Raw genomic sequence first — 72089 nt, 5'->3', positions numbered from 1 at the left:
ATCTTTCAATTATTCCACACATTGACCTTTAATCTCAAGACATTAACAAGAATGTATTATAATGAAACACGGTGACACCTTTAGATGTAAAGTATAATGTAATAGGTTAAAATAATCAAGAATATTCTAATATGTTACATAACATATTAACAAATAACATATCCCCTATGTCACATGCAATATATTAACTTATTATGTGATAATCTTGAGAATGGAGGGACTCTATGGAAATCTTACTTTTTATAAGATGATTTATTTATTTCAATAATTTATTCCACAGCATTTAGGGAGTGCCTACTAAGTTATAGGCTCTATTCTAGTTTCTTGGGATGCATCTGTGAGTAAAAATTACAAAACTTCCACAGAAGAAGTAATTATCTAGTAAGGGAAACAGTCTATAGACAATAAACATAATTCTGAAATGTTGTAATATGTTAGAAGATAATGAATACCAGGAGAAAATCCAATAGGCTGGAGAGTTCCGTCTGGGAGGGAGTTACCTTGCAGATTTCTAGGGAATGTACATTGTGGGGACAACTGTATCAAAGGTCCTAGGGTTGGAATTACCAGGCCTGTTCGTGGGAAAAAAAGAGGACATTGTTTGTAGAGTGAAGTGAGAAATGGTGGCAAGAAATGAAGCTGGAGGGATATGTATTAATGGTGAGACGGGGGAGATGGGAGAAGATCACATAGGGCCACCAGGCATTTTGCTAAATATCAATTTTTTTTACTAAAAATATCAATTTAATGGAATTTTTGGAGCAAAGGAATGACTTGTCTGAGTTATTTTTTTAAATGTTTATTTATTTTGAGAGAGATACAAGGAGAGAGAGAGAGAGAGAGAGAGAGAGAGAGAGAGAGAGTGGGGGAGGGGCAAAGAGAGAGGGAGAGAGAATCCCAAGCAGGCTCCATGCTCAGCACAGAGACCTACATAGGGCTCAATCTCACAACGGTGAAATCTCCACCTTACCTGATATCAACAGTCGAAACTTAACTGACTGAGTCACCCAGGTGCCAGAGTTGTCTGAGTTATTTTTTTTTTTAATGTTCATTTATTTAGAAAGAGAGAGACCCCAAGTGGGGAAGGTGCAGAGAGAGAGGGGGACAGAGGATGTGAAAGCAGGCTCTACACTGACAGCAGAGAGCCCCGTGTGGGCTTGAACTCATGAACCATGAGCTTATGACCTGAGCTGAAGTGGGATGCTCAACCAACTGAGTTAACCCCGTCTGAGTTATTTTTAACAAGATTATTTTGGCTGTTAGTTTTGATAACGAACTACACTTCAAATTGCAATAATTCAGGAGAGTGGTGATGAAAGCTCAGATCCAGTTGGTAAAGTGCTGCCATTGAGAAGTAGTAGGACTCTTAGTATATGTTTTGAAAGTAGGAACTTCTTTATTAATTGTATGTGAGGTGAAAGAGAAGTCAAGAATGAGTATAAGCATTTTGGTCTGATACAGTGGAAGTATGGACTTGCCATCAATGGAGATGAAGTAAACTTCAGCTAAAACAGATCTGAAAAGGGGGTCAGAAATTTAATTGTGTACATGATTAGTTTAAGATGTCTTTTAAATATGTAAGTAGAAAGTCACAAAAACTGGTATCCTAGTCTGGAGTTTGGGTGATACATCTGAGCTGGAAGTATAAATTTGGGAGCCATTTAGATTATCAATGGTGTTTACAACCATAAGAGAGTATACATTTCCCAAAGAAATGAGTGCCATGTTAAAGATTTTTAAAAAATCTCTATGTGGAGGCAAAACCTAAGCCTTAGAACTCCAACTTTGAAAAGTTAGAGAGATGAATATATGAGAGAATATGAGATTGAGAGAGTGACCAAGGTAGGAATAAAACAAAGAGAATGGGTATGGTGTCCTGGGAGCCAAGTGAATTATTTTATTTATTGTACTGTATTGTACCGTATTTAGCTTATATTATATTTCCAGTAGAAAGGAGTGGAAAAGGTGTAAAGATATGCAAACATAAGTGATAGTTTCAGAATGACTGAGAACTGAGTACTTGATTTAGCAACATGGAATATATTGATGACTTTAACAGACTGCTTTGGTGGGTGAAAACCTGCCTGGAATGAGTTTGGGAAAAGATGGTAGAAAAGTATTTGGAGACAGGGGATACCCTGCAAGTGGGATTTCATTTTTAATTTTTTAAAAATGTTTATTTATTTTTGAAAGAGAGAGTCAGAGCGTGAGTGGGGGAGGGGCAGAGAGAGAGGGAGACACAGAATCTGAAGCAGGCTCCAGGCTCCAAGCCAACTCAGGGCTCGAACTCATGAACCATGAGATCATGACCTGAGCCAAAGTTGGATGCTTGACCTACTGAGCCACCCAGGCACCCCTCATTTTTAATGGGAAAAGCAGTGACATCATATTTGCATGCTGATAGGAAATGTGTGAGAAAAAATGATATAGGACTGGGTAAGATATTCAGACTGGAGATTTCAACAAGATGAGAATCAATGGAATTCAATGCATAAATGAAGGGATGAGTCTCAGGCAAGAGTCCTAGGAGTTTGTTTATAGCAATACGAGGGAAAGAAGAGCAAAAAAAAAAAAAAAAAAAAAAAAAAAAGGCATGCGTGTTGTATGTGTGTGCATGTTTAAGTAGGCTCCATGCCTAATGTCGGGCTTGAACTCACAACCCAGAGACCAAGAATTGTATGCTCTACTGACTGAGTCAGAAAGAAGAGAAATGGTCAACAAATGGGCACAAGTGAAGAGTGATAAAGTAGAAGGGATATGTTGTAGATTTGATATCAGAGGATATAATGTGAAATAGACTAAGAGAGTAGAGGAATGAGTGAGCCCATAAAATATACTGTAATATACTATACTAATTGCAGGGCAGAACCAAGTATCCACTTAAAGTTTGTGGACATGAATTTAAAGTGACATCAGTTTGCACATTCCCCAAAGTCTAGCGAGATATATGGCACGTAGGAAGTCGCTATTAAAGATCTGATGAATAAATGAAAAAAAAAATGCTTGAAATATCCTTAAAAGGTACTGAATATATAGTATAGAAATGACCTTTGCATGTTTGATTTTCTACTTATTTTGTCTTCCTAAGCCCCATATTTGCACCAATCATGGAGAGAAAAAGATCTACTTTAAGTGCCTGGGAAACAGACTCTGAGATCTGCATAAAAGAGGTTTATTGCAAAATATTTCAGAATTGGGAATGGGGGCAGTCAAATTGTGATGTAGTTCCAATAAGGGACTCGATTAATCTTACAGGGAGTTGGAACGTATCTTAAAAATTGTCGTAATTGAGACGAAATTGGTAGGATTTTATACCCCTTTAGTAGACAGTCATTGGATATAGGCCGCCCGAGGAGTGGATGTGTCACCTTGTTCAAGGCATGATCTTTCTGCCTAGGATAATTCCTGAAGAAGGAGTTAGGATGTCATAATGTTAGTTATAAAAGATAATTTTAGGAAAGGTCTTAAAGAGATAATTTTCATTTACTAGATTCTCCCCTCCCTTATAAATATTCAAAGCACTTTGTAATGTAATTACCTCTTATTCCGCATTGGTGATATTTAATACCAAACATTAACATTTTTCCAAGATGAGGGTCTAAAGTATGGTGAAAAGATAGGTTCAATAAGGCAGGTAGAGATTATAGGACACTTAATCTGGCTATCTGGCTCTTGAAACAATAATCCTTTTATATCTAGCTTTTCTGACTCTATCAAAATTAATAATAAATAAATAGAAAGAGTATCTAATTGTGACCCACTAACTTGATTTTATAATTTCTGGAATGTGTTTCAGCCTGAAGTTGGAAAGTGATTGGCTACAAAACACAAAAAGGATACACCGTTTATTTCATGCACTTACCAGGAATTGGAGAAATATGCTGGGCACAGGTAGGTAAGGTAAGGTGACCATAGGTAAGGTGACCATAGGATGTATCATCTGATCCCAGATCCTTTGAGAGTAAATGAGGCAGGGACAAGGACTGTCTCACTATCTGTAGCAGGGTTCTTCCATCACCAAGGCATGTTAAGGCTCAGAGTAGAAGTCAGAAGAGCACGACATGGGTCACAGCGGTTGTTTGTCCTTTTGATCCCTGTGTTCAGAAGAATAGGGACAAAGGGAATCAGAAGACATTTGACATTTACAAGAAGTCATTAACTTAGCTAGGATAAAAATGGGGGGGGGGACCATTAATCTGTAAGTTAAAATCAAACCCAAAGGAAAAAGTATAAACTACACATGAACAGAGAAAAGCCATACTTGCCTGTGAAATGACACAGAGGAAGCACTATGTCACTGGATTGTGGTGCTCAGGATAAAGTAGTACATGCATATACATGATATCCAACGGAAACTCTTAGAGTTTGCAAGTCATGTAGAAACTCTCTTCACACATAATTGTGGGGCAAAAGGTGACAAAAGAATTTAATTTTATTTAAACTTTCAAAGTTCTGACGTGACTAGTATACGTTTTTCTAACTCGTTATACAAATCCTACATGCTTCTTTGTAAATGTATTTAGTATAAAGTGGGCTTAATTTTTTGAAAGATTTTATAGAATTTTATATGGTGTAATGGTTAATTTTAGGTGTCAACTTAACTGAGGTTAGGGATGCCCAGATAGCTGGTGAAATATTATTGCTGGGTGTGTCCATGAGGGTGTCTATGAAAGAGTTTCATTTGAATCAGTACTCTGAGTAGAGGTGATTACAATCACCAGTGCTAAGTGGGCATTATCCAGTCTACTGAGGGCGTGAGTAAAACAAATGGTGAAAGAAGGGTGAATTGACTCTCTCTGCTGGAGCTGAGATGTCCATCATCTCCTACCCTCAACATTGGCACTCCTGGTTCTCAGGCTTTTCGTCTCAGACTGGGATTACATCATCACCCTCATGCCCCATTCTTGGAGCTTAGGACTGGAATGTACACCATCAGATTTCCTGGTTCTCTGGCCTCAAAACTTAGACTGAATTATACCACTGGCTTTCCTCTCCTTTAGCTTTCAGACAACAGATCATGGGACTTTTTGGCCTCTGTAATGGTGTGAGCCAAGTCCTATAATATGCAAACATACCTTATTTTATTGTGCTTTGTTTTATTGCACTTCACAAATACTGTGTGTTTTACAAACTGGAAAGAGAAAAAATGCCAACATTAACAGGAGTTTGGAAGAAGTTGATTCCAATCCTCATGGATGACTTTGAGGGGTTCAAGGCTTCAGTGGAGGAAGTAACTGCAGATGTGGTGAAAATAGTGAGAGCTAGAATTAGAAGTGGAGACTGAAGATATGACTGAATGGCTGCAATCTCATGATAAAAGTTTAATGAATGCAGAGTTGCTTCTTATGGGTAAGCAAAGAAATTTCCTGAGTTTCTTGAGATAAAATCTACTCCTGGTGAAGGTGCTGAGAATACTATTGAAATGACAACGAATGATTTAGAATATTACATACACTTAGGTGATAAAACAATGGCAGTTATACCCAATTGAGAGGACTGACTTCAATTTAAAATTTTTTTTTTTTTTTTTAGAGAGAGAGAGAGAGAAAGAGAGCATGTGTAAGCAGGGGAGGGGCAGAGAGAGAGGCAGAGAGAGAATCCCGAGCAGGCCCCTTACTGTCAGTGCAGAGCTCATGAACTGTGAGATCATCACCTGAGGGGAAATCAAGAGTCCAAAGCTTAATCTACTGAGCCACCCTGGCGCCCCTTGACTCCAATTTTGAAATAAATTCTACTTCGGGTAAATTGCTATCAAATGGCATCACATACTACAGAGAAATCACTGGTGAAAAGAAGAGCCAATGGATACAACAAACTTTATTATTATCTTATTTTAGGAAATTGTCACAGCCACCCCAATCTTCAACAACCTGATTAGTCAGCAGACATCAACATCCAGGCAAAACCTTCCACCAGCTGAAAGCTCAAATGATGTTGAGCCTTTTCAGAGCAATAAAGTATTTTCAATTAGGTGTGTACTTTTTTCAGACCTAATACTATTGCACACTTAATAGACTACAGTATAGTGTAAAAACAACTTTTATATGTGCTGGGACACCAAAAATTAATTGTAATGGCTTTATTGAAATATTCATTTTATTGTTGTGGTCTGGAACTGAACCTGCACTATCTCCGAGGTATATCTGTATATCCTATTGGTTCTGCTTCTCTGAAGAACCCTGACTAATATATTTTGTTATTAAGTATTTCACAGGAAGCAGTTGGAATAAAGACAAAAGAACACATTATCATTTCTTCTCCCAACATTTGGGTATTATATTTATACCCAAATATTTTTCCAGGAGTACTAAAATGATTAATGTTGGGCTCTTCTAATTTGAATGGGGTTTCAGTGGAATTTAGAGCAAAATAGGAAGTATATTTATTAACTGAAACCAAAACCAAACATACATTTTAGGAAACAATACGGTTTTTGATAGAATAAGCTTTTTTGACTTTCAAATTCAGCATTGTCTTCCAATCAAAAGAAGAAGAGACCTAGAAGGAATTGCAGTAGGAAATTGCAGACAACTGGGGCTTTAAATATTAAAGCACCCTATGTATAACAATAAGTAGAAAATAATGGAAAGTGGATTCTCGATCATGGCACTTTTTTTTTTTTTTTAACTATGAGAGCAAGATTTTCCTGGCTTTTCATCTGATGATATTTGATTAAGCTATGAATTTATTATACATACTTCATGGTTACAACTATTTAATTTTTTTTAAACAATAGTGAAAAAACTGGTGAATCAACTCACCTCCATACCAGGATACAGTTCCCCTCCCATGTACTTACATTCTTACACTAAATATACTTAAAATATAAAGATAACTGAGTAAATATATTTCTACTTACAAAGTATTATTTTTTTTGCATAACACATCAGAGACTGTTACTAATTATCTCTGTGTACTCAAGTATTTAAAAACCTAGTATGTTCAGGTTTACATTTAAACATCCATAGTTCATTTCTGCTATCATAGTGTAAGTTGTCATCCTGAATAATATAATGTCTGTCACTTTAGTCTGCACAGTAGCCACTCTTATAAAAACATATCAGATAATATGATTCTTTTGTAGAACTAGATAAGCCATTGAAAGAAAATAAGAAACATCTGAGTGGTAAAGATAACAGAAAATTACTCTACCTTATTTTTTGGTACCTACTATTCAGTAGAGTAGAATTGAATAATAACTTCTCTCATAATTTTTTTGGAACACCTGATTCCAGAAATGTAACTTTATCTTCATTTTGCATAACATGGTACAATAATTTTGCTTTAATAATTTTTATCATAAATAATTTTTAAAAATCAATGTCTTTTAAGTTATTTTTAATTTTCTCTTAAATATTAGTGATTAATGAAAGTTGGAAGCTAATTACTAAATATTAAAACATACAAATTAAGGCAATTAAATTATAGAAAGGAAACCATAACTAATTCAGGAGATGGGGTTAATTTTGAATATTTAACAATTAATGGAATGATCTTAGAAAATTTGGAAAACTCTCCATTTTTGTACAAAGTTTCACGTTTTTTTAAAGTAAGTTTTCTGTAGTTGCCTTTGTAGTATATAATTATTTTAAATGGAAGGCCAAAAACTTATCTGGAGAAAAATAAAGCAACACCAAGTCACAGGTAACTTATAAAGTCTTCTTTTCTACTATGGTTCAATAATGGTACATTTTCATTTTCAAAACTGGGCCATAAAACTATATGACAGGAAAAATTCAATGACTCTTCTTTACAATAAAGAACCCAATCATGGACCCAATAAAGAGCCACAGTTTAAGAATTATTAAGAAAAAAAAGCTTCATTTTAGCAATTGTTTAGATTAAATACAGAAAGTATAGTATTTCTGAGTACTATATACTAAGCCCAATATTTCATTAGATATTATAAAAATAATATTGTGCAAAAAGAAGTAATATATAATTCAGAATGTATACTGAGACCTCTTGTGAATCTTCCAAAAATGACATTAATCTGAGCAAGTATATCGAAACATTTACATATTCCCTTTGAATTCATGCAATTATCCTTAAAATATATTTTCTTCTGTTTCCAATTTTATATAATTGATAATAGTTACATAAAATCAGAGGTGTGCAAATGGTACAATCCTATTAACCAAAAAAAAAAAAAAAAAAGTATTTTGTCTCTTGAAGCTTTTAAAAACTACTCCCAGAAAGATTATGTAAGCAATGGCCCCATGATCTTCTCAGCTAATATAGAAAAGTTTAAATGTACCTATGCACTTTATAATTGGAATTACTTTGTAGATTGCTGGTATTATTTATCTATATTTGTTTACCATGTGAAATAGTTCCTTGCTATTTACTTATTATTACTGATTTTCAGTATTTTGTGTGCTGTTTTTGATTTAGTTCATTGCCAACTTAACCTGACAGAAAAATTACGTGACTTACAAATATAGTCTGTATTAATATTAAAATACTATTTTTATTTATTTTAATACCATGACATAAATATAATTCTAATAGACTCAAATATTTCTTATTCATCCTTTTCTTTATAGTTTTACCGAGTACAGAACATTTGTTTGTAAAAAGAAAAATCCTGTGGGAGAAATATATAGGTCTGAGATTGCAGCAAACCAACCCTCCCACCAAAAGCAATTAGAAAAGTTGTATAAAAGCTAAAAATCATCAGTTTAAAGACATTAGGGTACTGCTGGAAGATGGACAAGGGGCTCCAAGGTTTTGGAAAGCAGAGATGGGTGCTGACAAGGTAAACCACTTTCCCTCTGAGCATTTGCTGATTCTTAGGACAGGCGAGAGTCCAAGAATATTTGCTTTGCTGCTGCTGCTGGACAGAAACCAGATGCTGCTTCTGCTGGCTCTTGTTCTTGATTTTATCCCCCTCTCCTTCCTCGCCCTCCCCCTTCCTCCTCCTCCTCCTCTTTCTCTTTCCCCTCTTCTTCCTATTCCTCCTCCTCCTCCTTTTAAAATAGGTTTATCTTGTTATAAAATCTGTTGAGGCAAATGAGAAATTTAGGAGTCTAAAGGCCACGGGCATATTTTTCCCTTAAAGAAACAAATTTGCTGAATTATAAAGCTGTGCAAAGTAGAGGTTGAAAAAAATGAATCAGAAAGTCAATAAAAAGGAGAGGAGACCTTTCTGGCAGCCTTGCGGTGCTGAGAAGATAAGGACCAGGATTCAGGACTCCAAGAGAGATGGAAATTTGTAAGTGTGCCATGATCCAAACTAGAAACTCTGGAGGGTTGGACCCTGGACTGAGGAGGGGCCGCTACCGTCTACTGTGTCAACAGCAGTAAACCAAAACCAAAATGAAAAAAAATGACAATACAGAATATGTTAAAATTAAGAAATTTGTATTTCACAAGACAGAAATGAGGGAGAGAAGCAAGGCACAAAATGGAAGAAGACATCTTTTTATATTTCAAAGGACTTTTTGATAAATCAGTAAGAAAAGAAGGCAGGGAAACCACTAACAACAACAAAAGACTGAAAAGCTTTGTACAGAGGAGGATACCTATTACCTACATTGCAGGACACATGTGGAAGGGGCTGAACTCCATAGAAACCCACCAGAATGGCTAAAATAAAAAACAGACAAAGCAAAACAAAATACCTAAACAAAATGTTGACTACAAACCTGATTTACTGCTGGTGAAAGTATTAATTGTTAAAATCCTTCTGGAAAATTGCTAGGTAGTAGCTGTTAAAGTTGAAAATGTACATTCCCTATTATCTAGCATCACACTTCTGGGTACATACCTTATCAAATTGCATTCATATTATTAAAAATTATGAGCGATTATGTCCATAACAGCTCTAGCCAAACATTGGAAACAACTGTGCAACAAAAGAATGCATATATTGTGGCATATTTACATAGGGCAGTGGAAGACACACCCAAGAAACCCACAAAACTATTACCAATGCATAATAGGATAAATCTTGCCAAAATGATATCCAGAAACAAACACCAAATGCCAGCAGCCACATAAAGTACATTTGTGATTATACTTATTTATGTGTGGAAGCAGGTCTACTTCATTGACAGTGCTAAAAGCGTTAGGCAGTTAGGCATGAGGAGAAGGGATAAAGCAGGTGCTGTCCACACCCTGGGTGCCACCTTTGAGGGAGAATTAACAGCCACACCTTCAGAGCCATGTTCAAGGGCTAACAAAACAAGAAAAGCTTAGCCACCAAGTCGCTCAAAAACCACAAGCGGGGTTCCAAGAGCTGAACATGCCCACAAAAGGTGCAACTTGCCCTTAACATACCTCAAACATAACAAAGTGCATGAGGCATAAATATACAATGCATAAATGAATGATTACAGACTGCATCATGGGTAGGCACATGTGCAAAAGCCAAAATGTTATACAACCCCCACCCCCCCGCTCTCAATAAAAAATGTCAATCAAAGCCAAATTTACATATGCAGAAAGCAGGCTTAAAAGGGGCTGTTACCACTCTTGCTCTGGCAGTGGCCAGCTTATACTCTTCAAAGTGTCCTATATACTGGCCTGCTCAATAAAACTATTTCCCCACTCTGGTGCCCAGGCTCTAATACTTCCATGTGTCTGGGACAAGAACCAAGCAACCTGGTAACAGAAGTAAGCATGATTATGACTCTTAGAAGGGACGCTGGCGAGAAGGGTCCATAAGGAGCTTTCTGGGGGGTGCTGATAATGTTCTGTTTCTGGATGTGGATGATGGTTACAATGTGTGTACTAAATTTATGAAACTTTATCAAGCTGTATACTAGTGATTTTTGCATCGTTCTGTGTGCATGTTATACTTCAAAAGAGTTTATTAAAAAAATGCAGTACACCTGACATTATACAATAAGTGGTTAGCAGTATTAAAATTTGCAAGCACTTTAATAATCTTAAATAGTCACAAGTGATGCTCCAAGAAAGTGTTGAACATTCCAACCCAGAAAGAATTGTCTCACCTACTTACTGTTTCAGCAAGTGAGCAATGTGATAACTGGGGTGAATACAGGTAACAGAGCTATAAAAGTGAAAAGGAAATGAATACTTTGACAGACAATGTTGCCACTGTATTCCATAAGTGAAAAGTTAATTTAGAATACAGTCATTTATCTAAATTAGTGCTTTTCCAAGTGTGGCTCCTAGGCCAGCAGCATCAGCATCAGGGGGTAATACACCCAGAAAAACTGAATCTTAAACTCTGGGGAAAGGTCCGAGCCATCTGCATTTTTTAAATCTTTTATTTTTATTTATTTATTTATTTATTTATTTATTTATTTATTTATTTATTTATTTTTTATTTAGAGAGCACATATGCAAGCAGAGGAAGGGCAGAGGGAGAGACCGGAGCTGAAATCAAGAATCTGAAACTCAAGGGACTGCGTCCCTAACCATCTGTGCTTTAATAAGCCCTCCAAGTAATTCTGATGCATGCTAAATTTTAAGATCCAAGGATATAAAACAAATCTGTATACAAACACCCTACCTGTATTTTTCTTTCTTGTTTTCTTTCTTTTCTCCCTCCCTCCCTCCTCCTTCCCTCCCCTCTTCTTTTTCTTTCCTTTCTTTTCTCTTTCTTTCTTTCTTTCCTTTCTTTCTTTCTCCCTTTCTCCCTTCCTCCTCTTCCTCCTCTTCCTCCTCCTCCTCCTCCTTCTTCTTCTCATTCTTCATGTGCCATTTAGCAATTTGGCAGGTACATTGCTGCTGATCACTGAATAGATATTGAATGAATCACTAGTGTTTTGCATGTTAAATGACATATAATTGTTTATTGAATTACATTTAATTAACTGTATCCCATGGACAAGAATGGATTCAATGAAATTTAAATTAATTCCATGCTGTTTCTACTTTAGTTCAATAATGATCCATCGATATGAGAAATGTAAGAGAAAGAGGAATCTAGTTTTTGTTGGTGTGTATCACATTTCCATGGAGATCTTGATGTAGTTCCTAAAATTTGAAAAGAACTCCCAACAGGATTTCTTCATCATAGATCATTGATTTGATCTATACTCAAACACTGGGTTGTGAGGGAGTAGATCTTTATTTAAGAAGGAATGGGGGAAAAGATCTCTTGAATAAAAGGGTAAACACACACACATACACACACACACACACACATACACACACACACACACACACACACACACACACACACCACAGAGTATCATACTACCAACTGTCCTGAGTTAAAGTGAAGTACCCAAAGTTATAGTCGGAAATCAAGCTAGCACAGAGACAAACGATCAGTTTACTGAATATGAATGCCTAGCACTATGTACACTTTCTGAATAAGCCTCAGATGTAGCATCAATCTCAAAGAATAGAAGAATAAGCAAAGTTTGATTTAAGGTGTTGTAATTCATGAATTCATGAAAATTTCATGAATATCAAGAAGTCAGATACCACTGAAATGTTTTATGTTTTCAAGCCAGGGTCACAGATCGTTAAGCAGCTATTTAAGTATAAACCTTGCAATTAAAAGCATCAGAATTGATATGCAGCTGGAGTCCCTTGCTTAGCTGAGTAGTTGGATGTTTATAAGAATTTGGTATACTGTTACTAACTATACATCCTTGTGAAAAGATTTCAATTTCCTTTCACAAAACCTGGATCATGATTTGAATTCTACATAAAATAGAAATTAAAATATTCAATGGCATCTGAAGAAGAGAAAAAGAATTAATAAAGTCACTCTATTTTATAACTAGTATTTATTAAAACAAAGAAGACACCCATTAAGTTGTGTTTAATTCTCTCTGTTATACCAATAACTTTACTTATGAGTTAATGCTATAGAGATTAAGAAAGAAAGATGCCATTATATATGGAGATTTTAGTTTTAGTGCCTGGATTATTTAACATTTTTGGAATAAAAGATCCATTATGTTATCTGTCGATTGGTTTATTGGTCAATCGATCTATCTACACAAAGTTTAATAGTAGTGATCTGGAAGTTTGAACCCAAAACTAAGAATTCTCCATGCTGAAATTATGCCTATGCATTAATAAAGTAATCTCATAGTTCTATATATTTTTGAAATAAATTACATTTCAAATACTATCTCCATTATACACACACACACACACACACACACACACACACACACACACTGTGTGTGTGTGTGTGTGTGTGTGTGTGTGTGTGTGTGTGTGTGTGTATAATTTAACTTCTGGTCAGATCTTGACTTCTTTGAGTAATCTATTCATAGCCTACACCAAGAAATTCCCCTCTAAGGAGTATCAATATTAGCAGAGTGTTAGAAGTTTAAGATTGTGTTGGAAGGATTAATTTGTAATATTCCAAACTGTAATATAGCCTTAGAGCTTATATTTTCATCCTCAGACACTCTTCCAGTATTAACTCACTATTATCATCAGTTCTCCCTGTCTTCATTGTAATAGAACTTGAAGTAATTGCCTTGGAAACTAAAGCAACTTTTAGAAAGAGATAACATTCTCTTAATAATAGGATGATTCATATAAATTTGCCATTAAGTAGATCAGTTATTAAACACGACAATTTCTTATGGTTCAACCTAATAATAAACATGGAATTTATCAGTTAAACTGATATCAGTTTGATTTTTTTAGCTTTATTTTTAAAAATTTTTTATTGTTTATTTTTGAGAGACAGATGAAGTGAGAGTGGGGGAGGGGCAGAGGGAGACAGAATCTGAAGCAGGCTCGAGGCTCTTAGCTGTCAGCAAAGAGCCCGACTAGGGGCTCGAACTCATGAACCATGAGATCATGACCTGAGCCAAAGTCAGACAGTTAACCGACTGAGCCACCCAGGTGCCCCAGTTTACCAGATTTGTAAAAGCATGTAGTGTGTGTAAAGAATTATGTTAGATATTAAGAGTATCTAAAACATACATCTAAAAACACATCTGACAAGCATGGTCAGATAAGAGAACATGGTCCTATAAACAAAGTTACAATGCAAAAAAGTTTTATTTTTATCTTTAGTATCTTTATAATCATCTACACATTCAGATCTAGCACCAAAAAGGAAATGGATATAATTGAATCAGAGGATTCTGCAAGTAGGGCTCAGAGGAGAAGAAATCTAATGTGCTTGTCTGGTTCTTACCTCAGCAATCCACTTGGATGAACCCAGGAAACTCTCACTAAGAACCTATAAAAACATCTTTTGTTATTTTATCTTTCTGTTGGCTCTTTTATTTAACCATATAAAGACAAGTCTCTTTAAACTCCATTTTCCAACTTTTCACATTTTACCTTTCTCCTTCCCATCGCAGCCAAGGTATTTGGAGGATATTCTACATTGTTTTCTACTTCAACATCTTCCAAATAAAATATCAAATATATATGCATATATAAATGTATGAACCATGTGAGATATAGACGTAATGTAAAATGGACAAATGTAAACTGAAATCATAACACATGAACTAGGATATTACTCATATTTTCTATCTACCATGTAATCCTTTTACATTCTATATCCTTACCTCCCTTGCAAGAACAGCCTCCCTCTAGTTTTGGTGTTTATCAGGAGCTTACAGTTTTGAAAATTAATTACATTGCATTCTTGTATAATCCTAAATATAATAGTGTTTAGTTGTTACTGTTTGAAGGTTTGTTAAAGTTTTATTATGCTTTGTTATACTTCTGGAACTTGTTTTTTTAAATCAACTTTTGATTTCTAAAATTATTCTACTTTGTTGTGGGTGATTGTAGTTCATTTGTTCCTCACTGATGTACAACATTCTACTGTGTTAATAACTACAATTTATTTACTTGTTAACTTGTTGATCAATAGTTACCATATTTTCCATCTTTATCTTCTTTTTTAAACAAATAATGTAGATCTGGGCATTCTTGTACATGTCTTCATTGCACAGGTACAAGAATTTCTCTGAGATGCATATGTAGGAACAGAAGTAATGCATCATATTTGAAACTTCAGCTTCATTGTATGATTTCACTTTGTGATCTAAAGTGGTTATAACAGGGGCACCTGGGTGGCACAGTGGGTTAAGCATCTGACTCTTGATTTCAGCTCAGTTCATGATCTCACTGTTTGTGAGATCGAGCCCCGTGTTGGGCTCCATGCTAACAGTACAGAACCTACTTGGGGTTCTCTCTCCCTCTCTCTCTCTCTCTGCCCCTCCCTTGCATGCTCTCACTCTCTCTTTTTCTCTCTCTAAATAAATAAATAAACTTAAAAAAAATATAAGCCCAAGAAAAAAGGTATTTTTTTAAATGAAGTCATTATAATAATTTACCTTCCCAGCAGCAACATATATAAAATGACAAATGAACATTTTCCTTAAGATTCTGAACATTGTAGCCAGACTGCCTGGGATTGTTTTTCCTTTGAATTAAAGTGCATAATTGAAGTGCATTCAGAAAAGTGTACAGATCATAAGTGTACAGCTTGATGAATTCTCATAAATTGAACCTACCTTTGTATCCAGTACCTAGATTGAGAAACTGAAAATCACTGGCAACTACAGGGGTTTTCTCTTCTTTCCCAGTATTACGTCACCATACCTCCAGAGCAACTGTTATCTTTATTTCTAATCTCATAGATTAGTCTTGCCTGTTTATAAATTTTATAATATTGGAATCATAGGACATATATTTGTGCTTGGATTTGCTGTTCAGTCCATATTGTTGAGTATAATGGTATCCCATTCTTTCTCATAGACAAATAGTGTGTCCTTGTGCAAATACACCATGAATAATTATGCATCCATTCTGTTTATTAGCAACTGGATAGGTTTCAGTTTGGGTCCATTTTTAATAATGCTGCCTGTAAACATTCTTGTACTGTTTTGGTGAACATACCTGCATTTCTGTTGGGTTATACAAAAATGGAAGTGCTGATTTTTCTACATCCGTCTTCAGTAGATACTGCTGAATAATTTGCCCAAGCATCTGCACTAATTTCCACTCTCTCCCAGCAGTGGATGAGACTTGCACTTGGTCCACATCCTTACCACAATTTATTTGTTTTATTTCTGCATTTCTGCTTTGTTTTCTTTTAGTTGTTTTGTTTCCTTTTTAATCCTTGGAAGGGGAGCATCTTAGGGTATAGCATTTCAGACCGGTTTTATTTTGCATTTTCTGATTCCTATGAAGGTGGAAGCATTTTCAGATGTTTATAGACCATTTGGATATCCTTTTTGTGAAGATTCTGTTCAAATCTTTGACAGATTTCAAAAATCGATATCTCAGTATTTTTCTGACCAGTATTCTGCATGCAAAGACTTTGTTCAGCTATTTATTTTAAATATTAGGCCCCAACCTGTGGCTTGTCTTGTCAATCTCTCTTTCTTCTGATGATTTTTACATAATATAGACCAAATTATCAAGTATTTCCTTCGGATTATTGCTTTAGCATCATGTGTTTAAAAATATTGCAATACATCAAGTGCATTAAGTTGTTTCCCTATAGAGTAAATCCTTGGATTTCAAGTAATTTGTTCTGTGAACGTTCCCCAAGATGAGTGAATATTTTTAATAAATTTTAACTTGATAAATGAGAGATGTCTTGAAATACCAATAGTATTTCACCCAATGTCGCATGATCATAACTTAGCCAATGGTTCTTCTTTTTTATTTGCCTGTATCTTTTTTGTTTATTTATTTTTTATTTTTAAAATTTGCATCCATGTTAGTTAGCACATAGTGCAACAGTGATTTCAGGAGTAGACTCCTTAGTGCCCCTTACCCATTTAGCCGATCCCCCCTCCCACAACCCCTCCAGTAACCTTCTGTTGTTCTCCAATTTAAGAGTCTCTTAGGTTTTGTCCACTCCCCTGTTTTTATGTGATTTTTGCTTGTGTTCCCTTATGTTCATCTGTTTTGAATCTTAAAGTCCTCATATGAGTGAAGTCATATGATATTTGTCTTTCTCTGACTAATTTCACTTACATAATACCCTCCAGTTCCATCCACCTAGTTGCAAATGGCAGGATTTCATTCTTTTTGATTGCCGAGTAATACTCCATTGTGTATATATACAACATCCTCTTTATCCATTCATCCATTGATGGACATTTGGGCTGTTTCCATACTTTGGCTCTTGTTGATAGTGCTGCTATAAACATCGGGGTGCATGTGCCCCTTTGGAACAGCATACCTGTATCTCTTGGATAAATACCTAGTAGTGCAATTGCTGGGTTGTAAGGTAGTTCTATTTTTAATTTTTTAGGAACCTCCATAGTGCTTTCCAGAGTGGCTGCCCCAGTTTGCATTCCTACCAGGAGTGCAAAAGAAATACTCTTTTTCTGCATCCTTGCCAACATCTGTTGTTTCCTGAGTTGTTAATGTTAGCCATTTGACAGGTGTGAAGTGATATCTCAGTGTAGTTTTGATTTGTATTTCTCTGATGGTGAGTGATGTTGACCATTTTTTCATGTGTTGATCGGCCATCTGGATGTCTTTTTTGGAAAAGTCTCTATTCATGTCTTTGGCCCATTTCTTCACTGGATTATTTGTTTTTTGGGTGTTGAGTTTGATAAGCTCTTTATAGATTTTGGGTAATCTTTATCTGATATGTAGTTTGCAAATTTCTCCTTTCATTCTATTGGTTACCTTTTAGTTTTGCTGATTGTTTCCTTCACTGTGCAGAAGCTATTTATTTTGATGAGGTTTCAATAGTTCATTTTTGCTTGGTTTCCCTTGCTTCTGGAGATGTGTTGAGTAAGAACTTGCTGCGGCCAAGGTCAAAGAGGTTTTAGCCTGATTTCTCCTCGAGGATTTTGATGGCTTCCTGTCTTACATTTAGGTCTTTTATCCATTTTGAGTTTATTTTTGTGTATGGTGTAAGAAACTGGTCCAGATTCATTCTTCTCCATGTCACTGTCCAGTTTTCCCAGCACCACTTGCTGAAGAGATGTATTTTTTCCATTGGATATTCTTTCCTGCTTTGTCAAAGATTAGTTTGCCATACATTTGTAGGTCCATTTCTGGGTTCTCTATTCTGTTCCATTGATCTGAGTGTCTGTTCTTGTGCCAGTACCATACTATCTTGATGATTACAGCTTTGTAATACAGCTGAAGTCCAGGATTATGATGTCTCCAGCTTTGTTTCTCTTTTTCAAGATTGCTTTGGCTATTCGGGGTCTTTTCTGGTTCCATACAAATTTTAGGATTGTTTGTCCTAGCTCTGTGAAGAATGCTGGTGTTATTTTGATAGGGATTGCACTGAATATGTAGATTGCTTTGGGTAGTATTCACATTTTAACAATATTTGTTCTTCCTACTCAGGATAATGGAATATGTTTCTATTTTTGTGTGTGTGTGTTTTCTTCAATTTGTTTCATAAGGTTTCTATAGTTTTCAGTGTATAGATTTTTCACCTCTTTGGTTAGATTTATTCCTAGGGATTTTATGGTTTTTGGTGCAATTATAAATGGGATCAATTCCTTGATTTCTCTTTCTGTTGCTTCATTGTTGGTGTGTAGGAATGCAACTGATTTCTGTGCATTGATTTTATATCTTGCAATTTTGCTGAATTCTTTGATCAGTTGTAGACATTTTTTGGTGTGATCTTTTGGGTTTTCCATAAAGAGTTTCATGTTATCTGTGAAGAGTGATAGTTTGACCTCCTCTTGGCCAATATGGATAACTTTCTTTGTGTTGTCTGATTACTGAGGCTCAGACTCCCAATACTATGTTCAATAACAGTGATGAGAGTGGACATTCCTGTCTTGTTTCTCACCTTAGGGGGAAAGCTCTCAGTTTTTTCCCCATTGAGGATGATATTAGCATTGGGTTTTTCATATATGGCTTTTATGATCTCAAGGTATGATCCTTCTATCCCTATTTTTAGAGGGTTTTTATCAAGAAAGGATCCTGTATTTTGTCAAATGCTTTCTCTACATCTATTGAGAGGATGATGTGGTTCTTGTCCTTTCTTTTATTGATGTGATGAATCACGTTAATTGTTTTGTGGATACTGAACCAGCCCTGTATCCCAGGTATAAATCCTACCTTGGCCGTGGTGAAGAATTTTTTTTAATGCATTGTTGGATCTGGTTTGGCTAATATCTTGTTGAGGATTTTTGCATCCTTGTTCATCAGGGGAATTGATCTATATCTCCTTTTTAGTGGGGTCTCTGTTTGGTTTTGGAATTAAGGTAATGCTGTCTTCATAGAAAGAGTTTGGAAGTTTTCTTTCCATTTCTATTTTTTTGGAATAGCTTCAAGAGAATAGGTGTTAATTCTTTCTTAAATGTTTGGTAGAATTCCCCTGGAAAGCCATCTGGCCCTGGACTCTGGTTTTTTGGCAAATTTTTGATTACTAATTCAATTTCTTTACTGGTTTTGGGTCTGTTCAAATTTTCTGTTTCTTTCTGTTTCAGTTTTGGTAGTTTATATGTTTCTAGGAATTTGTTAATTCCTTCCAAATTGCCGATTTTATTGGCATATAATTGTTCATAATATTTTCTTATTATTGTTTTTATTTCTGCTTTGTTGGTTGTGATCTCTCCTCTTTCATTCTTGATTTTATTTTATGGGGTCCTTTCCTTTTTCTTTTTCATCAAAATGGCTAGGGATTTATCAGTTTTGTTAATTCTTTCAAAGAACCACTTCTGGTATCATTGATCTGTTCTACTGTTGTTTTGGTTTGGATAGCATTGATTTCTGCTCTAATCTTTATTATTTCCTGTCTTCTGGTTTGGGGTTTTATTTGTTGTTCTTTTTCCAGCTCTTTAAGGTGTAAGGTAGGGTTGTGTGTCTGTGACCTTTCTTCCTTCTTTAGGAAGGCTCGGATTGCTATATACTTCCTTCTTATAACCACCTTTGCTGTGTCCCAAAGGTTTTGGCCTGTGGTGTTATCATTTTCATTGGCTTCTATGTACTTTTAATTTCCTCTTTAACTTCTTGGTTATCCCATTCATTCTTTACTAGGATGGTCTTTAGTCTCTAAGTATTTATTATCTTTCCACATTTTTTCTTGTGGTTGATTTCGAGTTTCATAGTGTTGTGGTCTGAAAATATGCACGGTATGATCTCAATCTTTTGTACTTGTTGAGGACTGATTTGTGTCCCAGTATGTGATCTGTTCTGGAGAATTAACCGTGTGCTCTGGAGAAGGATGTGTATTCCACTGCTTTAGGATGAAATGCTCTGAATATATCTGTTAAGTCCATACGGTCCAGTGTATTATTTAAAGCCAATGTTTCCTTGTTGATTTTCTTTTTAGATGATCTGTTGATTGCTGTAAATGTGGTGTTGCAATCCCCTGCTATTATGGTAGCGTTAGCAATGAGTTTCTTTATGTATGTGTTTAATTTATTTATATATTTGGATGCTACCACATTTGGAGCATAAATATTTACAGTTGTTAGATCTTCTTGGTGGATAGCCCCCTTAATTATGATATGATGCCCTTCTTCATCTCTAGTTACAACCTTTATTTTAAACTCTAGATTGTCTAATATAAGTATGGCTATTCTGGCTTTCTTTTGTCGACCATTGGCATGATAGATGGTTCTCCATCCCCTTTCTTTCAATCTGAAGGTGTTTTTAGGTCTAAAGTGGATCTCTTGTAAACAGCATATAGATGGATCTTCTTTTTTTATCTATTCTGGTACCCTGTCTTTTGATTGGAGCATTTAATCCACTGACGTTTAGAGTGAGTACTGAAAGATATGACTTTGTTGCCATTATGTTGCCTGTAGAGTTGGAGTTTCCGGTGTTCTCTGGTCCTTTCTAGTCTTTGTTACCTTTGTTTTTGTTTTGTTTTGTTTTGTTTTTGTTTTTTTCTTTCTCCCCTCAGAGAGTCCCCCTTAGAATTTCTTGCAGGGCTGCTTTAGTGGTCATGAACTTTAATTTTTGTTTGTCTAGGAAACTTTTTATCTCTCCTTCTATTTTGAATGACAGCCTTGCTGGATAAAGAATTCTTGGCTGCATATTTTTCTGATTCAGCACATTTTATATATCCTGCCACTCCTTTCTGGCCTGCCAAGTTTCTGTGGATAGGTCTGCTGCAAACCTGATCTGTCTTACCTTGTAGGTTTAGAACTCTTTTCCTTTGCTGCTTTCATGATTCTCTACTTACCTGAATAATTTGTGAATTTGACTGTTATGTGCCTTGTTGATGGTTGGTTTTTGTTGAATCTAATGGGAGTCCTCTGTGCTTCCTGGATTTTGATGTCTGTGTCTTTCCCCAGGTTAGGAAAATTTTCTGCTATGATTTGCTTAGATAACCTCTACGTATTTTTCTCTCTCTTCATCTCCTGGGATCCCTATGATTCTGATGTTGTTCCTTTTTAATAAGTCACTGATTTCTCTAATTCTTAAATCGTGCTCTTTTTCCTTAGTCTCTGTGTTTTTTTCTGCTTCGTTATTCTCCACAATTTTGTCCTCTATATCCCTGAGTCCCTTCTTGCCTCATCCATCTTTGCCACCATGGCATCCATCGTGATTACAGCTCAGTTATAGAATTTGTTATTTCATTCAACTAGCTTTTACTTCTTTTATCTCCACAGAAAGGGATTCTGATCTATTTTTGACCCCAGCTAGTATTCTTATTATCGTGATTCTAAATTCTGGTTCGGACATCTTGCTTCTATCTGTGTTGATTAAATCCCTGGCTATCATTTCTTCCTGCTCTTTCCTTTGGGGTGAATTCCTTCATTTTGTCATTTTCAAGGAAGAAAAGGAATTAATAAGGTAAAAAAAATTAAATTAAAAAATTAAAAACAACACACACACACACACACACACACACACAAATCAAATAAATGATTCTAGATCCTAGGTGTGTTTGGTCTGGGTGTTGAAAAGACTTGGATAGATTAGAGAAAAATGGGGGGGAAAAGGACAACATTTGTAAATTTGGAAGAGTGAATACAATGAAATAGAATAAAATGAAGTGATGGAAGTAAAATAGAATTTGAAAAATTTACAAAAAAGTAAAATATAGTAGAAAAAATTTAAAGGAAAATATTTTTAATAAAAATTGAAAATAAAATTTTTTTCTCTTTCTGTATTCAAGAAAAAGAACCAAAAAAGAAACAAAAAGTTAAATTAAATAGATGGACCAGCGAACAGACTGAAATTTGATTGAAATTACAGTTTTTTCCCTTATAAGTCAAACTATGAAGTACTTTATCGTCTATAAACTAAGAAGTCAGAGAGAGTTGTGGTGTTCCTGTAGAGTGAGGTTGGCTTGGTTGGACTGGGCTCAGTGTTGCCTCCATTCTCCACTGGATGGCACTGCTTAGCTTACTGGGTTGGATTGTTGTGGGACTTGTAGGTGTGTATGCGCATGCATGGGAGGAATGAAAATGGTGTCACCAGCTACGCAGTCTTTAGTATCAGAGCTCTGTTCTTGCTGACCAGCAATCATGCACCCCTCCTTTGTCTCTGGCTTCTGTCCACTCCCTGCTTTTACACTTTCCATGACCCAGCCCCGGGCAGCACCTCCCTCCTGAGTTTTATCTCAGATGCAGCTGTTTCATGACCCCTCACTCTGAGGGACTGTGGCTTTACAGGCTCAGATCCTCTGGGAGAGGGTCTCACTGAGCAGTGGCTGGGTGCTGACTGCACCCAGGAACGTTCACAGAACCATGATGCTGCTGATGCCCAGAGACTGTGGCTAGGTGCCAGCCCGCCCCAGAAAAAGTTCACACGATCGTGTAGCAGCAGTGTTTCAGGGATTATGGAAAATCACAACACATATCAGGCACCAGGCTTCACCCTTAATGATCTTGTTCCAGCACCAGTGATTGCAGTTGTTCTCTGGGGTCTGCTGGGACCAGGTCATCTCACAGCCTCTGCCAGATGTTGTCCTAGCAGGGGAACTGCCTCTCCCTGTGTGGCCCGAGAACCACCCCCCAGACTTCACTCTGCTCCTCGGGATTCGTCCTTCTCACCAGAGTACCACCATGTAGCAAGCTGCAGAATTTCAGACTCTGTGCTCTCCCTGTTTATAGAGTCTTAATGGAATTTCAACCCTCACCTTTCTCCCCCTTTTTTCAGTCCCTGTGGCTGTTTTCATTTGCCACTTTCTCTCCAGGTGCTTTTGGGGGAGGTGCTTTTCTGTACTCTTCCCTTGTCTCTGTCATCTCTCTGCAAGCAAAAAACAGCTCTTTGCCCTCTGCAGCTTTCTCCCACAGTTCACCTCTCCATGCTGCGTACCTGCTGAGTTCTGTGGTTCAGGTTGTGTAGATTGTTTTGCTAATCCTCAAATCAGTTTTCTAGGTGTGCAGCATAGTTTAGTGTTGATCTGGGTGTACTTCATGGATGCCAGACGCAAAAAAAAAAAAAAACAACCAACCAAACAAACAAAAAAAATTTCTATGCTGTTCTGCCATCTTGGCTCCTCCCCCCAATGGTTATTGAAATTCACTTTGATGTACAGGTACTTTGGATTACAAGCATGTTTCCAGAATGAATCATGCTTGCAAACCAAGGTTTTACTGTATGTTATTTTAAAACATGGTTTTACATTTTGTATTTACCTCTAATACATTGGAACTGATTTGGTGTATGTTGTGAAGTAGAGGACCAGACTCTGTGGTTTTAATCCTTAAACCAATAAGTTTGCTGTATAAACAGGGTGAATTACTCAACACACTTGGCCCTCAGGTTCTTTACCTGTGAAGTTGGGATAATAATACTATCTAAAACTTATTCTATCAACTGCTGAGGCCATTGTCAACAGATTGCTTCATCTGTCAGCCTGTTCAGGGAGGGGTTCAGCTTTAGAGAGCTGCTTCACTCGATTCCCCTCCCCTGAGGAGTCTGGCATCCCATGGTTGATTGGCACAAGGAAATTAAGTCCCTTGTCTCTGTCACCTCTACTCAGACAGTTCTCACAGTTGTCCTAGTTTCAGAACTCCCCATATGGTAGGCTAAGGGGTCTCTTGGGATTACCTCACAGCTTGATTTCTCCCTCTGCCTAATCTCACTTCCTTCTTTTCCTTCCACAGATGCGTTCACAGGAGTAAACATTAATAAATCTTCTCCATCCTAATCTGCACCTCAAAGTCGGCTTCCTTGTAGATGAAAGCAACCTGCCACACTCCCTCACTGGGAATTTCATTTAGGAAGATCAAGTAAGTTAATATATGTAAAGTACTGGCATGCTGCTAATTACCATCCAGTATAATCAAAGAAAAACCAGAGGAAGTTCTTGGTAGAAAATGACCCCCACAGTAAGACATGAATGGTGAGCAGTTCTTGACAAGATTAAGTTGCAGTGGGTAGAAGGGTGAATGTTCCAGACACTGGAAATATCACATGCAAAAACTCTGAAAGAAGAGCTAGAAACTGTAAGACATTAAGTGTGGCCTGAGTGTATTATGGGAAGTTGTAGGATGTTCCAAAACAATGCTGGACAGGTAAGGAGTCAGCTCTTGCAGTGGCTCATTGTCTGTGCCAAGAAATTTATATCTTTTATTAAGAGGATTGAAATGGCCAAAAAGAAGCCATTCCTGGAATTCATAAAGATCAGTGTTATATATTTTCAAGATTGTTGTAGCTCGGAGAAGTGAATAAATTAGAGAGAAGTATTAGTTGGAAGCTAGAGTATTAGTCTACTTTAGTGATGATAGTGACAGAGAGTAAGTGCCAGTGGATCCAGAACCAAGTAGTTAGGATTGTCACAACTTAGTAAATTCTTTGTTAAGAGGAGTGTTGGACCCAGAGGTCATGATTGAAACTCTTGCCTGTGATTTCAATTACTGCATATATGATATACTCTGCTTGAGCTAGGAAATTGAGAGGAAGAGGTCTGACACAGAGTGGAAAACTTTTAATTAATTTTTAGATATGTATTAAACTACTATTTGAAAACCCACTTGGATTTATTTTTAAATTTTAAGATTTTAAAAAAAGAGGTTTTGGTAGCAGGTGCACATATTAGTGATGTATACATTTTGGTGTTATGAGCATATTTTTATCAGTTTTAATTAGTGAATGAACAAAAAGTAGATAGTAAAGATACTATCAATTGGATAAAAAGGTGTTTTATGACTGTGGTATATCAGACAATGGAATATTATTTAGTAGTAAAAATAATTGAGCTATCATACCATGAAAAGCCATGAAGAGAATTTAAATGCATATTACTAAGTAGAAGAAGCCAATCTGAAAGCGTTACATACTGTATGTTTCTAACTATACAACATCCTGGAAAAAGCAAAACTGTAGTAGCAGTAAAAAGATTAGTGGTTACCAGGCTTTAAGGGAGAGCGGGATGGATAGGCAGAGCACAGAGGACTTTTAAGGCAGTGAGACTACTCTGTATGACACTATAAGGCTGAATACATTAAATATGTCATTATACATTTGTCCAAACCCATAGACCAAGAGTGAACCCTAATGTAAATTGTGGATTTTAGGTAATAATGATGTGTCAGTGTAGGTTCATCAATTGTAACAAATGTGCCACTGTGGTGAGGGATGTTGATAATGAGGAAGGCTATGCATGTGTGGAAGCAGGGGGTATGTGGGAAATCACTGTACCTTCTGCTTGATATTACTATGAACCTGAAACTGATCTAAAAAAGAAGGCTATTAAAAAAGTTATTTATATACTCTAAGGGTCAGTACAGATTATTGCTTATATGGTATATAGCAAGGGGATAATAACACAAGTTCTTTGCCAGGTATCTTTCTATTTAAAATCCATTCAAAAACGAACATACAAACAAACAAACATTGTCTACTAAGTGGCAATTACAACTTTAACTGCAACGTAAACATCCATCAGCAAATTTACATAGAATTTCTGCCATATGGTTCTTATGGCTTGATGGCAAGAATCACACCCTAAATGATTACCATAAATAGCGAACTATACATTTGGTTACAGGGGATAGATTTTTAAGATAATAAATTGAACAGACCATGGTGAAGGGAATTGAGAGTGTAGGAGATGGTGTTCGGCTGGAATTTCAAAGAGGGTGCTACTAAGCCTCATTGGAAAATAACATGTGAGCAGAGGTTAGGAAAAGGTTTAGCTTCATTTGTTACAGCCAAAGTAACAATGAAATAAGCACGGCAGATGTATCTGAGGATCAGCAAGGAGGCCAGTGGACTGAGTAAAGTAAGATGAAAGGTGAGATTCATGACATGCTTGGTCCTACAACAATCATCTTTTTGTTTGTGTGTTTTAAATACTTAGTGATTTAGGGGCGCCTGGGTGGCTCAGTGGGTTGAGCACCCGACTCTTGATTTTGGCTCAGGTCATGATCTCAAGGTTTTTGGGCATGACATCGAGCCCAGAGTCAGTCTTGGCACTGAGCGTAGAGCCTGCTTAAGGTTCTATCTTCCACTGTCCCTCTCCTCCACTCACACATGCACACACATTCTCTCTCTCTGAAATAAAGGAGAGAAGGAAAAGGAAAAAAAAAACTTATTGTTTTATGTCATTAATTCAGTATTTTTGTGTGTGTTTTTTGTTTTTTGGGTTTTTTTTTTTTTTTTTTTTTTTAGTTTTTTACTCTCACTTAAGTTTTCTTATCTTCTTTGCTCAAGTGAACTGGAATTCCTTTATTCAATTTAAAAAACTCTAGTATTTTCAAGATTCAGTCTCACAGTGGGTATATTTTGCATTCTATCTAGTGGTATATACTCTTAATTTTAAAAGTCAATATTTGTTGAAACAAATTGGATACAAAATTATAAAGTGATATGCTAGATTGTGATTTAAAATTTTTGTTAATTTTATTTATTTTTGAGAGAGAGAGAGAATGTGGGGGAAGGGCAGAGAGAGAGAAGGAGACACAGAATCCAAAGCAGACTCCAGGCTCCAAGCTGTCAGCACAGAGCCCAACACGGGTCTTGAACCCATGAACTGTGAGATCATGACCTGAGTTGAAGTCAGATGCGTAACTGACTGAGCCACCCAGGCACCCCGAGACTGTGATTTTAAAAGTAGTGGTGCACCTATATAAATGATCCCCTAACCCTCACCCTATTCACATTGGGATTCTACCAACTGAACCACCCAGGCCCCCCCACAGTATATTTTATAGCCTTACTATATATAATACTTGTGTAGACTTGACTCTACATTTAGTTTGTTTTATTACCAACACTAAGCTTTTTGCATTGTCTTTCTCTTTCTTAAGTTTGTATTTTCTTTTATTTTTTATTAAAAGACAAATTATTCTTGTATAATTTATTCAGGAAGGTACATTAGTGATGTAATTACTGAAGCCTTGCTCCAATGACTTTAATTGAAGAATAATTTGTAAGCACCTACTATAGATCAGAGAAGACCATTTATTTGCTTAGTGCATAAAAAGTATGGCAGAGTCGAAAATTCTTGAATTGTTAGTGTTCTTTGTGTAACTCCCTACCTACCATCCCCCAGAAAGTTATTTGGTTGTAGCTTTATTATCAAAGTCCTTTAATGTTTCCAGCCCATTTTTTCCCCTGTGTTTTTCCCTCATTTCCTTTCTGTATAACTTGTATGCTTATGAAATTTTTGAATACTTGAAATTAAAATATTTCAATGAAATAACAGCTGATATTAGAATAGTTTGGGTTTGCTCACAGATTCGTCAGTCTTCTATTTTTTTTTAAGTTTATTTATTTTGAGAGAGAGAGAAAGAGAGAGAGCAGAGGAGAGGCAGAAAGAGAGGAAGATAGAGATTCACAAGCAGACTCACACTGTCAGCTCAGAGCCCAATAAAGGGTTCAATCTCACAAACCATGAGATCATGACCTGAGATGAAATTAAGAGTCAGATGTTCAACCAACTGAGCCACCCAGGCACACCTCGTATTAGTCTTCTATTAATGTGAGTAATAAATAATTTTAATTTTCTGTTGCATCTTGTTCATAGATTGGATTCTCTTCATCTTTCAAATTTTCACATTTTCCTGTAATTATCTTTTTTCATTATTTATCAATTATCATGAATTTATTTTTCCACAATTTCCAATAAGTTGTTTGATACTTCCCTGATAAGATCATGTTTATCAAATTTTTTAAAAAAGAAAAATTTTCATATTTTTACACTATTTTCTCTTTATGACTACTTGGTCTAGCTTTTTGGCCAACATATATTCTCTTGAATCTGGAGGACAAAATAAAAAATGTTCTGAAGTTTTACTCTTGTTATGGCAGCAAAATGTTTTCATGGTAGTATCTTTGATTAACAGTAGAAGAATCTGACTTTTCACCTATTATGTATTTACATAATTGTGATAGTTTTCAGTTTTGTAGTCATTTAGTAAAAGCCCTATAAATAATTCTTTGCTTATAGTAACTGCTGACTCTGGGTAAAGACCTCCACTGATATTCTCCATGTTTATAACAGTCAAAGATCAAGGAGCTTTCAATTTGTTGTGGCTACTTAGTCTAAGAGGAATTCCTACTACCCAAATATTCTGTGTGTTAGGGTCACATCTTTCATTCCTTGAAGATTTAGTGATGTCCTGTATTATGTGAGAAACATAACTATAGCTAGAAAATAGTGTTTGGAAGGAGATGTTCTCAGCCCTCCTGGAGCTAAGAAAATGACCATACAGAGTCCTCCTTCTTTGGGCTTATCAGGATTACTTCATGAGTGCATAGCCTTCTTTTTCAAATAAAGCATTCTGTGTTTGAATAGAACATTCAAAATGAAATCAGGTGTCTTCTTCTCTGACAGATGTCTGTCACCTGTTAAGTGCACTTAACAGAAATCCCTGGTGATGTCTGTTAAGATACCCTTCCAAGTTTGAAGTAGTAATGTGGGTTTCACCATATTTTTATTTATATTGTTCATAAATCTCGGATTCATTGAAGTAAGAAAGAAGGTGAATACCCATCATTATGTTGCTGTGAGTCAGATGTCACTGTTGTCCAGTTTCTAAAACAGTTGGATTTTATTCGTTGGCAGACCTCTCTACCGTGGTATCTCTTTATCTCTTAGAAATTAAAGTACCTGATATGAAGGCACATGGGTGACTCAGTTGGTTAAGCACCTGACTTCAGCTCATGTCATGACCATGCAGTTTGTGAGTTTGATCCCTGCATCAGGCTTTCTACTGTTAGAGCAGAGCCTGATTTAGATCTTCTGTCTCTCTCTCTCCCTCTCTCTGCCCCTCTCCTACTCATTCTCTCTCTCTCTCTTTCTTTCTCTCAATAAATAAACATAAAAAAGAAATTAATGTACATAATTTTTATTTGAATTCTTACTTTATTAATTGAGAAGGAACTCTAGATATGTGAATATCAACAAATGTAAGATATTGCATGATTTCCTTCAATTTCATGTGTAAATACATTTCACATGTATTGCCAAGCATTATGAATTTGATAAACCTATTCAGAGGATGCAGTGCTAGCCCAATTTGGTATATGTTCAAGAGATTGTTTTGTTCATAGCAGATGGAGGAGTTACCATTTCATTTAAAGGGAATCTGTTCTGGTATAAAGAGATATGACACTATCTATGCAGAGATTCAATTATTTGTATAGACTATATCAAGAAGTTGTTATGTGTAGAAATGATAATATAGCATAATATATATAAAAAGAAAATATGTATTTATATATTTTATAAATATATAATTACATAAACATAAATAAAAGATATAAACTATTTTTTAAAATATTGATGTTTTAATAATTTCCATAAATATTTATATATAACTAATAATTATATATAATTTATTCAAAAGCATAGACTTTTTGAAAAAATACACTGATGATTTTCTTATATTTATTATTTTAATTTATATACACATATTTGTATATATAATATATCTTAAAATGTTATGAGATTTTTTGAATAGGTCTAATTTATAGATTTGTGTATATGCTTCCTCTAAAATCTTTTATGCCAATTTTGTAGAGGAAAACCAATCATATTCATTTAACTATTGAATCCATGAACTAGATTTTATTGTAGCAGTTACTACCAGGAAAATAAATAAGTTAACAGTTCTTCATACCCTTTCAGAATTGAGAAACTTTATGAAAAATCTTGAAGAATGCCGTGAGGTGTGGTAGGACATAGAGAAACAAAGACAGTGTTAGCATGGCAGAGTAAGAGAATTAGCTAAGGGAAGTACAAATGTCATCAAGATTTAGAAGGCCCCATGAGTACTTCAAATATAAAAATATTTCTTTTGTTTTTATAGCATGATTTTCTTCTGTCGTGGGCATTATTTATATTAGTTATAAAAATGAGTAAGACCAAGGAAATTACATTTCAAACTTATTTTTTTCCAGAACCACATTCAGGAGACTTTATAATTATTTACTGGAGTTAATTAATATAGCCAATCATTTTTTTCTAATTAAAATGTTATCTATATGCTTTCCGTGTAAGGGGGAGAACAAAAGACACTTGTGCAGTTTACTGGAAGGCACATATTTTGAATATGAATATTTATGACAGTAGCTCAAGAACTTATATTTGATTGGGAAAGAGTGATTGTAGTTATGTTGACAACAGTTTTTAGTGGTAACACGTGAATTTGAATCTATATACATATATTTCACATTTCAAAATTGGTATGTACTTGTTTTAAACATAAAGTTTACAAAATAAAAGAGCATTCCTCCCAAAATTTTTGTTAATTCCAATAGAGATAATCACTTTTATCAGTATTGTATAAAATTCTCTGTTTTAAAATGATAATAAATCCAGATTTTAAGAATTTATATTATACCATATATATTTGCAGTGTTAACATTATAAAAGCCACACACACACCCCTGGTTCAAAATTAAATACATAAGTATAATAAAAGCAGTTTTATTTCTGAAAGCACATCTCCTAGGCTTCCTAACAATTTCTTTCTGATTAATGATTATGTAATAGCTCATTAAGTATTCCTTGTCTATAAGGATTTCTCTACCTCTGAATATTTTTTTTATCTACTTTTCTTTTGGGTTTTTCTTTTATTTTTTATTGATCTTTAGAAAGTCTTTCTATATAAATAAAATAAGTTATTGGTAAACTATTGATAATATTTTTCCAATTAAAAATTTTAATGTTTCTTTTTTTTCTTTTTCTAATTAATCATTTTATTTTTTAAATTTACATCCAAGTTAGTTAACATGTAGTGTAATAATGATTTCAGGAGTGGAATATACGGATTCATCACTTACATATAACACCTAGTGCTCATCCCAACAAGTGTTCTCCTTAATGCCCCTTGACCATTTAGCCCATTCCCCCTACCCATAACCCTTCTTGAAACCTTCAGTTCTCTGTATTTAAGAGTCTCTATGGTTTCTCCCCCTTTCTTTTTTATATATTATTTTTGCTTCCCTTCCCTAATGTTCACCTGTTTTGTATCTTAAATTCCACATATGAGTGAAGTCATATATTTGTCTTTCTTTGACTGATTTTGCTTAGTATAATAATTCCAGTTCCATCCACGTTGTTGCAAATGGCAAGATTTCATTCTTTTTGATTGCCAGATAATATTCCATTATATATCCATATATATATGTATATACACCATATCTTCTTTATCCATTCATCAATTGATGGACATTTGGTTTCTTTCCATACTTTGGCTATTGTTGATAATGCTGCTGTAAACATTGGGGTGCATGTGCCCCTTCAAAATAGCACTCCTGCATCCTTTAGATAAGTACCTAGTAGTACAATTGCTGGGTCATAGGGTAGGTCTATTTTTAATTTTTTGAGGAACTTCCACACTGTTTTCCAGAGTGGTTGGACAGGTTTGCATTCCCACCAGCAGTGAAAAAGGTTCCTCTTTCTCCTCATTCTTGCCAACATCTGTTGTTGTCTGAGTGGTTAATTTTAGCCATTCTGAGAGGTGTGAGGTGGTATCTCATTGTTGTTTTGATTTTATTTTCCTGATGATGAGTGATGCTGAGCATTTTTTCACATGTCTATTACCCATCTAGATGTCTTCTTTGGAAAAGTGTCTATTCATGTCTTTTGCCCATTTCTTCACTGGATTATTTGATTTTTGGGTTTTGAGTTTGACAAGATCTTTATAGATCTTGGATACGAACCCTTTATCTGATTATGTCATATTGGGAGAATATCTTCTCCCAATCCATTGGTTGCCTTTTAGTTTTGGTGATTGTTTCCTTCACTGTGCAGAAGATTTTGATCTCTCAATAGATTTGACAAAATACAACATTTTTTCTTGATAAAAACCCTCAAGAAAGTAGTGACAAAAGGATCATACCTCAAGATCTTAAAAGCAATATATGAAAGAAAAACTGAGAGCTTTCCCCATAAGGTCAGGAACACAACTAGGATGTCCATTCTCACCACTGTTATTCATAATAGTGTTGGAAGTCCTAGCCTCAGCTATCAGACAACACAAAGAAATAAGAGGCATCCAAATCAGCAAGGAGGAAGTCAAATTCTCACTCTTTGCAGATGACATGATACTCTATGTGGAAAACCCAAAAGACCACCAAGAAACTTCTAGAACTGATACAGGAATTCAGCAAAGCCACAGGATATAAAATTTATGTACAGAAATCTGGTGCATTTCTATACACCAATAATGAAGCAACAAAAAGAGAAATCAAGGAACCAATCCCATTTACAATTACACCAAAAACTATAAAATACCTAGGAATAAACCTAACCAAGGAGGTGAAAAATCTATACACTGAAAATGGTAGAAAGCTTATGATAGAAATTTTAAAAGGCACACACAAAAATGAAAAAAAAACCCATTCAATGCTCATGAATTGGAAGAACAAATAATGTTAAAATGTCAATACTACCCAAAGCAATGTACATATTCAGGGCAATCCCTATCAAAATAACACCAGCATTTTTCACAGAGCTAGAACAAACAATCCTAAAATTTGTATGGAAGCAGAAAAGTCCCTGAAAAGCCAAAGCAATCCTGAAAAAGAAAATCAAAGCTGGAGGCATTACAATTCCAACTTCAATCTGTATTACAAAGCTGTAATCATTAAGACTGTGTGGTACTGGCACAAAAACAAATACGTAGATCAATGGAACAGAATGGAAAACCCAGAAATGTACCCACAAACATATGGCCAACTAACCTTTGACAAAGCAGGAAAGAATATCCAATGGAAAAAAGTCTCTTCAGCAAATGGTGTTGGGAAAACTGGACAGAAACATGCAGAAGAATGAACCTGGACCACTTTCTTAACCATACACAGAAATAAACTCAAAATGGATGAAAGACCTCAATGTAACACAGAAAGCCATTAAAATCCTAGAGGAGAAAATAGACAACAACCTCTTCGACCTTGGCTGCAGCAATTTCTTACTTGACATGTCTCCAGAGGCAAGCAAAAATGAACTATTGGGATCCCATCAAGAGAATGTTTATTTATTTTTAAAGAGAGAGAGAGAGAGAGAGAGAGAGAGAGAGAGAGAGAGGGAGTCAAGTGGGGGGAGCAGCAGAGACAGAGGGAGACACAGAATCCAAAGCAGGCTCCAGGCTCTGAGCTGTCAGCGCAGAGCCTGATGCAGGACTCAAACCCATGAACCATGAGATCATAACCTGAGCCGATGCTTAACCAACTAAGTTGGATGCTTAACCAACTGAGCCACCCACGTGCCCCATATTTTTACAATTTTTATTTTATCTGTAGACTTGATTTATTTTTTCTTAGATTTTAACCGAAGTTGACAAATCCTATGTAGTCATCTATCAATCTTTACCTTTGTGGCTTTTTAATATTATTTCAAATTCCACCAAACATTTCCTGTGTTTAGAATTTAAAAATATTCATGCATATATTTTTTGTCACTTGTATATTTATATATTAAAATTTTACATACAAATATTGTGTTCATCTAAGTTTTTTTCTGTAATAAAGAGATAAAATTTTTGCTTCATTTTTTTCCAAATAGTTATAACATGAGAGGCATTGATGGCTCTCGAGTCCTTTACAAAGAGAACCTCCCAAATAAAAGCATTTCAACAACTGTAATTTCATATAAACAATACAGATAATCCTTAACTTAAGTTATAACTTAACTTGTAAGTTATAAATATTGTGTCAAGGGGCACCTAGGTGGTTCAGTCCATTAAGCGTCCAACTTTGGCTTGGGTCATGATCTCCTGGTCCAGGCATCTGAGCTCTGCGTAGGACTCTGTGCTGACAGTTCAGAGCCTGGAGCCTGCTTCCGATTCTTTGTCTCCCTCTCTCCCTGCCCTTCTGCCACTCATGCTCTCTCTCTCTCCCTCAAAAAATAAACATTAAAAAAAAATATATCATGTCAAAAATGCATTTAATACACCTACCCCACCAAACATCACAGCTTAGCCTAGCGTACTTTAACTGTACTCAGAACAGTTTTGTTTGCAAAATCACCTAACGCAAAGCCTATTTTATAACAAAGTGTTGAATAGCTAATGCGATTTGTTAAATACTGTACAGAAAGTGAAAAACACAAAGGATCTGTGAATACAGAATGGTTGCAAGTGTATCACTTGTTTACCTCTGTGACTGTGTGGCTGACTGGGAGCTGTATGTTGCCACTGCCCAGCATCACGAGAGAATATTACACCACATATTGCTAGCCTGAGAAAAGATCACTGAAAGTATTATTTCTACTGAATGAGTGTCACTTTCACACCATAATAAAATGGAATCATCGTAAGTGTGGGACCATCTGTATATCATGTCTTTACTTGAAAATTTGAGCTATTTTTGAAAATAATTTTGCAATTTATGTTGTAAATTTAGTTGTCCATACTACAAAATTTAGACTCCAGCTAGGAGTGCTAGAAGCTTTTAAAAGTTAGTTATTTCTTGGGGACATGGGTGGCTCATCAGTTAAGTGTTCAACTTTGGCTGAGGTCATGATCTTACAATTCATGAGTTCAAGCCCTGGGTCAGGATCTGTGCTGACAGCTCTGAGCCTGGAGCCTACTTTGGATTCTGTGTCTTCCTCTCTCTCTGCCCCTCCCCTGATTGCACTCCGTCTCTCTCTCTCTCTCAAAAATAAATAAACATTAAAAAGGAATTTTAAAAAATAAAAGCTATTTATTTCTACTGTGATATTTCTATTTGATAGAAAAATCACTTTCATAAAATCCCAGACATATGATCATACACTCTTTTGAAATTCGTAAATAGGAGGGAATTTAAAGTGTCATTAAAAATTGGGCTGGGATTTTCTTTTTTTCTTTTTTTCTTTTTTTTTAAGTTTTTATTTAAATTCCAGTTAGTTAATATGTAGTATAGTTTTAGTTTCAGTAATAGAATTTTGTGATTCATCACCTACATACAAAACCCATGGCTCATCACAATAAGTACCCTTCTTAATACCCCTCACCCATTGAACCTATCCCTCACCCCACCTTCCCTCCAGCTCAGTTTGTTCTCTATAGTTAAGAGTCTGTTTTATGGTTTCTCATCTCTTTTTTTCCCCATGTTCATCTGTTTCATTTCTGAAATCTCACATATGAATGAAATTATATGGTATTTGTCTTTCTCTGACTTATTTTGTTTGGTATAATACATTCTGGCTTAATCATGTCATTGCAAATGGCAAGATATACTATTCCACTGTATGCATGTGTATGTATGTGTGTGTGTGTGTGTGTGTGTGTGTATCCAGAATATATATATATATATATATGTATATTTCCAGAGTGGCTGTACCAGTTTGCATTCCCACCAACAGTACAAGATAAATAAGGCCTTTTAAGAACTTTCCTATTTAGATTTCCTCATTGTATTATATAACTAAGACAACTTTGAAGCTTCTGGACTATGAGGCAATGGGAATTCAAACCAAATCTCAAATGAAGCACAGGGTCTGATTACATTTAGTTCTGAGACAAACATTTCAACCTACAGCTCAAACAGAGATCAGTAATGATTTTAAATTGTCTCTTTACAATGATAAGGAATATTTTGCTTAGTTTAATGTTTCATCCTGGGTATAGTCTTTCAAGTGTTCAGTTTTCAGTAGAATTTCATTCCAAAGCACTGCCTCACAAGAGCCCAGGGATTTGATCTACTACCTTCATATAGATACTAAAACTGAAGTTACGGGGTTACGAGGATGATAACTATCGCTAAAGGACATATATATGTATATGTATGTATGTATATATATATATATGTATGTATATATGTATATATGTGTGTACATATGTATATATGTGTGTGTGTATCCATCAATAGGAACTTTCCCTTAACTTATTTTAGTTTCAAAACATTGACCCTATACAGATATCACAAAATGCAAATCCTAGAAATGACCCTAGACCTCTGGATATTATGTAGCCCAGTTTATCACTGTGGGATGGAATTCTTCTTATAATATTTCTGACAAATGGTCATCCCTCTGCTTCTGTTAGGCAGCAAACTATACATATTAACTGCTCATTTCATTCCCAATTTGCTCTAGTTGCTAAGATAGTATATCAAATTCATTGATTTTTATTATTATCTTTATTTTGTCTTTGTTTCTGAAATCAATATCTTCAGGAAAATGGTGTAGTCAGTGACTTGAAACTATAAATGGATACAGATAAAAATATACTTCTAAAGATAACAATTCACTAGAAAGTTTTCGAAAAGAACAATTCAACTTCAATAGGTCACTTTTCTTTCTTAGAAGAAGAAAAGAAATTTTATTTCTGAGTTAGTAGCTAAGTATAGGTTTCTTTTTAATTCCACTCTAATATGTATAAAAGAAGTAACATATTCTAGCATATGGTAGTGTATCAACTAAGAGTGTGAGCTTTGAAAAAACAAACAAACAAACAAACAAACAAAAAGAATATTATTCATACACTGCGGATATTCAAATATATGTAGTTTTTTAAATATTTTTTTTAATTTATGCTTATTTATTTTTAAGAGAGAGAGACAAAGAGAAACTCGAGAGAGTGAGCGGGGGAGGGGCAGGGGGAGAGAGAGAGAGACAGAGAGACAGAGAGACAGAGAGACAGAGACAGAGACAGAGACACAGAATCTGAAGCAGGCTCCAGGCTCTGAGCTGTCAGCACAGAGCCCGATGCGGGGCTCAAACCCACGGACCGTGAGATCATCACCTGAGCCGAAGTCAGACTCTCAACTGACTGAGTCACCCAGTCACCCCTTGAGTACTCATTTTAAAGCACAGTGCTTTTTATGTTAATTAAATGTAATTTGATTGAGTCTTTCAATGAAAAGAATGTCAATAGGTGATTCACAAGAACTCTAAAATGTAATATTGAAGAAAGTTTGGAAGTAAACAAACCATGAATATTAAAAATTTGTTAGATATTAACAAGTCAGTATTTAAGGCAAAAATAAAATATATATATATATAACCAAATACCAAAGGTGATTGCTTCAGCAAATCATACACCAGACCTGCTATAACAATGCTTATTGGGGATAATCACAAGAACAGCAATAGTAATGAGTACATGGACCCCTCTCCACCTCTTGCCCATTCAAGAGCAATATAGAGCAATCTGGTAGAACTATGTGTTAGATCCCAAGAGAGAAAATCTGACCACTGAGTAGTGGGGCTTTTAAGGTATAGAATTAGAGAACTACAAGCACCTCCTTTGGTGGTGCCTTTGGTGGTGGAATCAAGGCTGAGATATGATAACAATAAGACATGTTATAAACTTAACTGCAGGCTTGTCCAGCCAGCTCCTCATTTATGGTTGGGAGCATCAGCCCCACCCCTGCCATAGTCAGGTGGAGTCTAAGCTCCCAGTTGCAACTGCATACTGTGATAAGTTAGTAGAAGTGTTTGTTCGTTTTCTATGGGAGTTTACAAATCTTACCCTGGAATGATAGAAGGTTCTGGTCCCACTCTTGTAGTTGACCTAAACTGATTTGCATTAACCTAAACCATAGCTACTTGGTTTGGCGCCTTTCAGGAGGCCTACCATTTTCTTCTGGAAAGCCAGACAAAAATATACAGGGGCAAAGAAGAAATAATATTGGACATTAAAAAGTTTGTACCTGCCTCTTATGGCAAATGATACATATTTGAAAATGTGGTTTATATCTAAATATTATCAGAGAGAAATATCTACTTTCAAAAGCAGATTTTAGGGTAAAATAATGAGCTTAACATCTATCCAATGAAGATGCATGAAATGGAGTGTAGTAAATTTGAAGGGAGAAGAAGAAAGGAAGGAACACAAGTATGAATCAAAATTAATATAATAAGAAGAGATCAAGTACTAGAAGGATGAACAAAACCCAAAGAGTTTTAAAAATACTAGTATGTTGACAAACCTCTGGGAAGAATGATAAAGGAAAAAGAAAAGAAAAAGGACAAGAATAACTAATTTGAGGATTAGATATATATTAGAATATATATATTAGAAAAATATGTTACAAAACATACCAAATTATACAACAATGATAAAAATTCACCTCACATAGAAAATTACAGAAACATATAATTTCACAAATGAATTCAACCAAACATTCAAAGAAAATTAATACCAATCTAACACAGTTCCTTAAATAAAATACTAATGAGGGAAAACTTCCCATTTAATCAGGGTAGGAAAATTTTGATACCAACATCTTGGACAGCTTAAGAAAGGGAAATTATAGACCATTATTGCTTATGAGCAAAAGAACAAAAATTCTCAACAAATATTATCAAATCTCAGCAATATGTAAAGAGGATAATATATTATCAACTAATAGGATTTGGCCATAGGATTCAAGATTGAGTCACATTAAAAGAATATCAATTTATCTAAATTACCATATAGCTCAAAAGAGGGAAAAAATGTATATATCTATTGTAATAGATGTAGAAAATATGTATAATAAAAGTCATAATCTCATCTTGATTTAAAACATGTCTCCAAGCAAAGTATTGATATGGAGAAGCTCCTTTATCTTACAAAAGTACCTTCGAAAAAGTAAAGAAATCATGCTGATAAGCATGGAAAAGATCATTCCAATCTTACCTTTTCATAACAAGAGCAAGATATTAACGCTCATTAACACAACTTCTGTGTATGATGCGGCAATTCTAGCTCACAGTCTAAAAAAAGGGAAAAATAATATATAGTGTCAGCATTAAAAGTATGAAAAAGGTACTCTTGGTAGGCTCAGTCAGTTGAGTGTCATGATCTCATGGTCATGAGATAGAGCTCCAGGTGGGCTCCTCACAGACACAGAGCCTGCTTAAGATTCTCTCTCTGCTCCTCCTTCTGCTCCTCTCCCCCACTCATGCTCCCTCCCTCTCTCTCTCTCTCTTTCTCTCTCTCAAAATAAAAAGTTTCAAAGTTCTTACTGTTGGCTATGATTATATATAATACATATTATATGTTAAGTAAAATATATTATATGAGAAATAAAATAGATGATATTATAGTATATAATTTTAAATATATAAAAATGTGTAAGTACAGCATATTTTAATATATACAATACAATTTTGTTTATATTATATAATGATATTATATATGGCAAATATTATAAATATATTTATGATTTTACATACATACATATAATTTAAAATTATACATATATAAAATGTACAAATAAAATTACATACAGATTATATAAAATATGCAAAATTCAAACATCTGTGTATAAATTATCATAATTAATAAAGGGGGTTAGTAAGGCTTCAATTATCATTTTAATCCTAATGTAATTTATTTTTATTTCAAGATTCCAGAAACAACCAAGAAACAGCTAAAGCTGTCCAATAACTAGTAATAAATCTAACATATAATGTAGGATTTTCTATTAAGAGAATTGTACTTTATTCAGAGACATTAAAGAAGACTAACTGACAAGATACACCGCCATATTCATAGGTTGCAATTATAACAGAGATGTCCAATATTTCCAATTTATCTTTGAGCACAGTTCAAATCAAAGGCTCACCAGATGTATGTGTGTATGTGTCTTGGGATGAAAAGAAGACAAAAAAAAAAAAAAAGTTGGGCTTGCATTGCAAGCATCAACATACAAATAAATTGACAAAATAAAAACCCCAGAAGGCCTTATTATGTCAATTTGATATAGAACAGATACTATATTTTTCAGATAAGTGAATTAAAAGGCTTTATTTTAATAACAGAGCTGGGAAAATTGAGCATCCATATAGAAAAATGTAAAATAGTACTACTACTTCCCATAATACAAAAGATGCAAGTAGATTAAGGAATGTGAAAGAAAAATTACTAAATTTTCAGACAAAATGTATGTATTTTTTTAATCTTGAGAGACAGAACAATACATTAAACAAGACACTAAACATAAATATTAAAATGGACTCATAAATTCCACTGTATTTAAAAAACAAGTTCTGTTGATCAAATGACACTACAATGAAAATGAAAAGACAAACCACAGAATGGGAGACTATATTGGCAGGAAACAACTATCAAAAACACATATGGCAATGCTAAGCAGGGGAGTGGAGTGTGGCACAAGCACGTTAACATACTGTCTGGGAGTGTGATTAGTCCAAGGTCTTTAAAAAACTATTAGGCATTGTCTAGTAAAATGAAAAGTACACAAACTCTACAGATCAGTGATTCCACTATTAGATACACACCTAGATAAATTCTTTTTTTTTAAACATTTTTTTTAATGTTCATTTACTCTGGAGAGAGTACAAGTCAGGGGGGGTCAGTGAGAAGAGGACAGGATCCAAAGCGGGGTCTGTGCAGACAGCAGCAAGCCCTTTGTGGGGCTCAAACTCACAAACCCCGAGATCATTACCTGACCCGAAGTCAGATGCTCCAGCCAAAGTCAGATGCTGAAACGGACTGAGCTACCCACACATGTGTGCCAGTATTATATACAAAAATGTTCACAGACACATTGTTTATTATTGTCCAAATCTGACACAAATTATAAAAAAAAATTGATAAATAGATCATGGTAGAGTACATAAAAATAAAATATAACAATTAAATGAGATACAGCTGTAGACAATATACATGAAGCTCAAATAATATTTAGTGAAAATATATGCACTATGGTTACATTTATACAAAGTTTGAAAAGAAACAATAGTACGCTTACATACTTTATAAATGTATACACCTAGAATTGAAAGCATGGCATGGGTTGCAATAGAAATCAGCAGAATAGTTCCTTTGGGAAATGTGGGGATTCACATTCAGAAAGGGATACTTGTGAGGCTCCTGCTATAATGGCAATAATTTATTACTTGAAGTTAACGATCAATACACTGGTGCTTGTTTTTCATTACCCTAGAAACACTACATACATATTTTATGCAGATCACATTAAAATTTGTGATGAACCAAAATAAATTGAGAAAAACATCTTAATTACTGATACTCTAAGCCCTGTAGGCACACTACCCATTATTTGTGGAAAAAAAATTATATTACCTTCGTTCTACTTTAGGTAACACCTCTCTCTGGATAAGATTTATGGTGGCACAAACCTATAATGATTCCTTTTTATACTTCTTATCTAATTAAGCAAGTAAAGCAAAGCAAAAACAAAAAAAAATTGCAGTGTAGTTTCTTGAGAAGAAAATTAAAACAATATATAAAAAGGACTATGCTTGTTTGAGAAGATAAGGCTTAGTTGTTTTTTTTTTTTTTTTGTACTTATTGAGATTGACATAAACATTATCTCTAGCAAGAGTTTTCCTGTTTTATTGATTAGTAAATTACTACTCCCAGATCAAAATGGTAATGCCCATGATTTAAAACTAGTTGTAAATTTTGCTGGGGTTGTCAAAAGGGTTTTTTAACACCACACCACTTTAAGTCTGACCAAAACCAGGATAATACCTTTATGTTTCTAACATGAAGAATATTCTAAGATATGAGAAAATTATAGACACCTATATACATTATAACTTCCAAAATTAATTTTAGGGGTACCTGGGTAGCTTGGTTGGTTGAGCATCTGACTCTTGATTTCAGCTCATGTCATGATCTCATGGTTCATGAGTTCAAGCCCTGCGTCAGGCTCTGTACTGATAGAGCGGAGCCTGCTTGGAATTCTCTTTCCTTCTCTCTACCCCTAGCCACCCCCCTCTCAAAATAAATGTATAAACTTTATAAAAATAATATAAAATAAAATTAGTTTCAGCAGGACTACATTTGCTGGCATTTTATCTCTAAATTTATAATTGTTATTAGTACTTTTATGTATCTACTAAATTTATAGGATAAGTATATATAAAATATAACTATAAAAATGTATCATATATAACTATGTGGGGGCAAGAAATCTGAAATCAGTTTCATTGGGCTGAGGTCAAGGTATAGGCAGAGCCACACTATCTCTAAAGGCCCTAAGAAGAATGAGTCCCTTGCCTCACCAGCTCCTGGTGACTGCCCGTATACCTTGGCTTGTGGACACATTAACTTCAGTCTTCATGTCTGTGGTCCCACTGCCTCTCCCTTTCTATGTGTGCATTTAAGGTGCACCCAGGTAATCCAGAATGATCTTCTATCTCAAGATCTTACATCTAATCACACCGCGAAGCCCTTTTTTGTTGTTGTTGTCAAGGATAACACAGGGTCCAGAAGAAATCAAGACATGACTTTCTTTGGGGGGGTCATTATTCAGTCTACCACATATTTTCATTTATTATATTCTTAATTAGGATATCAGAATATTCAAACATATTATGCCTTATAGATACAAATAAGCATACTTATATTACAATATATGAATTCACGGAGGTGACACAAAAGAAAAATTACCCCATTTAGTTAGGATTTTTTTGAAGCCTCTGTAATAGAATCTATAAGCAAAGAATCATTTGCCTGATTTTCTTATTGGAATATTATCCTTATAATCTATATGCTATAGTGAAAAACAAGAATTTACATTTATTTAAGCAAAGTTTATTTACCTGCTAACTGAGGCCGAACATCTAACCTTTTCCTTGCAAGATAAAAATGACAGTTTTTGCTGTAATTACACCCCATCTTCTATGAGATTACTTCACAAGCTGTTGTATGGATGTACGACATGTCAGCAAAATACCAAGAAATTTATAATATTTGTTTTTTTCCAAGTGTGTGCAAACTACTTATGTTAGTTAAGGTGAAGGCTAAACTGATTTAACAGAGATTCCAAATTTAGTGTCTTAAAGAAAACATATATTTACCATGTAACATGTAACTTATCATGTAACAAATCTATAGTGACAGTCATGGTTGGTGAATGGCTTTGTTCCACCTGGTCATTTGGGAATGTGTTTTCTTCTGGTTGTTCTGTCTTTTCCTAAGTTGTTGACCTCATATGAATGACACATAAGCATATTCACTTTCCTGTGTAAGGGAGGAAGAAGGAGAACATGGGAGAGAGCATTGCAATGTTTTAAGGCCCCGGACAGAAGTGGTACCTGCCATGTTCCTTTATTCTGCTAGCAAGACCTCATCCCATGGCCACATTTAATGGTAAAAGTTGCTGAAAATGTCTCTACTTGAGCAGCTATGTGTTCAGCTGCAATTGTCTTACTGTGAAAGACAATATATTTTGTTTTCAATTTTCTTTTCCACAATCTCTACAACACACGGTAAAATATGCATTATGTTGGACCATGTGGATGCCTACATGTTAGTAAAAATGGACAAAAGATTTGAAAGTAATTGGTTGTCTGCCTTTAAGACAGAGGTTTAAATCAAAAGTTGCATAGAGATATTATATTGGGAAAAACATTAAAAATAACATTCATTAACATTTTAATTTGTTCATTTGTTCAATTATATTTTACACCAACTATAGGTTCTCAGGACATAAAGATCAGTAAGACCTTTCATGAACACAGGAAACTCACAGACTGATCATTAAGATAGTCCAAAATGAAATAAAATTCACTTAAAGTAGATGATGCAATCACGTCAGAGTCATAATCCAAAAGACAAATTCAAAACATTTTCAAATGGAAGAGAATGTGGTTTTTAATGCTGTTCTGGGACATTTCATTGATATTGCATAAAGGCTTCTTTGTAGTAAGACTTGACCAATTAATCTCAATTTCTGGATAAAGTTATTAAGAAATACTGGACTTTCAGTTATAATGAGCTAGCTTGTTCTAAACCAGCATTTGAGTCACAATGATTAAAAGTATAGCTCTTAAAATATTACTTACATGGATTCATTGAAGATGAAGAGTATGGGAATAGTGAGACAGATGTTTCCCAAACACTCAGCTGAGACAATGAAACAACATCAACCCAAGCAAATTTCTTGTATAATATTCCCATAATTCCAGAAACATAACTTATTATCATGCCTAGGTGTATGCTGCTTTTCCAAGCTGAAGTTCCTCTTTTGACGCATTTAATATCCTTCAGGACCTTACAATGTTCTGGATGCAAACTAATTTCTCCTAAGAAAAGTTCTCCAATGGTTGACTTCTTTGCTATGTACCTAGGAACAGAGTCTTTATAAAATATTTTACATAGGTGTCTATAAAAAAAATAATTGCTAGTAGGGTTTGAGCGTCTTAGCTATTGACCTGCACAAACATAATATCCCATATCTTGTTTTATTTAACCTTCTATACAGTCTTATGACCTGGGGATAATTATCCTAATACTGCAAAGAGGAAACCCAGCTCTAGACCGGTTGTTAATTGATTTTCCAGATAGCCAGTCACTAGCAGAACCATGACTGGCACCAGGCCTGCTAGCTCCAAAACCTGCCAACATTAGTTTGTCAGTGTTTGATCAAGTTATATATTTAAATGTTTTTATTTATTTAGTTTGAGAGAGAGAGAGAGTGAGAAAGAGAGAGAGAGAGAGAGAGAGGTAGAGACGGAGGGAGAGAGGGGATCCTAAGCAGGCTCCGCAGTACGGTGTTCAATGTCATGAACCTTGAGATCATGACCTGGGCCAAAATTAAGAGTCTGACGTTTAACTGGCTGAGCCACCCAGGCACCCCTGATGAAGTCACATTAAGTGTGCAAATATTTATTAATGATTTCAAGGTGGTCTGTGCATGCTTATGTGTATATGTGACTCTTCTGCTATAATGTAAGCTACTTGAAGCTCACATTCTTTTATTATTTTTTAAGTTTATTTATTTTTGAGAGAGAGAGACAGCATGAGTAGGGGAGGGACAGAGAGAGAGGGAGAGAGAGAAAATCCCAAGCAGGATCCGTGCCTCCAGCACAGAGCCTGATGCAGGGCTCAAACACCTGAAACCGTGAGATCATGACCTGAGCACAAACCAAGAGTTGAATGCTTAAAGACTGAGCCACCCAAATGCCCTCTTTTATTTGTAAATGTCTCTGCAGTTGCTAATGCAGGATTCTGCATACTCAATACATGTTCATTAATTGTACATTGTTTAATCTCATTGAAATATGTTCAATTTATATAATTCTCTAGTTCTCATGTGATTGAGATTTATTTTTACAAAATCAATGACTAAGATTTTTAAAAAATCTTTCACTATAAACACATTCATTATCTGTTCCTTAGTAAGAGGATATCTAAATTTCGATATCATGATACATTATATTTTAGTCATCTTATTTAAATGCTACCATATTTTAATTAAGATATTTAATTATAATCCCAGGCTTTACTCTTTCTGATCATAACTTCTTAACTGCTTTATGATATGTGTTCATAGCAAGCCTTTAAAAAAATCAATATGGGTATCTTTAATTAAAAAAAATAATGCCTGTTAAAATATGATTTCTTAGCAGTGGACATAGCATTTTTATCTCAAACACTTAAAAAATACATCATTAGTAACAATTTATACTGATTTTTAAAAATCTATCAGGCTCTATAAATTCACCTGCAAAATTTGCAGCAATTATTCTATTTTTATTCCAAAGCAGTCTCTCAGTAATACGGGGTATTCTTAAGTGTTAAATTGATGAAAATTAGGGCTGAGGAAGTGGGTGAGGTGCTGCTCACCTCAGATATAAAAGTTGGGGGATAGTAAATGATACCTTTAATCTCCAAATTTACTTTAGATAGGTGAATTTGCTAACTTAATGTTTCTTACTTGACAGGTGGACATGTGCAGATTTTAAGAAAACTAAAATTTTTTCACAGTATTGTTTCTAAGTTTTCTATTTCAACATGAAATATGATCAGGTGGTAATAGAGCAAAGATTTAGACCAATAAGTAGTACACAGAGTTATTTAACTGTTTACAGATTAACAAGACCTGTTATTTAAGGGCTAATTCAAACAAAACTTGGAACCACATTTTAGATTTACAAGGATCATTTTGGATTTCCTGAGGCTTAGAAGTTTGCACTCAGGATTCATGATTATGAATTGATGGGATTTAAAAAGAAATTCTGATGGCTAGCATGTGTTCATGTTTTTAAAGCAGTAGTTAATTTTTCTTAAATATTATAATAACCACTACAATATAAAAGGTTCCAAAGACTAAACATAGTATATAATACATGAAGATAACAACAAGACTAATGTAATAAGGGAGAATTATCAGATTTGATTTTGCAGTCAAGGTTCTCTCCAACTGTTATCATTAATTTTTTTTTAACATCATTGTGTTAAAAAAATCCTATAAAGGAGGAGTGGGTGGCTTAGTCCCTTAAGTGTCGACTCTTAATTTCAGCTCAAGTCATGATCTCACGGTCATGATCTCAGGGTCATGAGGTCCAGCCCATTGTTGGGCTCTGAGCTGAATGTGGAGTTGGCTTGGGACTGTCTCTCTTCCTCTCTGCCCCTCCCCAGCTCACGAGTGCACTCTCTCTCACCCTCTCCCTCTCAAAATGAATGAACATTTTTTAAAAATTCTACAAAGGAGATTATTCTAATATCTATTCACACTCCAAGTTAACTATGTGAATTTTAAGTAAGAATTCTATTTGGAATTTTAGTTAATTAGAATCATGTAAATTATCATTTTAATATTTCAAAGTAAAAAATTAACCATTCCTAATTTCTACATTAATAACTAAAGAGAGGATCTAGGAGAGTAAGATAAAAGGAAGAGAAGACATGATTCTAACTATAACGTTAGTATTGTCAATTACTTGAGGTAAGGGAGATGTTTTCCTGTCCTTCCTTACATCTGCATCGCCTAAACAAAATCCGGAAGATGGTAGATATTCAAATATTCCTGAATTATTAAATTAATGGGTGAACTAAAAATATTCTTCTTATCTCTCAGCCCCAAGTCTCCTGTTCACGTAATAAAATCCCAAAATGAATAAAAAATTAAAATAGTGCAAAATTCCATGCTTCTGAGACCTCAGAAAAATTTCTTTTGAGCCTAATTATTGAATGTTTAAAGTACCAATGACCAAAGAGAGGTGGATTACTTTTCTCATTAAAAAACTACGTTTATTTGGGGGTGCCTGGGAGGCTCAGTTGGTTGTGTGTCCGACTTCAGCTCAGGTCATGATCTCGCAATCTGTGAGTTCAAGCCCCATATTGGGCTCTGTGCTGACAGCTCAGAGCCTGGAGCCTTCTTCAGATTCTGTGTCTCTGTCTCTGTCTCTGTCTCTCTTTCTCTGTCTCTCTCTCTCTCTCTCTCTCTCTCTCTCCCCCTGCCCCTCCCCCACTCACTCTCTCGAGTTTCTCTTTGTCTCTCTTAAAAATAAATAAGCATAAACTTAAAAAAATATTTAAAAAACTACATTTATTTGAATATCCGCAGTGTATGAATAATATAAAAGGCTTTTCCTACACATAAGCATCTAGAAGTAAGTCTCATTTCTTATCACCTCAAGAATCTGAGTTGTTTTTCAACATTCAATACAAACTTAAATTGCTGTAGCTCCTTCTGTTAAAAATAATTTTCACATGCATCAATCAAATTAAACAAGCTGAAAACCAGAAAGACAAATTGAATGTAGACTTTGCATTATAGGAGTATATGGGAAAGAGTGTTTGTTAAGCATTAAGGCAGATTTTTTTGTCAGGCTCTCTCACACATATGAGGTATGGGGCAGTGTGTCAGTGAATAAAAAGGTGGAGCGTAGAAATTATCAGTGGTGTGACTTTGGAGTTATTTAAAGATTCTCACTCTCTGGCCCTTTATCTGTAAAATGGAGAAAATGATGTGTCCTAAAAATATATATTTGGGAAATGTTGGATACATAGTAGCCTCCACTACTTAAATGTTGCAATTATTATTTCCTACATTGTCTAGCTATCATTTTTATCCCATAGTAATAAAGTAATGATATTATATAGATCCAAAATTAAATACTTATCTATAATTACTACACTAAATCAATATATTTTCTTGCTCCAGACCACGTTCACCCAGAGCACAAACCAGCGAGAGGAACACACACGCTTCCCATATCATTCATGTCCTAATGCCTGACTCTCTCTCAGAGAGACTCTCAGAGAGCCACTGCTTTTGTTTCCAACTCTAAGCCTTTTCTGAGTCAGGCAGCTGTTGGAATGAATGGTGACAATAGGCTTCTGGCTCTGTGGATGGCCTTTACTCCTTTCCCCCATGTGCCTGCAATACATGAAGATGAACTGACCCAGGCAGGTCAGCAGGGCAATGGCAGAGTCCTAGGAGAACCTGACACTCTCTCAGTGATCTGAGGGGAACTTCAGTATCAATGCCACATAAGTGTGTATGTTTCCAGACATTTAAAGTTCAGGAAAGAATTGAACATATGGGCTGAATCTTCTCTACCTTTGAGTCTGGAATAGTGAGGAAGATAAATAAGCAGATAGGCATTTTCTATGCACTTCCAGAGAGTACTGTGCTAAGACCTCACTTGCATTACACCCACCTACCACAGGAATTCACCATCACAAATATTTAGATAATTGGATTGGAGATCACAAAAATAGCTCACAAAAAGAGATACTAGCCTACCAGACAGGGAAGTATTACAACCAAAATGCAAGCCAAATGAAATGCAACAGGAGAAAGAGGGAATGAATGGATCTGTCTCTCTGTCTCCCTCTATCTCTGTCTTTCTCTGCTTTTCTCTGTCTCTGTCTCTCTCTCTGTTTCTCCCCCACCCTCGACACACACACACACACACACACACACGCACACACACAACTATCTACAACAAAAATAATATTCCTCAGAGCTTAAATAATTTTTAAGCTAAAATTAAGTAGATGAAATAAATGACTAGTAGGTCCTTTCTGAGGCTAAAATAAATGCTCTGGAAAATCAAGGGCAAGAAGATCTCAAAGCACAAAGCAAAACATTAAAGTGAAGTAATCATGAAGGAAATGATTTTTTAAAAAAAGACTTCGAAAGATAGATCTGAAAAGAAGAAATAGAACAGATGTGGGAGAGGAAATAATTAAACAATTTATGGAATAAAATTTCCCTTTAGTAGGAAAGATCTGAGTCTACAGATTGAAAGGTGTCACCATTACTCAGAGTAAGTTAATGAGAAAACACACAGAGAAGGCAAATTATGTTAAAATTGCTGAACTCTAAATAAGAAGATAAAAATATTACAAGTTCACAGAGAAAAAGAACGAAGATGTCCAACTGGCATCAGACTTCTGATATGTAGCACTGGAGCCTGAATGCAGTGGGATCCTCTATCCACCCACATTGTCATTCAGGGTAAAACAAAGATATTTGAAAATATGCAAAAACTCCAAAACCACATTTGAGAGATGGGAGAAATGGATAGAGAGTAATAGTTAAAAGCAGACTGTATGAGAATATGTAATGATTTCCAAATAGGATTTTTTTTTTTTTTTTTTTTTTTTTTTTAGAGAGAGAGAGAGAGAGAGAGCGCGCACAAGTTGGGCAGAGGGGCAGAGGAAGAGGGAGAGAGAATCTTAAGCTAAGCATGAAGCCCAACCCTGGGATCATGACCTGAGCCAAAATCAAGAGTCAGCCACTCGACTGACTAAGCCACCTAAGTAATGTTTCTAAATAGGATTTTGAAAGTTGAGCCAAAGCAAATATATTGTAGGGGGGATTATAGTTAATAAAATAGCCATAACATTTAGGACTTTGGGAATTGGGAACTTGAGGAATGGCATGTGGTAGGGAAGATTAAAAAGTCTTATACTACCGAGAGAAAAGTGCAGAGAAGTGTGGAAAAATTGGGGTATTATGGTAAGATAAATAATGTGTCAGTGGAAAAAATCCACTTTTCTATTTATAAATAATATATGTGCCTGATTAGGGTTAATGGGGAAATGGAATTATAGTAATTTGGTAAACAAAAAAATAAAGGGAAAGGGAAAAGTTATAATAATGATATTAAAATTTATAATCATTTGAACAGTGTCTGGCAGTTTCTTAGAAAGGTAAACAAACTCTTACCGTATGATATAGCAAGTGAGCTTTTGAGATTTTTGGGATTTACTCAAACAAATTGAAAACAGGTCCACACAAAACACGGCACATGAATATTTGTAGCAGTTCTACTCATAATTGTCAAAAATTTGGAAGCAACCAAGATGTCCTTCAGCACAGGTAAATGCATGAAGAAACTGTGCTACATCCACACATCTATTTACTCAGTGATACCAGAAAAAAGAAAAAGAAATGTTAAGCCACAAAGAGACACTGAAGGACTTTAAAGGCATATTACTAACAACACAATCTGAAAAAACTACATACTGTATTATGCTAACTATATGACATTCTAGAGAAGTCTATAGAGATAGTAAAAAGATTAGTGGTTTTCAAGGGTCCAAGGGGGAAGGACAGAGGGGATAAATAGGTGGGATTCTTAGAACAGTAAAATTTTTCTGTACAATACTATAATGGGAGTTACATGTTATTACACATTTGTCAAAATCCATGGTATGTACAATACAAAGAGCTAACCCTAATGTAGACCATGGACTTTAGTTATCAATATGTGTTCATCAACTGTAACAACTATCAGCTTTTTTTCATATCACAAGTAGTTTTATTCTACACATTAATGTAATATTTATTTAAATTTTCATGTGTTACATTTTCTTTCCTGTTGAGGTAAATAATTTGTTTTCTTCAGATATGGCATTCCTGGAAATAAATTTGGTGTATACCTGGAAATTATATGATGAATCCCATAACGCCTAGCTTTAGAAGTCAGAAGGTACATTTTTTGGTCTCTGCCATTAATTAGATTAGTTTGGAATAGTCACATATATATATATTTTTCTTAGAATATTATATCTTTTAAGGGGACTAATAATGCATTATCTTTGCTTTGCAGGGTGTTTGGAAAGACAAAACAACCTTTTAAATATGTGGAAAGAGAAAAAAATGTTCTATCAATATAAGCATTATTTAACCATAAATTTCTAATAGTATTAGAAAATAGTATTTCTTACAGGACAAGAATTGCATAATGCTTACCTGAAAATAAATATTACAGCGGTAAGTACATATACACACATATATACAATATATATATATTTTTATATATACATACATATGTGATACAAATCTGAAATATAACTTTTTCAGTATCAGATAATGCTTAAGAGTAAAAATATTATATTTTAATTAGACTATTTGACATCAACATAATATGTTATGTATTCACATAGGAAAAATAGCATACAAAGTAATTCTACAGGTTAAAACATATTACTTAGAATATATAGTGGTGCTTGGGTGGCACAGTCAGGTTAATGCCAGACCCTTGATTTTGGCTCAGGTCATGATCTCAGGGTTTGTGAGTTTGAGCCCTGCATCAGGTTTCACACTGACAGTGCGGAGCCTGCTTGGGATTCTCTCTCCCTCACTTTCTGCCCCTCCCCCAGTCACATCAGTGCACACTCTCTTTCAAAATAAATAAACTTTAAAAAATTTAAAAAATAAATAAAATATAGAAAAAATATACAGTATTATTATTATTTATATTTTATTTATTATTTTATATTTTATATTTTATTTATTAAATTATATTTAATATATTATATATTATTACCATAGAAGATAGCATAAAATATAAGTACTATCACACTTATATTTACAAATGTATTGTATTTCCAGAGTCACATTGTTAAGTAACTCATGAATCGTCTAATGATTCCACTAAAATGCAAGATGCTATATTTTACTTAAAATTGCTTCAGAAACAATCATTGAAAAATGAGAAATGTTTTTAAACATATTCCTTTTATTTCTTATGTATTAATTGATGACTTTTATCTACAATGTTAAGCTGGGAAAGGATTTGACAAGTTCTTTTTTATTCATATTATAGTGATATATGAACAATCATGTATGGGTAAGGCAATGATTCTTTTTAATAATGAGCTAACCATATAAAGTGTACTTCAACAAAAGTAAAAAAAAAAAGAAGATTCAGTGATTTCCAGTAAATCTCTGGCATGGAGGAGTATTGTTTCTAACCAAGAAACCAAGAAACCCAGGGGATATATCATTATGATCACTTATGCTGAAAAGAGTGAAAACAAAAATGTTCAATCTATTTTTTCATCATCAAGTCAGGCAGCAGAAAAAGCTGAAGCTTTACCGTTTTAAGAGGATTTACCATTTCATTTTTTTTCAATATATGAAGTTTATTGTCAAATTGGTGCCCATACAACACCCAATGCTCATCCCAAAAGGTGCCCTCCTCAATACCCATCACCCACCCTCCCCTCCCTCCCACCACCCATCAACCCTCAGTTTGTTCTCAGTTTTTAAGAGTCTCTTATGCTTTGGCTCTCTCTCCCACTTTAACCTCTTTTTTTTCTTTTTTTTTCCTTCCCCTCCCCCATGGGTTTCTGTTACGTTTCTCAGGATCCACCTAAGAGTGAAACCATATGGTATCTGTCTTTCTCTGTATGGCTTATTTCACAGAGCATAACACTCTCCAGTTCCATCCATGTTGCTACAAAGGGCCATATTTCATTCTTTCTCATTTTTATCTCAATGAGTTTTCGTTTTTAACTAACATCAACACACACTAAAAACACTCTTTTCTGCTGGTTGCTATGACACTTTGCATTCGAACTCAGAGTTCACTCTGTTGGCTTCATTTTGGTTAATTAGAACATTATCTCTGGGAGCACGGCTTTTGATTGGGGAAGGGTGAAAGAAGCAGGCCTGGAGACCAGGCTGTTGTATACGTACCGTATGTCAATTTTAAGATTTTTAAGATTTTTTTCTAATTATAATGTAGAATGTATTTATCATTGGTATGCTTGATATTTAAGTATTGTAACAAAAAATAAACCAGACATGTTCAAATAATTTCAATAATGTTTAACATTTTACCTGTGTGTTCTTTTACATGTTACGTATAATAATTCATGTATATTAGATTATGATCTCATTGTTTTAAAGAAAAACAAATTTTACTGCTGACTTCTAATAGCCTTTTTGTGAGCTTCTATTTTAAAAGAGCATTTAGTTTTCTATAAGAAAAAACATTCTAAGGAAAAGAAAATCACATTGAAACTTATGATCTTACATTTTATTTTATTTTATTTATATTAAATTTTTTTAAGTTTATTTTTGAGAGAGAGAGAGAGAGAAAGAGAGAGAGAGAGAGTATGAACAGGCGAGGGTCAGAGAGAAAGGGAGACACAGAATTTGAGGCAAGCTCCAGGATCTGAGTTGTCAGCATAGCACCTGACTTGGGCTTGAACTCATCAACTGTGAGATCATGACCTGAGCCAAAGTGGAATGCTTAAGTCACTGAGCCACCAGGCACCCTGATCTTACATTTTAAATGAAATGCACATGATCCCAATCCATAAAGTAAAATTAGAATAAATCTGTCATTCATTATGAAATATTTTTCATTATGTATAATGTATGATATTTATAATATGTGAATTTTGCGTAATGTGGTGAAATTCCAAAAGGAACGGAAAAATCACATCAAAACTGAGCAAAATGCATTTATCTGAAAACTTATGATTCTTTTTTCTCTCTACTCAACAATATGTTCCTTAGAGGACAGTATGATGACTGTTGCTCAAGTACTCTTTCCAGGAGCTTTGTAGAAGCTATTTTTACCATAAGGGTTTTAATTTACTTGTTGTGAACAGATTAAGTGCCCACTTTGTGTGTAGCCCTGCCTGAGGCCTGCGGGGGATTCCTTTTCCAAACCTCAATGAGTCTTTGTGGTAGAAGATATATTATTTTTACATTTAAACATTTTATATCAAGGTTTAAAATAAATTCCACACAGAAAAAATAGTGAGATAAACTATTATCAGAATACTAAGGAGCAAAAAGTCCCTTTCAACGGAGGGTAAATAAAGTGGAGGTATCAGAAAACTTCAAATAGGACGTTTCATTAATGTATATCTTTCCTGGTGCTTTGAAAGGCTGTTGTCAATTTTATCTCCTATTCCTTTGCTGGTCATTTTTTTAGAAAATAAAACATTTGTCAGGGAATTTTTAAAATTGAATTTAAAAAATGGCTTAGTGTACCAGATGTCATGCAAATTAGTTCTTGTTGTCAGTGTTACCCAATTCAAATGAATGAAGATGCATTTACCTAAATGGATTGATGAAGTTAAATTCCTATTTTGCCAACATAAGATACGGCCCAAAGGATAAGTTGGGTCTGCAAACATTTCTGGGATAACTATTTTTAATATATCACATACCAACTGGTCATATTTGATATCATTTAAATTAGCTATTTTAATAGCTAATTTTAAGATGTTCTTGTCACCTCTTTTTTAGTTCTTTCAGAGCATTAGGCAGTTGTGTTTCTCAAGATCTAAAGGTATGTTGTTGTGTTTTGATTGACTTTCGGAGAAAAAAATTCCAGTTTTCATGTGTCTCAGTGAAAGTTTGATGAAAGAATAAGATTAATCAATGGTATTTTTAAAATGAATAATTTTATTTAAATATTGGATGTCAAACTGCTTTGGGCAATGATTCTTTACCATGAAATCTACAAGCTAACTATATGGATATGAGAATATTATGACCTGTTTTCCACTGAGTGCGTGGGCTATGACCCTATGCATCCCTGCTTTAGATTTTTTCCATTTATTTATCAAACACCATATAGTGTTCTGTGCCAAGCACTACTTTAAGTGTGTGATCAAATAGCAACACAAAATGCTGGTCTTATGAGTAAAGTATAGTTATTGTTGTGGCTATATTACAGGTGAGAAAAATGAAGACAGAGAAGTTACATACCTTGCCCAAGGTCACACAACTAGTAACTTATGGGTCAGGATTTGAACGCAGGGAGTGTATCCCGAGAAGCCTACTGACTGGATTTTTTCTCTTTTCATCAGTATTCACCCATTCAGTGAGCTAATCCTCAGAACACTCTAAGGGCTCCATGAGGTCAAATAATTTTTAAATTATACTGTTATTCATCATTTTTTACTTTTATTCTTCAAAAATGTACTATGGAGTTTTCTAAGGGCAGCATGACATCTGATATAATAGGAGATTGATAGCAGAAGGGGAGAATTCAGTTGTGGTCTATGAAGCCAACATTAAAGAGTTTTGGCAAAATGTAAGAAATGGCACTCATTATCAGATTTTTTGTGTGTTTTGGAAGTAAAGTTATTTTTATAAAAATATATTACATGACAGATAATGGATTTATTACTATTACTTTACTAATGAGTATTAATACATATTTCCAAAATTTATCATTTTAATATCTAATGTGCAAATATATAGCAATTATATATTTAACAATTATATATTTAACAATTATGTATATATCTATATCTATATCTATAATCTCACACAAACAAAACCTCTTTGTGGTTCTCAAGTTTTAAGAGTATTAAGGAGTCCTGAAATAAAAATACTTAAGAATCTCTGCCTTTTAAACTTGTTTAAGCACTAAGTCATCTCATAAATTAATTACAACTTAGGAGTTATTATTTTAACTCCAAAATTAACATTTAATTTTAACATGAAACTTTAGAGCTTTAAGATTTAAAAAATTAAAATAAATAAATAAAATAAATAAATAAATTGTAAATTGGAAAAAAAAAATGAAATACAATTGATGGGGATCCTGGGTGGCTCAGTCAGTTGGGCATCTGGCTTTGGCTCAGGTCATGATCTCATGGTTCATGGGTTTGAGCCCTGCGTTGAGCTCTGGGCTGACAGCTCAGAGCCTGGAGCCTGCTACGGATTCTGTTGTCTCCCTCTCTCTCTGCCCCTCCCCCACTGGCACATGACATCTTGTCTCTCTCTCTCTCTCTCTCTCTCTCTCCAAAATAAACGTTAAAAAAATTAAGAAAAAATGAAATACAGTTGAAAGTGCACACACAAAAACTCAGCTGAGATTTCAAAATCTTTTATTTCCTATGCACAATTATTGTGTGACTTAAATTTCTTCCCAGCAAAGGTGGCTTTTTATCACAGATGATTCTCTTAGAGACCTCACTCATCATGCTCATTTTTACTTATGCTGAATTACTTATATATGATATATGTAGCATAACATAATGGAAAAAGGGCAAGATATTGTATTGAGTAAAGTCTAAAGTAAATTTTGGCTCCACTACCTACCAGGCATGTGTCTTTGGCCAATGTGTTTGACCTTTCTGACCAATAGCAGTCTTTCTAAAGATCTGGTGTGATGATTGTATGAAATATGAGTCATTTTATCCTAGCTATGTATCAATCTCCTTATCAGTAAAATTATAATAAAGATTGTTTTCAAGCTTATTGAAGCTCTTCCATAAAGAGTGTTTTGAACAACTTTATTACTGAGAACACATGAAATAATTGTTAGTGATTAAATTAGTTAACTACCATGTTGTAGACATTAATAAATAAGAGTTTCTTCCCTTCTCTCTCTCTCTTTTTTTTATTTTACTACAACCAGATCTAAGTTTCATGACCTAAATTAAGTTCAATGTCTTCACTAAAGTCTACATTCTGCTTTGCCTTTCCTTCGCTAACTTTCAATATTGAAACACATTTATACTTATGAGCACATGTATATGTTCATAAAAGTGTAGCATTATTTATATACTTTTATGTTTACTTTGCCATAATGCAGTAACAAGTATATTTTAGAAGTATATTGTTAAATTTATAACAAACCAGGGTTTTTATATCTTCCTGGTAAATATTAGGCAACAAAATTCTTTATCCCCAATAATTGTTTTTTATCTTGAAGTCTAATTTGCATCTTATTAATTTTGACTCATACATTTTTTTGGACAGTGAATACGTTTTAATATAACTGTCTTCTCTCTTGTAATCCTTGTGTTGTTGGTTAAATTTATTGTTTCAGAAGCCTACTTTAGTAAAATTCTTATTTCATATTATGTACTAAGGTCTTCTATTGTTTAAATGCAAGTAATGATTCAGTGGAAAAATATTTTGTGTATCCAATTTTCCTAGCTGTATTTGTTTCACAAGTTATAAGGGAAATAATAATATGGATGTAGTCATCATAATCTCCGGAAACTGTTCTTCATTTCTCTAGCGAAGGGAGGGACATAAATGCCAGAACAATCAAGGAAGAACTGATCCCAGCTTTCAGTTTCCACCTTTTATATGTCTTTGACCTGCATTCCCAATAGTCCCAGACTTCGTATAAATTGTGCTTTATTCAATGAGGGATTTGCAAAGTACTTGATTTATCTAATAACATGTGTTACAGTATATATTAATTATTTACTCAACATCTATCCTATTAATTTTTTCTAGTTTTATTTTGTATTATAGTAACAGTTGGCCAAAATAATATTTCATATTATGGTATCATTTCTGTTCCCTGTGGATTTAAATCACATTATTTTTTATCTTTCAAATATCTTTCAACTATTGAGTTATAGCTAGCTGATTGAGAAAATGGATTAAAATGTTGTAAGTAGTGATACCAAACAGATGAACATAAGGGAAGGGAAGCGAAAATAATATAACAACAAGGAGGGGGACAAAACCTAAGAGACTCTTAAATATGGAGAACAAACAGAGGGTTGTTGGAGGGGTTGTGGGAGGGAGGGAATGGGCTAAATGGATAAGGGGCATTAAGGAATCTACTCCTGAAATCATTGTTGCACTATATGCTAACTACCTTGGATGTAAATTTTAAAAATTTAAAAAATAGAAAAAAAATAATAAAAATAAAAGAAAATAATTTTAAATAAAAAATGTTATAAGTAGTGAATATAGAAACTTAATCCACTAAAATTGAATTCATAAAGGACTTTATATTCAACATTTTCCATGATGAATGCTACATCACTTAAAAAAAATAAACAGGCTAGTATATGTAATTATCTTTTCAAGTAAACTTTGAATCATAAAACAAAGGGAATCTCCGAATAAATGATGAGTCACAATCTTTACATTTTGAAGCTCATAGAATATTTCCACAATTTAACCACTTTCACTGTCCTCCTTTCAAAAACTATTTTTGAATAAAAAAAAATAAAGCAGGCATAGAAGCACATATTTGTTTCAATATCAATAATGATGAAATAAGGTAAAGTATGTATGTGAAGGTAGACAGGAGACCAAGGGCAAACAGATCTTATAAACAGAGGTATAATTATTAATAAAATATTAATTAAAATTTATAAATATTTATAAGATCTATGAGTATTAATATAAATTAGTTTGTATACACTTAATGTTACAAGTTATAAAGATGTTTGCTCAAAAGAAAGCACAAAATCCTTTAATGTGTACATATTGGAGCATAGCGTAAATGCAATAGTGCTACCAAGGAGGTATTTTCTTTTACATTATACAGTTTTCTAAACACATTTTTCGTCTTTTGAATTTTACATAGAGATTTTTAAAAAGCTATAATTGTAAAATATACATGATAAATTAAATACTTCCCCTCAAAAATTATGAATTTACCAACATTGTAATATACTGATAGTCATAGAATTAATATGTGCTGTAAAAATGATTCCAGATGAAATAAAAATCATTTCAAATTTATCTGCAGAGGTTAAAGATACTTGTTGCAGATTTTTCAATTATTACAATTAAATAATTAGACTTTCAAAATACGTGTACTATTACCTGGGTTGTATTAATCTATTTCCCTGATACTTGTATATTTGTCTGATTGAAAATGAAATTTCTAGGGGCGCCTGGGTGGCTCAGTTGGTTGAGCGTCTGACTTCGGCTCAGGTCATGATCTTGTGGTTAATGAGTTCACGCCCTGCATCAGGCTCTGTGCTGACAGCTCAGAGGCTGGAGCTTGCTTCAGATTCTGTGTCTCCCTCTTTCTGCCTCTCCCCCACTCACTCTCTGTCTCTCTCTGTCTCTGTCTCTCTCTAAAAAAATAAATAACCATAAAAAATATTTAAAAAATGAAATTTCTAGATCCAGATATGAAATCAAATGGGATTTTTACATAAGACCCAGGCTTTCAAGGCCTGGGCGAAACACCAACAGTTTATAATTATGTAGTTTTTCTGAAACCCAACGACAAAGAAGGAGGTCTCAAGCCAATGCCTAGTGTTAAGGATCAATGTTTTTTTTTTTTTTTTTTGCCATTTTACACAGAAACCTGTACTCTAACGTCAAAAACAACAACAACATGATCAGCTTCCTTGACAGCTTGTGAGTACTTGTTAAATATAATTATATTTCTTCTTTTTTAAAGATTCTGACTTGTTAATATGCATTACACTCAGTGAATATTCATTAATTATGTCATTGCTATTATTTTACAAGCATCAAGCAGTTGTAGTCATGAAATATGACTAAATGGTAGATGGTAGATAGTTCACTCCTCAATGGAAGGCAAAGTTTGGAGTCAGGCCAATCTAACTCAGTAAGAGTCAGTAAGAGTAAGTCTTACTCTCAGTAAGCATTTCTCCAGTTCTTAGATTCTTCATTTTTAAATATGTTACCTTCTTTACAATAAGCTGCTATTTTAGATGGTTAGGAACAACAATTTTTAATAGTTGTCATTCACTTATCAAGTAATTCACATATTGTGTTTGCATACTGTCAAACAAGTAGTCAATTTCACATACTTTTGATGGTGATATAAAAATCACCTTAGGGAATATTACAGGAATTGCAGAGCCGTCTCTTCCGTCTTCATGTTACTCTGAGATTTGGATGAGTCTATTTTCTCTAGCTGAAACTTGAAGAGTCTAATTTGTATGGTTAGAGTATAATATGTATAATTTGATCCTTTGACCGTTGTTGAGACCAAATTATCTAGGCCTGTGGTTCTCAAATAGGGTGTGGATACAGCTAGGAGTGCCCAGGCTCTTCAGGAGGTTTGCAAGGTCAAATTATTTTCATAATGCTACCCAGATGTCCAAAATTTCACTTTTGTTTTCTCATGAGTGTACAGTCATCTTCTCCAGGGACTACATGATATGCGAGATCTTAGCAGATAAAACACAGACACTGATATGAGATTCCAGCTGTTGTTTATAAAGTCAACACAAAGGAGTTTTGCAGAAATGTTGAACACAACTCTTCTGTTTTTCTTTTAAAACATAATTATTTTTTATAAACTATCTAATGTATATCAACATGTATTACCTTTAAATGAACATATCAAAGTTCTGTTATATTTATATATAACATTTACATTTAAATGTAACATATTACATTTAAATGAACATATCAAAGTTCTGTTATAATTTCTAATATATTAAGTATCAAATGACAACTCAAACCAAGAAAATTGTGCATTGTTCTCAATCATTTTTTAAGAGCCTAAACCCTAAATGGGTTTAAAAATAAAATTAAATAAAGAGTTTTATCCAAGAGTCAAGGCTAACCATTAAAGAATAAAATCTTGGGGCCAAGTACAGTAATGACCATCAAGAAAAAAAAGAGAAAAGAAAGACATTTCTCACAAGTTATGGACACAAGAGAAAAAAAAGTAAGCAGAGACAGGTGGTAGAGAGAGCTATTCTGATATCTGCTACAGCCTATTTATCCTGGCAGGTGTTATTGCACGACAACCTGGCCTTCTGTCCTCATATGCTGCCACATTAACACAAATGATTATTGTTGGAGAAAACACGGAATGCCATTGTTAAACACAAAGCCAACTGATGGTTGTGAAGAAGGGTGTTTCTTCGCATTCAGTATTGATTTACTTTAACAAAATTCTATTAATATATTTAGGAATTAATGTTTTGCATCCTTTATGTATTGATGTATTTCTCAATATTTACAGTTTTATATTTATGAAGTACACATTTATATATTTATAAAATGTATATACTTTATAGTGATAATAGACTTTATGTCAATAGCTTTTATACATTTAAAAGTCAGTATTTTAAGTTAAAACAATTTATTTTATTATAAAGGAATTAGACATTTTTGTTCTTTTTTATTTATTACTAGTAGGTGGTTTTATTTTATTTTATTTTTTATTTTATTTTTTTATTTTGTTTTATTTTTTTATTTTGTTTTATTTTTTTAGAGAGAGAGAGAAACAGAGTGCAAGCAGGGGAGAGGGAGAGAGGGAGAGAGAGAATCGCAAGCAGGCTGCAGACTCAAGCACAGAGCCCAACATGGGACTCAATCCCACCACCCTGGAATCATGGCCTGAGCTGAAGTCAAGAGTTGGATGCTCAACCAATGGAGTCGTCCAAGCGCCCCTAGAAATTTTTATTCTATTTATTCACCCTGAACCATAATATAATTAAATATATTGTTATTTATGAATAGTAAAGTTATTTTATTTTAGAATAAAGTTTTAAGTTAAACCCAATCACTTGTTAAAAGGAAATCAAACATTTTCTCTTGAAAATGATGAGTCAGTGATGAAGAAAAAGCTTCTATTGAATCTTATTATTAACAAGGATATATTTTTATTCCATTATAGCAACCTATAAAAGCAAAAGAACAGATAGAACAGTTAACATCCCAACTGTTCTTTTGGTTTCTGACTTTGGTGGCAAGATTGCTTTTATTTTTTTTTATTTTTATTTTTTTTTATTTTTTTTTTCAACATTTTTTATTTATTTTTTTGGGACAGAGAGAGACAGAGCATGAACGGGGGAGGGGCAGAGAGAGAGGGAGACACAGAATCGGAAACAGGCTCCAGGCTCCGAGCCATGCCATCAGCCCAGAGCCTGACGCGGGGCTCGAACTCACGGACCGCGAGATCGTGACCTGGCTGAAGTCGGACGCTTAACCGACTGCGCCACCCAGGCGCCCCGCAAGATTGCTTTTAGAAGTTAAGACAATTCTATTTAGTTATTTTAGTTATTATTTTTTATTAATAAAAAATAGAAGAGTTCAGATTAATTATATTATCATGAACATGTGAGATTTAAGTTTAACTAACTTCTAAAATCAAAAATGAAGCAAGTACTACTACTGCCTTTTCAGGTGATAAAATTTGATTAAGCAATTATACATAGAGATGTTTCAATGTATGGCACATAAAGATAAAATTAAGAAATAATGTTTATTTCATATGATTACTTGATGAATATATACTCAGCGGGAAAATTCACAAAATACAGACGTTTCTAATGAAACAAAATCACCCATAAGCTATCACATCAAGATTATCAGCATAGGTAGTATGTTCTGGCCAGTTAATTTATGGGACGTTTGATCCTTAACCAAGTGTAAATCAGATTTCCTCAGGCCAGTGTTCAACTGGATGAGAATATAGGATGCAGGATTCACTATACAGTTGTAAACTACTATTAACTTCATTTGCTATTTTCATATAAATCCATCAGAGTTAATTTGATTGCCTCCAGCCTTAATTGTAATCGTATTCTGAGGAAATCTTGGAACAATAAAAAATAAATTTCTGGAAATCCTAATTCTTGCTTAACACAGGTTGTGTGTTAAAAATTCTTTAGTTTATGACTTTTTGAACTATTTATTGATTTATTTTTAGGAATTGGAGATATATGGCAATATGATAGGAACTATGAAAACTGTAGCTTTAATTAATGTGTACGCATGTGTCATGAAAATATGTTATGCTAAACTAGAGCAAAGATTAGAATTTAAATTTAGATGGTTTGTAATGTGCAAAACGATCTGAGTGTGAGAGACCTGGTGGTGTGGTGGTTATGAGTAGGGTGGGTGTGACTCATCTAAAAAGCCATTACCAGGCAACTCAAACAGATGGCTGTCTTGTGGCAATGCAGGTCCAGTATTGACATTGCCAGAGACTCTTATTTTTCAAGAGAGATGGAAAATCTGGATCTTAAATGAAATCCCCTGCTTTTATATTTTGACCAAGAAACAAACAAACACACTAGTGTGAGCTGCAGCAGACACGCACCTTCCTTCAAGGCACCCAGTAGGGACATCTAGTTTAATGAACTGTTTACCATTGAGAGAACATTAGCCAACATTACAAAGCTTGTAAGTGAAATATTAGAATATAGTTTTGCAACCTATATTTGGAATTTATGTGTCCAAAATTGTTTTATGACCTCTTTCCTCTTATAAACAACAGCAACAAAAACCTACTTGCAGACTAGATTAAGCACTTTATTATTTTTAGACTTTCTCTGTCCTAAACTTTCAAACTCCTAAACCTTCCTTTGAGACTTCGGTTCTTGAGCTATGAAAGAAATATCATTTTGTTTCCTACTGAGGTCATAAAAGAGAGTTTTTTAATAATGTAAGAATCTTTTTTTTTTTCCTAACCACTTCAGGGTGCACCACTATTTATATTCTTTGGATATAGATCTTATTGATACAGAAATTCAGAGAGAGATAAGAGGAAGAAAGTTTTTTTCACCCATAGGCTAGTATTATTTTTGTTTGTTTTAAAACTTAGTATTTCCACCAAGATGAATTCCATCCAAACTTTACATTTGTAGCCAAATATGCCTTGAAGATTTCTTGCCCATATTTATGGTTTGTGTGGGTACAGAAGAATTTTTCTTTGTGAATAAGAGTTGAAAGGTGGCTGCCAGAGGATGTCCTCATGCATTTTCCAGTGTCTGGTATATGACTCACTAGTGGAACTATGCTGAACTGAAATCGGGTTTTCTCAAACCTTGTCTCCTGCCTAGTATCTGGCTAAGGGTAATTTTTGCTCCAATTGTTCTTGATCAGGTGAAATTTCTTCTTTTATTGAATATAGGGCTAGACTCTGTTTCAGGGGCTCTTCTTGTCTTTTATATTAGGGAACTGCACATTCTACTGAGCTGTACTGTGTTATCTTTGATCACACGTAGAGGTAGAGCCATTCATATTTGACAGAATGGACAGCACATAACTCTGGAGCCTTATAAAGCTCAGGGGTTGATTGTTCTAGTCAGTGGAGCTTATGCCTCAAGAGACTGAGCAAATGGGGGTGAAGGGTGGTGTGGATAAGCCAATAAACAGACATCTCCATATATTTCCTAGTAATCCAAACTGCGGTCCACCAGAATGAAGAATGCGTGTGTCAGCAATTATGTTTTTTGAATCGCAGTATTTCTGGTTGCAGTAGTTACCAGAAGCCCTACAATATTTCTGTATTGACTAAATATTGACTATTTTCTTTATACTAAAGTTATAAAATTTTTAAAAATCACTTATCAGTGTTTTGACAGAAAATAGTTAGGGTATTGTAAAGGAGTAGTAGTCTGGTACCATCTTTATACAGAACTTAAATTATTATATTTCAAAATTTACAGTGTGATACCTTTTTCTAAGAGAAAATTACACTTATACACAGTGATAAAAATTATTAACAACCAATACACATTGGGATAGAGGGAACATGCATAGCTGAAATTCATGAAAACCATAATGATTATAGTATAGTTGTAAAAAAAAAAAAATTAGCTTTCCTCTCACTAAGCCATTACCAAAGAGAAAATTGCTATAATTTGTATGCTATGGACTCCCAGCAGGTCCTTGCTGACTCAGTGACTGACTAACAAGTAGACTAATTTAATTATAATATCTTCTGTTCATCCTTTATTAGTGGTGTGAAAGATCATTGAAGAGGCCAAAAGTCAGGCAAAAAGAGAGAGAAATAACAATATCTTGATAGTCTATTGAACTGGAGAATTTTGAATACCTAGAGTTTGGGTTTTAACCTAACTAGTAATCTAAGTGGTTATATCCAAGTCCAATTAAGTAACTAAATCTGAGCAAATAAACAAAAGAACTATACCATTTCAGTACACATTTCTTCAATCTTTATCTACTTAGAACTCCAGAGAAATAATATTGCAACAGTGCACATGGGGGTATTACAAATCTATTGGCAGACTAATTGTCAAATTATCATCATTTCTAATTGTGCCACGATATATGGATGGGGGACCAAGGTATACTTGGTAAATTTATAGACAAAGATAAATTTTTATAGGAAATTTTATATTCATAGACAATTTTATAGGAAATGATTTTAATTTCCTCTTTGAAACAAAAAACATGTTGTGAAATATTAAATGAAATGACAAAGAGAATTTTAAATCTTGCAGTGTGAAAAAAGAAATTGTTCCTAAGGCTTTTTAGTCTAAAGATGGAAACCAGACTTGTTTACACACCTCTTGGATGTGAAATTCTAATGAGTAATGACAACAGCTTCTAGGCAGATGACTCAAGTCTGTTAAGAATGCTTGTGTCATACAGATAAAAAGGAAAGAGGACAACCATAATTAGGAAGGCCATTCTGATCACTGGTTTGAAGATCAGCAGTACTTATTCGTTGGTCTTGGGATCAATGATTCCAAGACAAGTTGACTACTGAGACTACATGTGTTGTCAGACTAATTGGAGAATTTGGCACTGATGCAGTAAATGCAATTGAACTAGAGCAGCTTTAAAATGTCAACACTTCTGTGAAAGAGAGTTTGGGTTAAAAGGGAAAAAACAGTACCTCACAGTAGATAAATCAGAAATATAACAATTCTACGGGTGATGCACTATACATTACAGTTAATGGATGAATGAGCAGTATACAGGTTGGAGGACCCTGATTACATTACCGAATTTTTCTGAGATTATAGTCTCACCTATAAAAAAGAGAAAGAGTGTTTTTCTCCCCAGGTTTAGAGTGGGGATCATTTTCTTGAAGGTTAGCAAAATTATAAATTGCTATTCCAATGAGATTTTTTATAGGTTACATAGGCTTTTTGCCTGTGAAGTGCTGTATGAGACATTCTGACTTCACTCCAAAAGATTTTCTTAGCTCTTTTATAGAGTAGAATGCTCCCATGTGTACTCATGGCCTTTGTGGCTAATTTTTCAGAAAGTTAGTAGATAGGATTCTAGGAGTTTATTAAATAAGGTTTGGGAAATGTAGAGATAGACATCTGTAAAAGGGCTTCTTTATTTCAGGACTTCTCAGAGACTTCAATATGCCAATGTGCTTTGTGACTTCCCAAGCACTTGTGGGAAAAAGAATCTGTTGGATCTCAAACATGTCATTCTATTGACAATTTTTCTGTGTGCAGAGATTTTTAGTTTAATGTCCTCCCACTTGCCTGTTTTTTACTTTTGTTGCTTATGTTTTTGGTGTCTATACAAGAAATCATTTCCTTGAACAACGTCATGAAGCTTTCCCCCATATCTTCTTGGAGTTTTGTGGTTTGGGGTCTTATGTTTACATTTATAATCTATTTTAAGTTGATGTTTATGTATGGTATAATGTAAAGATCCAATTTCATTCTTTATTATATGAATATCCATTTTATCCAACATGATTTTTTTGAAGATGCTATACTTTCCCCATGGTTTATTTCTGACACACTTGTTGAATATTGGTTGACAGCACAAATGTGGGTTTACTTCAAAAAACAAAAGATAATAAGAATTTGTGAGGAGGTGAAGAAATTGAAACTTTTGTGTACCTTTGGTAGGAATGCTGAATGATATAGCTACTACGGAAAACATATGGAGGTTTCTCCAAAAAAAAAAAAAAAAAAAAAAAAGGCTGCCATGTAATCCAACAATTCCATTTCTGAGTATGTATCCAAAATAACTGAACTCAGGATCTCAAAGGGATAGCTGCATTTTCATGTTCAATACAGTATTATTCACAATAGCCAAGATATAGGAGCAACATACATGTGTCCATCAATAGGTGAATGGATTTAATAATGTGGTATATACACACAATGGAATGTCATTCAGTCTTTAAAAAGGAGAAAATTCTGCCATATATGACAACATGAATGAACCTGGAGAACATTATGCTAAATGAAATAAGCCAATTACAGAAAAGTAAATGCAGCATGATTCCACTTATATGACATATCTAAAATAATCAAATTCATAGAAACAGAGAATAGAATGGTGGTTTTAGGGGTGGGGAAAGGGAAATAGGGAGTTGCTATTCATTGGGCATAAAGTATCATTTATACAAGATTGATACATTCTATAGATCTCCTGTACAACCTTGTGTGTATAGATCACAATACTTTTATGTGCATTTAAAATTTAAGAGAGTAGATTCCATGTTAAGTGTTCTTTCCACAATAAAAAAGTTACTATTTTTGCTAATTTTTAGAAAGAAGACTATGGCAAAATTGTGGAAAAAATAGTTTGCCTGAATTTTCTTTACTAGATACATAACTTTAACAACACGTTAGCCAATGAGTGAGTCTTAATACCAACACTATGACTGAACTTGCTTTCCTTAGGTAATACTTCCTATGCTAGAACCCTCAAATTTAACTTCCTCGGGGCCCAGTTTCTGCCAGATGATGAATTAACCTATGTATAATGAGTTCATGTGCTTCTCTTTCTGAATGAAATAAGTACTGTATCATTATTGTTTCAGGAGTTTCTTATTCAAAATGATGCTATTGGTAAAAATTCTAGGATTGTAGATTAATTTTAGGGTATGAAGTTTCTTTTTTCATCTCTAATTCAACAAACTGATACATCGATAGTAAATACTATGTGCCAGATATTAGTAATATAGAGGAGAATAATAACATTCTAATAGTAGCTGCCTGCTGAATGGGGTACAGATGAAACAGAAAATAAAGACACGTAAGAGTCAGTTTTTATCAAAAAGTCTATTATTGTGATTATTTGATATGCAATATTTCAATGAAACTGAAAAACTGAAAAATGTTTTTTTTTTTTTCTTACCAAATTACAATCTAGATTTGAAATGGACACTAATTGTGCCTAGTGAGACTACTTTCCTCTTAAAACAAGAATCTACAGGGGTGCCTGGTGGGCTCAGTCGGTTAAGCATCTGACATAAGCTCAGGTCGTGATCTCACAGTTAGTGGGTTTAAGACCTGCATTGAGCTCTGTGCTGACAACTCAGAGCCTGCAGCCTGCTTCGAATTCTGTGTCTTCCTCCATCTCTTTCAAAAATAAATAAATAAATAAATAAATATATTTTTTAAAAAAGAATCTACTTTATATCATACAATTAAAAACAGTTATGTATGTTGCCTTTACTTAAATATTACTGAGAAGAGGCAGAATTGTTAGAGAATTGTTAAGTACATGGGGATAAATATCTATCTCCTTGATTTATCTATACATTTATTCTACTTTTGCACTCTGGAGTAAAAAGAGAAGTCTACTTCTTTCACATGACAGTCCTTCAAATCCACCTACACTTTGATGTTGGGATCAATGACTCTAAGACAACTTGAACAACAAGACTACATGTGTTGTCAAGTAATCAGAGAAATAGTTATTGGTTCACTGCATGCTAATAAACTTGAGTAATGTATGAAAATTAAGACTGAGATTATGTCTCTCCCTCACCCGAACGGTTCTCTTCTCTTTGCTAAATGATTCTACTTCCAACAACCTTTATTTATAGGACATAGCTGACAGTCCTGTCATCATTCTTTATTACCTTCCTGATTCCAGTACTTAGTACAATTCTTAGTAATCTTATTAAAGTGTGCTACCCAGACTCACAGGTATGGTCAGTTGTAGACAAACAAGAATGATCCAGATTGCCTCCATCAAGGTCATGTGAGTCTTATTGTCATGTAGTGAGATAAAAACCATGATAACTTTTTTACATAAACTATTTATCAACCCAGTTAATGTATTTTGAAATTAGCCAACTCAGTCATCTTGGATGGAAGATACTATATTTGTTCAGGTTTATACATATGATTTCATTGTTCATTTCATATTAGTTTTCTATTTGATAAAGATATTAACATTAATCATTTCATTGACTAAGATAACCAACTCAATTTCACCTGCAAATTTTAATCATGTTTTCTGTGTAATCATCTAAGTTAAACATATAGTGAATATCATATGGCCCTTTGAGTCTTCTCTTGCATCTTTGCTAGATACTGTCTCTAGTATCTTTTCTCTAGCTTGACTTCACTATAATAATAAACTTTAAAAACTTTAATCACACAGATAGTTATAGTTTGAACTGTTTGTCATCAAGATTTTGTTATTCAATCATTCCCTTGAAGATATTATGAGAAATTGTGTCTAGTGGCTTCCTGAAATCAAGATAGAATAAAACTATGTCATTTTCCTTAAATCCGAAACAAACTGTTGAAACTAATCTGCCTTAAGGCCGACAAAAAAGCAACAAAGGATAAGATACTCAGGGCTAAACAAACAAAAACAAACAAGCAAACAAACCCAAAGACAAAACAAAACAAAACAAAACAAAACAAAACAAAAAAGACGTTATGTTGGCGTAAACTGATTTCTTCAAATTTGTCTGTGGGCCTCACCCTCACCCTGTTATTTAATGCACCTTGTTCTATCATGGTTCTTGATACTTGGCTTTATTAACCACATCTGATCAGTTCTTCATTTTACCCCCAGTAATATCCCATTTCATTTTCTTCCTACTTGTCTTCTTCTTCTGGTTTTCCAATATGTGAACAGATTGAGTTCTAAGATTAGAACTGGTTCTAAGGTCTCCCATGATGACCTTCCAGTAAAATATTATCCTTTAGACTGACTTCAACTACAAAATATTTGATTCTGATTACCATTTCCCAAACTTCTTCTTGCTGAATTCTAAACTTCAATGGTTATGATTATATATGGTGTACTTAAATTTTTATTTTGATATACTTTTATTTTTTATTTTCTATAATTAATTTATTTTTTGTATTTTACATTCAAGTTAGTTATCCCATGGTGCAACAATGATTTCAGGAGTAGATTCCTTAATGCCCCTTACCCATTTAGTCCATCCCCCCTCCCGCAGCCCCTCCAGTAACCCTGTGTTTGTTGTCTGTATATGAGTTTCTTATGTTTTGTGCCCCTCCCTGATTTTATATGATGTTTTGTTTCCCTTGCCTTATTTTCAGCTATTTTGTATCTTAAAGTCCTCATATGAGTGAAGTCATATGGTATCTGTCTTTCTCTGACTGACTAATTTCAGTTAGCATAATACCCTCCAGTTCTAACCACGTAGTTGCAAATGGCAAGATTTCATTCTTTTTGATTGCTGAGTAATACTCCATTGTATATATATGCCACATTTTCTTTATCCATTCATCTATCGATGGGCGTTTGGGCTCTTTCCATACTTTGGCTATTATTGATAGTGCTGCTATAAACATGGGGGTGCATGTGTCTCTTCAAAACAGCACACCTGTATCCCGTGGATAAATGCCTAGTAGTGCAATTGCTGGGTCTAGGATAGTTCTATTTTTAGTTTTTTTGAGGAGCCTCCATACTGTTTTCCAGAGTGGCTGCACCAGTTTGCATTTACAACAGCAGTGCAAAAGAGGTCCTCTTTCTCCTTAGTCTTGCCAGTATCTATTGTTGCCTGAGTTGTTCATGTTAGCCATTCTGAGAGGTGTGAGGTGGTATCTCATTGTGGTTTTGATTTGTATTTCCGGGATGATGAGGGCTGTTGAGCATTTTTTCACATGTCAGTTGGCCATCTGGATGTCTCCTTTGGAGAAGTGTCTATTCATGTCTTTTGCCCATTTCTAAACGAGATTATTTTTTTTTGGGGGGGGGTGAGTTTGATAATTTCTTTATAATTTTGGATATTAACCCTTTATGTGTAATGTCATTTGCAAATATCTTTTCCCATTCTGTCAGTTGCCTTTTAGTTTTGCTGATTGTTTCCCTCGGTGTGCAGAAGATTTTTATTTTGATGAGTTCCCAATAGTTCATTTTTGCTTTTGCTTCCCTTGCCTATGGAGACATGTTGAGTAAGAAGTTGCTGCGGCCGAGGTCAGAGAGGTTTTTGCCTGCTTTCTGCTCAAGGATTTTGATGGCTTCCTGTCTTATGTTTAAGTCTTTCATCCATTTTGAGTTTATTTTTGTGTTTGGTGTAAGAAAGTGGTCCAGGTTCATTTTTCTGCATGTCGCTGTCCAGTTTTCCCAGCACCACTTGCTGAAGAGACTGTATTTTTCCACTGGATATTCTTTCTTGCTTTGTCAAAGATTAGTTGGCCATACTTATTTTTGAGGCACAGAGAGAGAGATCATGGGAGGAAGAAGGATAGAGAGAGAGGGAGACACAGAATCCGAAGCAGGCTCCAGGCTCTGAGCTATCAACACGGAGTCTGACATGGGGCTTGAACCCATCAAATGTGAGATCATAACCTAGGCTGAAGTTGGACGTCCAACCAACTGAGCCACTCAGCAACCCCTCCCCCTTTTAAAAATAATTTCTTTTACATTTTTATTTATTTTTGAGAGACAGAGAGGGACAGAGTGTGAACAGAGGAGGGGCAGAAAGAGAGGGAAACACAGAATTAATTTTGTAAGCCATGTTTAGAAATAGAAAATGAATTAGGAGAAATTCAACATTTTCTACAAATATTGCTTAGTAAGTTATAAAAATTTATAATGTTCCTTCACATAATCCCTTCAAGTGAGTTTTCAGGATTTTCCCTGATGATAAGTTTAAAGGCATGAAGTTCATAAGTTTAAGCAAAAGCCTTCATAGATATTACATAGATAATGTAATAAAAAGAGATATTAGGCTAAGCAGAAAACTATAGATTGCTAGGTCATTTATAAAGGAGAGAAAATACAATGGCAAACTCGAATGTTTTCATATATGCAGACATTGTACATGTATTCACTACTCATGTATTCACTACTCAGGTCCATGTTTTAACTACTAAAAAATGGCAAATCACCCACTACCTGCAGAAGAGCAAATGCAGGAAAATAAATATTTAATGAAAGGTGTGTCCATTTTCTATTTTTGAAAATCAAAAGCATTTTCAATATATCCATATTGAAAAAGCACTGATTGCATTTAACTGTACTAAAATTACAAAGTCCGAATCTTCATTTATTCAAAGAGAACAAATTAAGTTGAAGACGTCCACTTGGTAGCAGATATTTGTTATTAGCAGTAGACTTTTCCACTCATGTTATGCTTATGAAACTGTCCACCCATGTTCACCTTCTGATAGGGGCCCAGATGCAGCAATTTGTTTTTCTATGTTTTTTTTCTTTTTCTTTCTCTACTTCCTTAGCCTGAATATCCAAAATATCCCAACATGCAGCCTCCTCCTGTCTTCTCTCTGCAGCCTCTGCAAACTTTGCTCTTT

The sequence above is a fragment of the Panthera tigris genome, chromosome C2 (assembly GCF_018350195.1).
Source record: "Panthera tigris isolate Pti1 chromosome C2, P.tigris_Pti1_mat1.1, whole genome shotgun sequence".
Classification (NCBI taxonomy): Eukaryota; Metazoa; Chordata; class Mammalia; order Carnivora; family Felidae; genus Panthera; species Panthera tigris.
The sequence above is the reverse complement of the archived record's forward strand: the minus strand, read 5'-3'. Positions refer to the sequence as shown.